At 47.5% G+C, this 66,622-nt stretch overlaps 2 protein-coding genes across 2 annotated transcripts; both read right to left on the bottom strand.

The window, feature by feature from the left end:
• Nucleotides 1-9,145: 9,145 nt before the first annotated feature.
• LOC119307979 lies at nt 9,146-10,129 on the bottom strand. The gene is made up of 2 exons (XM_037584082.1): nt 9,735-10,129; nt 9,146-9,661 (listed from the first exon to the last, which is right to left on the bottom strand). The coding sequence occupies exons 1-2, from the start codon at nt 10,038-10,040 to the stop codon at nt 9,437-9,439; spliced, it is 531 nt and encodes a 176-aa protein (XP_037439979.1). The 5' UTR covers nt 10,041-10,129; the 3' UTR covers nt 9,146-9,436.
• Nucleotides 10,130-16,883: 6,754 nt separating this feature from the next.
• On the bottom strand, nt 16,884-26,166 carry LOC119350566. The gene is made up of 3 exons (XM_037618330.1): nt 25,624-26,166; nt 17,822-18,025; nt 16,884-17,715 (listed from the first exon to the last, which is right to left on the bottom strand). Exons 1-3 carry the CDS (start codon nt 26,164-26,166, stop codon nt 17,668-17,670), a joined length of 795 nt encoding a protein of 264 aa, XP_037474227.1. The 3' UTR covers nt 16,884-17,667.
• Between the last annotated feature and the right edge of the window lie 40,456 nt (nt 26,167-66,622).

Genomic DNA, 66,622 nt, shown 5'->3' with positions numbered 1-66,622 from the left:
CGCGCGCCGGCCGCGTAGGGGCGGCGGCGCGGTGGCCGCACAGGGGCGCGGGACGGGAGGGGCGCGGGAGCAAGTTATGCTCACAGGGGGCGGCGGCGACGGCGAAGGCGAGCAGCCTGACGGCGTCGGTGGCGGCGGCGACGGCAAGGTGGAGCAGGGGCGTCGGGCGGCGACGGTGACGAGGAGGAGCAGGGGGCGTCGGGGGAGAAGTGGGCGATTTGGCCGGAAACTGCTAAGTGCTGCTTATATAGCACAACCTTTAGTCCCGGTTGGTGGCTCCAACCGGGACTAATGCCCCCTTTAGTCCCGGTTGGTGCCACCAACCGAGACCAAAGGCCCCTGTGCTGCCGGCGTCGGGGCCAAAGTTTAGTCCCACCTCGCTAGTTGAGAGGGGCGCGCAGTGGTTTATAAGCCCCACTGCCGCACCCCTCTCGTGCTCCTCTCGACCGTAGGCTTTCGGGCCTACTTGCTAAACTTTGCCTGGTGGGCCTTCTGGGCCTACTGCGGGCCTGAATCTTGGCCCATAGTAGGATTTCATGTCGTATTCAGGCCATGGGGGCCCAGTAGGAGGCATTTTTTTCTTTACTTATTGTTGCTATTTTTATTTCTTTTCCTTTTTTTTGTTTTGTTTTCTGCATTATTTTTTTTGTTTTTTGCTTTATTTTTTAATTCTTTTTGCTTTTAGTTTTAGGAAAATTATAAACTTTCTGTTAGTGCCATTACTTTTCAAATTTGAAAACACTTTTTTTGTTTTTTTTTCTTTCTTACTTTATTTATTTTATTTTGTTTCTACATACAACAAAATACTTATTGTTGCTATTTTTAATTATTACGAGGGCTGAACCATAAGACATTAAAGCATTTCAAATGAACTCTGAAAAAGTTAAAAGTTGGCATGGTATCATAAATTGACCCACACATAGCATGTGCATGTACAAAACGGACAATGGTATCATACTCGTCAGTTACAAAGTTGGCATGGTATCATCATAATAGTTGCGGGAGAAAGTCTTCACTTTTTCTTCGCTTGTGTCATTTGCTTATTGCGCCGTAACCATGGATAATCTTCATCGTTTATCAAGATGCTGGGGTCAGCCTTGACTTTAAAGGGAGGAATTTCATGAAACTTTTCATAATCTTCAGACATGTCTGTCTTGTCCTCCACTCCCACGATGTCCCTTTTTCCTGAAAGAACTATGTGGCGCTTTGGCTCATCGTATGATGTATTCGCTTCCTTATCTTTTCTCTTTCTCGGTCTGGTAGACATGTCCTTCACATAAATAACCTGTGCCACATCATTGGCTAGGATGAACGGTTCGTCAGTGTACCCAAGATTTTTCAGATCCACTGTTGTCATTCCGTACTGTGGGTCTATCTGTACGTCGCCTCCTGACAGATTGACCCATTTGCAGTTAAACAAAGGGACCTTAAAATCATGTCCGTAGTCAAGTTCCCATATGTCCACTACGTAACCATAATATGTGTCCTTTCCCCTCAAAGCGGACACCGCTGTTTTGGTTGGTGCTCTTTTGATCTTGGTCAATCGTGTAAAATGTATTCCCATTTATCTCGTATCCTTTCCAAATCAATACAGTCAAAGATGGTCCCCTGGACAACAAGTACAACTCATCACAAATAGTGTTGTCACCTCTGATATGTGCTTCCAACCAACTGCTGAAAGTCCTGATGTGTTCACATGTAATCCAGTCGTCGCACTGCTCCGGGTGTTTGGAGCGCAGACTGTTCTTGTGTTCATCGACATACGGGGTCACCAAGGTAGAGTTCTGTAGAACTGTGTAGTGTGCTTGAGACCAAGAATATCCGTCCCTGCATATTATTGAGTCCCTTCCAAGTGTGCCTTTTCCAGTCAGTCTCCCCTCATACCGCGATTTAGGGAGACCTATCTTCTTAAGGCCAGGAATGAAGTCAACACAAAACCCGATGACATCCTCTGTTTGATGGCCCATGGAGATGCTTCCTTCTGGCCTAGCGTGGTTACGGACATATTTCTTTAGGACTCCCATGAACCTCTCAAAGGGGTACATATTGTGTAGAAATACGGGGCCCAGAATGACAATCTCGTCAACTAGATGAACTAGGACGTGCGTCATGATATTGAAGAAGGATGGTGGGAACACCAGCTCGAAACTGACAAGACATTGCACCACATCACTCCTTAGCCTTGGTATGATTTCTGGATCGATCACCTTCTGAGAGATTGCATTGAGGAATGCACATAGCTTCACAATGGCTAATCGGACGTTTTCCGGTAGAAGCCCCCTCAATGCAACCGGAAGCAGTTGCATCATAATCACATGGCAGTCATGAGACTTTAGGTTCTGAAACTTTTTCTCTGCCATATTTATTATTCCTTTTATATTCGACGAGAAGCCAGTCGGGACCTTCATACTAAGCAGGCATTCAAAGAAGATTTCCTTCTCTTCTTTGGTAAGAGCATAGCTGACAGGACCTTCATACTGCTTTGGAGGCATTGCCGTCTTTTTCGTGCAAACGTTGCAGGTCCTCCCGTGCCTCAGCTGTATCTTTTGTCTTCCCATACACGCCCAAGAAGCCTAGCAGGTTCACGCAAAGGTTCTTCGTCACGTGCATCACGTCGATCGAAGAGCGGACCTCTAGGTCTTTCCAGTAGGGTAGGTTCCAAAATATAGATTTCTTCTTCCACATGGGTGTGTGTCCCCCAGCGTCACTCGGAACAGCTAGTCCGCCGGGACCCTTTCCAAAGATTACGTGTAAATCATTGACCATAGCAAGTACGTGATCACCGGTACGCATGGCGGGCTTCTTCCGGTGATCTGCCTCGACTTTGAAATGCTTGCCTTTCTTTCGACATTGATGGTTGGTCGGAAGAAATCGACGATGGCCCAGGTACACATTCTTCCTGCAGCTTGCCAGGTATATACTATTGGTGTCAAGTAAACAGTGCGTGCATGCGTGGTATCCCTTGTTTGTCTGTCCTGAAAGGTTACTGAGAGCGGGCCAATCGTTGATGGTGAGGAACAGCAACGCCTTTAGGTTAAATTCCTCCTGTTTGTGCTCATCCCACGTACGTACACCGTTTCCATTCCACAGCTGTAAAAGTTCTTCAACTAATGACCTTATGTACACATCAATGTCGTTGCCGGGTTGCTTAGGGCCTTGGATGAGAACTGGCATCATAATGAACTTCCGCTTCATGCACATCCAAGGAGGAAGGTTATACATACATAGAGTCACGGGCCAGGTGTTGTGACTGCTCTGCTTCCCGAAAGGATTAATGCCATCCGCGCTTAAAGCAAACCATACGTTCCTTGGTTCACTTGCAAACTCATCCCAGTACTTTCTCTCGATTTTTCTCCACTGCGACCCGTCAGCGGGTGCTCTCAACTTCCCATCTTTCTAACAGTCCTCACTGTGCCATCACATCAACTTGGCATGCTCTCCGTTTCTGAACAGACGTTTCAACCGTGGTATTATAGGAGCATACCACATCACCTTCGCAGGAACCCTCTTCCTGGGGGGCTCGCCGTCAACATCACCAGGGTCATCTCGTCTGATCTTATACTGTAATGCACCGCATACCGGGCATGCGTTCAGATCCTTGTACGCACCGCGGTAGAGGATGCAGTCATTAGGGCATGCATGTATCTTCTGCACCTCCAATCCTAGAGGGCATACGACCTTCTTTGCTGCGTATGTACTGTCGGGCAATTCGTTATCCTTTGGAAGCTTCTTCTTCAATATTTTCAGTAGCTTCTCAAATCCTTTGTCAGGCACAACATTCTCTGCCTTCCACTACAGCAATTCCAGTACGGTACCGAGCTTTGTGTTGCCATCTTCGCAATTGGGGTACAACCCTTTTTCGTGGTCCTCTAACATGCGATCGAACTTCAGCTTCTCCTCTTGACTTTCGCATTGCGTCCTTGCATCGACAATGACCCGGCGGAGATCATCATCATCGGGCACATCGTCTGGTTCCTCTTGATCTTCAGCAGCTTCGCCCGTTGCAGCATCATCGTGCACATCGTCTGGTTCCTCTTGATCTTCAGTAGCATCACCGTATTCAGGGGGCACATAGTTGTCATCGTACTCTTCTTCTTCGCCGTCTTCCATCATAACCCCTATTTCTCCGTGCCTCGTCCAAACATTATAGTGTGGCATGAAACCCTTGTAAAGCAGGTGGGTGTGGAGGATTTTCCGGTCAGAGTAAGACTTCGTATTCCCGCATATAGGGCATGGACAACACATAAAACCATTCTGCTTGTTTGCCTCAGCCACTTCGAGAAAATCATGCACGCCCTTAATGTACTCGGAGGTGTGTCTTGAACCGTACATCCATTGCCGGTTCATCTGCGTGCATTATATATAATTAAGTGTGTCAAAAATCATTACAGAACATCATGAATAGATAATTAAGTGACCAAATTAATAGAAGTTCATCATCACATTAAAACCAAAGTACATACATAGTTCTCATCTAACAACATAAAGCTCTGCAGAGCATCTAAATTAATTAAACCATACACTGAAACTATGTAAAACATTTCAATGCGAAAACAAATGCGATCATAATCGCAAGCAATGTAACAACTGATCCAACGACATAATGATACCAAGCCTCGGTATGAATGACATATTTTCTAATCTTTCTAATCTTCAAGCGCATTGCATCCATCTTGATCTTGTGATCATCGACGACATCCGCAACATGCAACTCCAATATCATCTTCTCCTCCTCAATTTTTCTAATTTTTTCCTTCAACAAATTGTTTTCTTCTTCAACTAAATTTAACATCTTGACAATAGGGTCGGTTGGAATTTCCGGTTCAACAACCTCCTAGATAAATAAAATCTATGTCACGTTGGTCGGCATAATTGTCATAAACAATAAATGAACCAATAGTTATGAAAAGATAATATATACCACATCCGAAACATAGACAGGACGAGGGCCGACGGGGGCGGATACCAAAACCATCGCACTATATAAGATGCAATAATAAAAGTAAGAAAATAATACAAGTATCTATCTAAACATACAAGTAAGAATATTTTTCCTGTCAGAAAGAAGATAAGAACAAGAGGCTCACCACGGTGGTGCCGGCGATGAGATCGGCGCGGGTGATCGACGACGGTGAAGACGGGGACGGGGCGTGACGGACCGCTAAACCTAGACAAATATTGAGGAAAATGAAGCTGGCGGTCGAGCTTGGAGAGGACAAACCTTAAGTAGTGTGGCTCGGGCATTCCATCGAACACCTTGTGTGCATAGGAGATGAGCTAGAGCACCACCAAGCCCTCTCCCCCTCGGCCAGAAAAAACAGAGCAGTGTGCTCTGCTCTTGCGCGAGGGGGTATATGTAGGCACCACCATTGGTCCCGGTTGGTGGCATGAACCAACCGGGACCAATGATGGTGGGCCAGGAGCGAGGCCCATTGGTCCCGGTTCGTCCCACCAACCGGGACCAAAAGGTCCAGACGAACCGGGACCAATGGCCCACGTGGCCCGGCCGGCCCCCGGGGCTCACGAACCGGGTCCAATGCCCCCATTGGTCCCTGTTCTGGATTAAACCGGGACTAATGGGCTGGCCTGGCCTGGACTATTGCCCCCTTTTCTACTAGTGGGTTTGGGTGATCGAGACCGAACCTTGCTCATGATGCCAATGTTAGAAAAATTAGGGTTTGTGGTCTACCCCCTATTCCTCTGCGCTTATCCGTGGTGCCGCTCACAATTCGCATATCTGAGGCTAAGGGGTAGGGACCTTCTTATACTGTGTTTCCAAAGAGTCCACCTCTTATACAGATAAGATTCCTAGTCTTTTCAACTAGTTTTCCGGGATAGAGTCCAGATCAAATTACCAACCACGATCATATTTGTCTGTTAATGGATTCTACCCGTTATGTCCCCGGAGCACGCGCTTGTGAGCAACGCGCCATAATAGAGTGAAAATTCCTCTAATTATGTAGACCAACATTAGGGTTGTAATCTAACTATATGATCTAGCTCCTTCCGATTATCAATGTACCCGGATAGTCTTTCCAATATAAATAGCATATTGTGTTCCACTGATAATCGACCAGCTTCCTTAAGCATACAACTTAAGTACGTTCCAGCAAGTCATAATTCCATGATAATCATGTAAAGTAATTCCATGCATAAATACATGTATAATTCCATAACGAGGTATTCCGAATATTAGTAATTTCTAATAATTTAAATATAGTTGCAGGACACATAATTCCAACATTCCCTTGGTACCAATCCACTCACCCCCTTCCAATTTGAAGATTCATCCCTCGAAAACAGGATCCCGTCAATAACCTACTCCCTCCGTTCCTAAATATTTGTCTTTCTAGAGATTTCAACAAGTGACTACATACGGAGCAAAATGAGTGAATCTACACTCTAAAGTAAGTCTACATACATCCGTATGTTGTGTCCATTTAAAATGCCTAGAAAGACAAATATTTAGGAACGGAGGGAGTACGTGGGCAGCCATCGGACCTCGTCGAGCACCCACTTCCAATCTTCGCTGACCTTCACCGACGTCATGGTGAGCTTGGAAACGCTCTCCTGGCCCCTCAAGTGCAAGTGGCAGGTCGAGGCAAGCCCCTAGCTCATGGTGACAAGCTCACAAATCTTCTACGGTGGCAGGAGCGGACACTGCCGTCTGTTTTGGTCGCCGCCAGCGCATGGCCAGACGACCAATTCTCGGCCGTCCATCGCAGATCCGACAGCTGCGTACCCGTTCGCTCTTCGCGCGCGCCACACAGTCGATGGGCCGGCTCAGCGCTGTCCTACCTGGGTCCGTCCAGATCTGGCTCATCTCCTCTCTTTCTCCCTGTTAGTTCTTTTTTTCTATTGTTTGAATCCTGTTAGATCTGCTCTAGGATTTAAATCCCCATAAATTCCTTGAGCATGCAAATGACCAGATCTAAAATATGTGAGTTTCCTAGACATATATGGAGTGGGGAAGTCGTGGGCGCGGGGGAGCTTTTCCGCACACCTTCAGGCTGTGTGACCAACTGACCATCCACTTATCCCGCACTATTTTTTTTACATGCTTATCTTGCACTAGTAGACGACCAGTGTGCTTTCCTCTTTTCCTATACACTTGGTCAGGATATACAAAATTTTAGCTGGGCTACGAATAAAACACAAAGTAGCTTCAGACGGATAGAGTAGGCTCCATAGTTGGACAGCAAAAGAAATTCAGTTCTCGTAGTACATACGAATTTTCAGCCAGTCATTTTGGCAGATCTCTTCACCAGCCTTGAGCAAAAGCATGGCAATCCAGATCTCTTCATCTCGCTCATCTCTACTAGTGTAGTGTCAAAAAGGCTCTTATATTATGGGACGGAGGGAGTAGTTGTGGTGTTTTAAACATTTTCAACTCATTGTCCTCCGTCGTCTAGCCGGTATGAAACTTGCGCCTATCCTCCTTCCCTTCCATGATCATACGTCTCACCCTAGCCTCCTCTTCTTTCAGCCAAGCTTCATCACGCACGGCAGATAACTTCAAAATGGGGAGAGGCAATGAAACTTGAGTGTTTGCAGCAATCAAACGGACAAGCTATTTCATCAACAAATTCAACTGTATAAAATTGAAAACAAGATCATGCTTTCATTGTACTCCCTCCGTTCCGAATTACTTGTCTTAGATTTGTCTAGATACGGATGTATCTAGCACTAAAATGAGTCTAGATACATCCGTATCTAGACAAACCCAAGACAACTAATTCGGAACGGAGGGAGTAGATTAATAGGTAAATCCCTTCGTTTTAGTTGGCCTAAGATGTTTGAATGTTGTTATAAATGATCTTTAATATGCCATTAGAACGAGATGGCAAATTTTTCTTGATACTAGGTATTTTGCTAGCTTTACTTAAATTTGAGCTGCTCTGCTGGCATGCTGATGTGTTAGAAACAGAGTACCCCTTTCTACATAGGAAGATATGCATGTTAACAAGTAGGGACACTTTTGTCAAGATGTTAGCTGTCATTCTCTACAGATTAGTGACTTCATATAACTAATAACTCATTTATTAATAGCTGTAGTATTCAACTCCCGGCTGGTATCTTTCTCACTTATAGCAGGGTCGTTGAATGCTTTGATAAATTCTGAGGCAACCTAGGAAATTTTGGATCCTCACTAGAGGCAGTGATAAATACCAGTGAGAACATAAAGTATAACGGAAAAAAAGAAAGCCGAAGAAAACTGATGAAAAATCGAAGGAAAGTTAAAGGGAAAAAGGGAAAAAAGAAAAAAAGAAAAAAAAACAGAGCAGAGTGAGCGAACCTACAGCTATGCATGAGCGGCGGCAGAGAATGCACTAACGGGCCGGCCCGACTCAGCGAATACAAGATAAACACTCTCAAGGTTTAAAATAGATTGGGATTGATAATTTCAGAGTGTCAATTTTCGAAATTCAAAGTTTAGAGTTTGATTTAGTTTTCGTCTACAACTTCAAGATTTGTTTTGGACCTTTTCCAATTTCTAATGCCCGAAAGGGAGCACTTTTTGCAGGGGCGCCTGATGCTGCTACCATTTTTTTGCGGAAAAGACCCTGGCATTAAAAGAAACACCGAAGAGTACAAACCACCTCAACAAAAACGAAAATCACAACGAAATTCTTGAGATGCCCTTCGTCTTCAACCTCCAGACCGTGTCGATGGCGCGTCGCCTCCTCCCTAAGCCGGCCTGACGTACTTGGATGCGGATGGGAAGTCGTCGAACGGGTCAAGAAGACCACATCCGTCCCGGAGATGAAGAAGAAGGAAGAAACACCGATGAAGCTCCTTGGCGATCCAGAGGGATAGAGATCAGGTGACATGCAAATGGCATGTCACCGTGTGCCTCGCGGCCTCTCATCCACCGCCCAACCTGCATCCAACGGACAGCAGCTTTCCAAAGCAAAAACAACATTCAGACTTCACAGTTTTCAGCCCAGACACTCTGAAACTTCACAGTTTTAAACTTTATATGATACAGATACAAATCTTTTATATTCAACAGTACAAACCGCCTCTTTTATATTCAATAGTACAAACAAATTTTCAGCCCAAACACGCGACTCATTTATATTCAATAGTACAACCAAGTGTTTTGAACAAAACACAATACAAACATCAACCTTTTAGTCCGGAAACAGTGCAAGCAACAGTCAAAATACTGTTTGCACTCAGATTCACAAGAAATTCAGTTTTGAAATTCAGACATGCCATTCATCACTATTTAGATTCAGACAACCCACTTCATCACAAGTAATTCAGAAGTACATGATTTGAAGTTTCAGTACCACTTGCCAGTGAATTCAGTGAGCTCTTAACAGCCATTTAGTGCCATTTCATTTGTACACTTAGGCCCCAAAAGACGACTATAGTTAGCCCAAAATCTTATACTTAACTATGTCCAAAATACTTCTAGCGAGCTTGCACGCTAGAACAAATCATCATCACCACAAGGCGGAGCCGTCAAGAGCTGGGTGAAACTCATGATAGTATTGCACTCTTGGGGCTCCATATTTACTCCTTTGGTGTTGTCACACTTCTCCACTAGTACTTGAGGCTGTACATGATCCTTCTTCTTTTGTTGCACACCATCCTTCTTCTTTTTTTGCACACCATCCTTCTTTTTTTGCACACCATCCTTCTTCTTTTTTGGCTGCCAATGAAAAGTATAGTAATTAGTTTACAAATGAAGAATAAAAACATATCATGTACCAATTGCAACATACATTTTCTCCCGTTTTGGTCGGCGCGGTAGATTTCAATGGTATACGCTTCCCCTTGAGTAACTTATCAAGCCAAGTTTTCTTTCTCCTTAATTTTGTGGCCGGAACCTCTTTTTTCTTCAGTCGTGCAGCTCTAAGCAATTCGTCTATTTGCTGCACATTTGGGTCAACATTCTCTTTGTCTTTATATGGTTCATCCATAGCACTAGTGGCATTCTCTTTGTCTTTATATGCTAGGTGCAACGGAGGCAAGTGCATTGGCCAATAGCAAACAACACTGTGGGGAGCTGGCTGCTTTATGTGCCACATTGTGAAATTGATGAGACAAATCCCTGTACCGAAGTTGAGCTTCAAGTTTTGGATTTTCTACCACTTTCCTTCCTTCCTTATCTTGTATACTTCCATTGCGAGCTTTTCTAGTCCATCTCTTCAAGACATAATGTGTCGGCAATGTCTTTATATTCATCAAATCAAGGACTTTTAGACCATGTCCACACAATATCCCCATCCTATTGAACATTCCACAACTACATGAAACCGTTTTGGTCAAAGGATCACCTATCACTATGCGCTCCTCCTCAAACTCTAAATCACCATGCAAACTCGCAATAGCAACGGCAAATCTGTTATTTCCATCCAATACTCTACAATTCTGCTTTTGATGGTATTTCTTTTTCTCACATCAAAGCCTATGTGACCTCCATATTGCACCCAGAACTCCCAAGCCTCATCCGAATTTCTGAACCGCATACCAACTTCGGGTATCCTGTTGCCAATCGATCCCATCGCACAACGCACAATTCTGCCAAATTCCATATTTATTGCTGACAAAAGTTATGAATTATAGAAGTATACTGCTGTACTGTAGTGAACAGAGAAAATAGAAGTACAATACTCGCTGCAAGTCTCCATATTTATTCAGAGTATGGATAGTGCTGACTGATATTTTCAGAGTGTAGTGCTGCAAGTCTCCATATTTATTCAGAGTGTGGATAGTGCTGACTGATATTTTTAGAGTGTAGTGCTGCAAGTCTTCATATTTATTCAGAGTGTAGTGCTGACTGATATTTTCAAAGTGTAGTGCTGCAAGTCTCCATATTATTCAGAGTATAATTTGTCACTATTAGTATAGTTCTACCAATATACTTTGTTTCCTGCATCTGATCGAGTGCACAAATCATAGCGGAGCGAGACAGCGCGAGGAGCCTGGGCAAAGCTCGTGCATAGCGATGTCAGCTAGCTTTGCCCCAACAAAAATCACTACTAAGCGCTCGTCCCGGCTCGCGGCGGCGCTCGTCCCCAGCTCCCGCGGCGGACGACGCTCGTCCCCGACCCGCGGCGGCGTTCGGCCTTGGTTCCCGCGGCGGACGGCGCTTGTCCCCGCCAGATTTTTCCCCTGACCCGCGCTGACCTGGGCATGCCTGATTTAGTCAAAGTCTGAATGTTGTTTTTGCCTTGGGAAGCTGCTGTCCGTTGGATGCGGGCTGGACGGTGGATAGGAGGCCGCGAGGCACACGGTGACATGCCGTTTGCATGGCACCTGATCTCTATCCGATCCGGAGATCCCCACAGCCAGAAGAACTCCTCGAGAAACACACCATTCCCACAAGCTTCTCAACGTCGCCGCCGAGATGAGGCTGAAGCCGGTGAGACTTTATTGGACAAGACCACCACCTGAACACCGTCCCACCAAACCTTAAAACTAGGAAAACGCCGACGGAAGGCTGATGCTGCCACCTTATTTTTAGAAAACAAGAAAAAGTTTTGTTTGGATGTTTCTCTTCAGAATCATGCAAAAAGTCGGTCAATCTAAACTCCAGTGTTTGTTTGTACTCTTATCCCAGTCCCAGGCCAAGCAAGAACAATAGCAGCACCCTTTTCGTCAGAAGAACTAAAAAAAGAAATGAATATGGATGGCACATGATATTTCAGAAATCAGAAGAGAATGCAACTGCTTTGAAATAATCATGGTCATGGCCATGGCCATGGATGGGCAGCGCTGACAAACGGCTTGCCCATGAGATTCGCCGCTGGAGATGCGGCTGACCGTCCGACGCCTTGGATCTCTCAAGTTGGTGGCATGGCTGCATCGGCGTTGCCCATCACCAGCAGAGAAATGCATGTGGGAGCTGTTACCAAGCCAAAATCCATAACAATGCTGAAACTTTCTTGCTAATACTACAAGATCCCAAAATGGCTCGTAATGAAGGAGTATGTTCAGTAGCTAACACTAACAGTGAACGAGGCAGGCAGAGCTTAAGGGCCAGGGACAAAACGCCGCTATTGTTGTCCCTTGCCTGGCCCTTAAGAATGAACTAGGTGGAATCGCACGCTCCCGCTGCGCGCGGATATTATGCAATGGATAAAATGCTCCATTGCATGAGTACATTATAGCGTGTATATAAAAACTGCAGTATTGTCAACATTGATGTTGTCCATTTGTACAACTTAGTTTATTTGAATGAGTAGTTAAGTATGCTTATACAACATATATATAAACATTGATGTTGTACAACTTACTCCCTCCGTTCCTAAATATTTGTCTTTCTAGAGATATCAACAAGTGACTACATACGAAGCAAAATGAGTGAATCTACACTCTAAAATATGTCTATATACATCCGTATGTAGTCATTTGTTTAAATCTCTAGAAAGACAAATATTTAGGAACGGAGGGAGTACTTGACTTCCATTTCTACAAAAATGGATGGATCTATATACTAAAACATGTCTAGATACATTTATATTTTGACAAATGGAAGGCGTGTATTGTGGAACGGAGGGAGTAGTTTATTTGTCAGTCATCGATATGTTTCTTTCGTATCTATCATCACTGTGAATTTGCATGACGAACATAGCACAGTTGTATCTCAAACGAGGCACATCATAAGCAATATTCCTTTTGTGGAAGCGTCATCTGACAATCCCAAGCTTCCTCCTGAACTCAACGTGGGCTCACTCCCACAAATTACAGTCCAAATTAAAGTAGCTGAACCAAGAACACATGTAAACCCATAAATTCTCCTGGCCCAGGCTCTCAAAGAGAAGACAATCTAAACAGAAGATGCTAATTGTAGCAAAAAGTGCAAACTCATAACAGTCTGTACCCACATATAGACATGGCCAGCTAATGATATACTCCAAATTCAGAACATTTGTGTGCCCTAGCAAACAGTGTTCTTATTAACACCAATTGTTCTGTAATGCCAACAAATTACAGTAAATTCCAATAACTTCCAATAAATCGAAATAATTCAAATAAATTCCGACAAGGATTTGATATACAAGGATTAGATAAGGCATACACAAGGACATGACATAAGGGCCTCTTTGTCCCCTCTTGACACAAGATTACACAAGGAGCACAAGGATTACACAATCCATCTTCCGATAATTTCTTTCTCCCCTCTATTGCATTTAGTATTGACAGCTCTCACTTCACATTAAGCAAATCAATTGGCTGCAGCCTGCAGGTATATGTATATGTGCTCTAACTGAACTTGAATGATTCACATAACTGAATTTATATGTACTCCACTTAATACCCAAGCTTTCATTAAGTAGTTTATGTTTGCTTATTTTGTTTTTCTCTCTGCAGGAAATACTTTGGCATGGTACAGTTTGACCAGCCACAGGACTAGATCAGTTAACCTACTCCCTTTAGTCTGCATCAAGGTACAAATCTTTTAACTGAATTTTAAGAGTCTGGTGATATTTTCACTGAATTTTGGCCTCAAGTACAGTTACAAAATCTGACCATTTATGTTGCAAACAGAAGTTGCTTACAAATTTGACCATTTAAGTTACAAACAGAAACTCAGAGTTTGGAGTACTGTTACAAATCTGACCATTTAAGTTGCAAACAGAAACTCAGAGTTTGGAGTACTGTTACAAATCTGACCATTTAAGTACAGTTTGGAGTACTGTTGCAAATCTGAATTTTGGCCTTAAGTACAGTTACAAATCTGACCATTTTAGTACAGTTTGGACTATTGTTTTCTGGAGTGAACTGAACTGCCTTTGGAAACAAAAGGCATCAGAAACACAGAGAAACAAAGCCATTTTACAGAAGTTGCTTTCATAAGTTGCAAACAGTACTTCAAACTGGCAGTACCAAACCGAATTCTGTACTCCAAACTTTCATAATTTGTGGAGTACTCCAAACTGGAGTAATTCCAGCAGTACCAAACAGTAATCCAAATTTGCATATATTTAGTGACTGCATATGTTCAGTGACTTAACAGTTTGACAGTTAGCAAAGTACAGTGACTGCGTATGTTCAAAATTGGATGATCTGCTCTAATTCCACAATGCTAGCAATAATTGATCTAGACAAACATTCAATTTCACCAGATGACTGTCAATTTCACCATATGACTATTAATTTCACTATACTTGATCTGCTTCAGTACCTATCCCAGCAGCAGCAGCAGCAGCAGAGGTGGGGGCTCTGGAGGAAGCCAAGGTCGGCGCTCAGGCAGACAGCAGCAGAGGCGGAGGTTCAATGCTGCATTGCTGAAAATTGACAGTAAGTTTTAACAGTTTGGAGTACAGATTAACTAAAACCTGACATTTTAACTGAATTTTACCTTCTTCTTCTTCCTTCCTGAGGAACACGAGCTCTGGCGGCAGCACAAGGAGCAGGACAGAGGAGCACAGGGGAGCTGCTACTGGAGCTCTGCTGCTGCTGATCAACACAAGCACGACAAGCGAGCAGTGGATCAATTTCACTCTGTATCAGCTGCAGGATCAGAGTGGACTACCAGAGGCAACGACGGAGGCCTTAGGGGTCGGGGTCGGGAATCGGAGGGCGGCGGCGTCGCCCACCAGCAGCGGCGGCGGCATAAGAGGCGTCGCCCGCCACCATCACCTAAACCAGCCGGCTGGCCGAAGCGAACCAGCGTGGCGGCAAAAGCGGACCAGCACGGCGACCAGCGCGACGTCGGTGAGCGGCGGAATAGTGGCGGAGTGGACCAGCGCGGCGACGGTGGGTGGCAGAGGACCCGCTCGTCGGTGGGCGGCGGAGGTCCTCCTCATGGGCAGCGGAAGTCCTGTTCGTGGGCGGGCTCGGCGGCGGCTCATGACCTTCTCCTGGAGACGGCTGGCCGTGGCGACGCGGGTGACGGGGGGAGGAGGAGGAAGGAGACGGGGGCTTAATTTCCAGAGTTTTGAAAGTGGAAGGACTAAAATGCAAAAAACAAAACAAATGTACTACGCCCGCGACAAGAGGGAGTACTACTTAACACCCTTGGTGCGTGTCTGCTTGAGCTATCAACAACATTGCAGAGCTAAAACGTAAATACATGTAGACAAAGAGTTTCATTACTGGACTGAGAAATTGTGTTGACAACCTTCTCTTGTGTCCCATGTATGCTGCAACCTGTGATCACTTGTTCACGCTACAAACTAAAGGGTAAATAGAAAGAACAGGGTGGCTTGTCAGCCTTCATGGCAGTGGTTCGGATTAGAGAAAAATGCCATAAATATGTTGTATCTAATATAAGTCACTCTATAAAGTACATGAGCCACAATGGATTGGCAAGAGCTGCAAAAGCCAAATAATACGGGGGCCATGGCTATCTATAAGATCTTCTATTGCAGATATTTCAGCAAAAGATGAAACACATGCATTCAATATCAAGAAGAAACATTAACAAATGGACTTGACTAAAAGGCAAAACCGATGAACTTGCAGCCCTAACCCACAAGAGACTATAATTACCAGTGCCGGAGCCGCATGCCTCACTGTGTGCAGCCCGAGAACACATCTAATCAGAAATCAGTAGATAAAGCTCAGTTTTGCACGGCACTATTCTCTTAAGAACTACACCTCAGTTTCTCACTGTCCTTTTAATGCCAATAAACTAATGTGCATACTGCAAAAGTGCAAAGAACATTGGTATGAAACTGGCTAGCCTAGAGTAGTAACTGAAAATCATTGGCTAGCACTCATACCAAGTTTTGAGGTATTTTGACATTTAGTGAGAAATTGTTACTAAACCGGTTTAGGAGCAAGTAGTCTGTCCTGATTCATATACACAGAAACTGATTTAGCCAATGTTACTAGACGGGTTTAGGAGCAAGTAGTCTGCCCGTGATTCGTATACACAGAAACTGATCTACTACCTCCGTCCTGGTTTATTGGTCTCCATTGTATTTTGTGCCAAATTTTAACCATAAATTTAATTAACAAAATGTTCATACATGTCACCAAAAATTATGTCATTGAAAACTAGGTTCAAATACAAACCCAATGATATAATTTTTGTTGGCATGCATTCACATTTTGTTAGTTAAACATTTGGTCAAAATTCGGCACAAATTACAAAGGGAACCAATAAACCAGGACAGAGGTAGTAGCACACAGTAACATTTATTACTTGCTGCCGCAGAACCATATGTCCAAAGAGGCACACTGCACAAAAACAATGTAGAGCTCAAACAGTCTCCCCAACTTAATATTATATCTCCGGAAGGGAAATAATAATAATCTGAATTGACATTTTGCATACATGCCAATTTGGCTTTCCTCCAGATAATTTCTAGACCAAAGGCCAGAGGGCCCTGACTTATAGAAATCAATCTCAATAAGGAACCGGGTAGCGGCCTGGGGACTCCATCTTACATGTTCCTCCATATAATCATCAACTGGAAATATATCTAGGGGGGAGATGAGACGGTTAAGCAAAACATAGGGACCGAAGCTCTACTTTAATTAGGAAGAGCCTGCTTCTGTTCTTCCTTTGAGAGTGACTTTGATCAGCAACATTTCCGCTTCTGGAGTCAATTGACATAATCATTGGAGATCGATACAAAGGAAGCATCTGGACAAATAGTTAAAGGAAAAGACCTTGTCGTAAACAGATCAATAAAAAATAATAGACAGCATAACAAAAGATGAAAGTTTATGTACATACATACATAAATAAATAAATAACGCAAAGAAAGGTTCAATCCATGAGAAAATAGAAGACTGAATCTTCTTTGTGAAAATATTAGTGCACTGGATCATTTAGATTATCAGACATATGAGACTTAAAATCCAGAATATGTAGTTATGATCAGAAATATGTCAGGATCAAGAGTTCTAGAAATGATAAAGCTAACATAAGCTAAGAAGCTATGACAATTATATAAGTTAACACTGATGAGTTCTTGGAGTACTCAGAAACTTGAGCATTAGCTTCGCTATGGGCAGAAATAACAGGTTATTTATTCATTTTTCCTCAACTTGCACCTTTCTAGTTCTTCTCTACTGTCACTTGCTTAGTTACTAATTCACCTCTGCTTCATCTACTCCCTCAAGGACAAATGCTAACTTCTTTGCCTTACAGCTTGTGCCTTCTTCTCTGATAACTTCTTTGCCTTACAGCTTGTGCTTTCTTCTCTGCTATATCCAAACAAAACAGGGCGGCACGGTGACGGCGCCGGCACCCAGGGGCGAGGTACATAATGGCAAGCCTGAGCTACTCCGAGATCAGCTCAATGCTTGGCACCGCCGCGCTCGCATTAGCAGATACACATTAGCAGCGTCGGAGGAGGGAGGGAAGGACATGTGAGACTGTTACAACTTTTAGAACCAGGGAATCCACCAGCCCAGGTTCTTGTGGGAGACCGCCTCAGCAATCAGCCGCTAGGCCTGGCCCTGGACGGAGGCCACTCCCTGGAGCCTCGCCGTGATGTTCGCGATGGCCCTCTGCAAGAATTCGAAAACGGTTTGTTTTTAGCACAAGAGAGACACAGTTTGCTTAGCGGTGGTCAAATATGCATGTAGTACATGCAGTGGCTTCAGCGTAATGTACGATGTTGGTCATCCCTGTGCTGTGCCTGTGGATTGCGGACCTAGCTCCCCTCCGCTGGACTTGCTGGTCTTGGTCCACTCCACCAGCGGGTCATCAGAGCCTCCTTGCCGCCCCTCAGCACCGACAGCACACCTTCAGAAACACGACACCCTCCCAGCGATGCCCAAACCGTCCATCATGTTCTGCACATCCGGAACAATTCAGCAACACACACGTTATTAATACTCAGAACAGGGATCAGATAAACTCTGTCTGTCGGATAAGCTGCATGCTGGGCATCCACTCTACCAGTCCGCAGTCTTCTGTGAGTGGAACCACCGCCAAGGTTCTGATGTAGAGCTTTCTCCTGCGGCGGCTCTCAGGAACTTTGGAGAGGAGACGGTTGATCACGGCGTTGAACTCCATCACGCGTGCATCCTTCTCCTTCCTGAGACCATCCTTCGGTTTGCATAAAAAGGGGCGGGCAACTCCACCGCTTCCGAGGAACACGACCTGACATTGAAAATGATCATGCATGTCAGTTACCATTAACCTAGTGAAGTATGACTAGCCAGTTTTGACTCTTAAATGTGAAAAAAAATCATCAACGGACAAAACTCTAGTTAAATGAGTGCAAAGAATTGATCTGGAGCCTTGACAATCCCTTGAATCGTATGATGGCAGAGTCACAGTTAGAGACTGCTGGACAGGTAAGATAATTCCTAGTGGCATCATTCTTTTCAAGGAGCTGAACTCAGTTGAGATATTTATTGCCTTTGCCTTGGGCTGCCCTGGATGAAAGCACAGCTTAATCAGATGTTCTATTAGAGAAGGAAACTGATTAAACAGTGCCACATTGCCCCCCTTCCGACAGCCCTTCTTTGCTGAGTTTAATATCTGTGTTGCGGCATCTTTTCTTGCAGAAACTGTTGACTTTGACACTGCAGCCATCATCCAAAGTGCTTGCTGAGGGCACGCCTGTAACACAGACGTGATAATTTGTCTGGCAGTTTTGACAACCTCACCATTCTGATGACAAATGCGGGATATCAACTGAGACAGCACAGTCAGCCACTGATAAGTTGGTAGATCCCTCGTGGACCCGTGAATGATGCTCAACATCTGCAAATGAGATGGGATGATCAGATGATTCAGATCTCTACATGGGTCGAAATAATGGGAAGAAAATACATGTGAAACAAAATTCCGTATATTCCAGAGGTGCTTTGCCTTCTCCATATGAACGTTAGGAGCACCCGAAGCATCTGCTTCCAGTATTGCACGGTGAGCTGCCTCATAATGACCAGCCAAACGGCAGAGTTTAGCGTACTGAAGCCAGCAATTCCCAACTTGAGAATTCATATGACTCAGATTATAAAACATCCGTTGGAAAGCAAGCAAAGGCTCCCTTGCCGACAGAGACGATTGTGTACATCTCAGACGGTTATCCCAGTCTGTTGTTAATTTCAGAAATTTTGGATCATCTACACTGAATGTTTTATCGAGAAATGACTCGTCTCCCCGCAGGGAGTTGAAGTCTTCCAACTCGCACAGCATGTGAAGCTTTACAATGTAGGGATATGCACACATGTACGAGTCCATGCCTGCTGCAGCCAACGGAACAAGCATTGCTTGCTTGGACTGGGCAATCTTTTCAGCAACCATAAACTGATCTGTGTTCATCATTGCCTTGAATATCTTAGCAAGACCTATGTCAAACGAAGCACTGTTCTCAGAACTGCTGCACACAAGACTTTTGTCTGCCTCGGGTAGGTACTCATCCATGAGATCCCATCTGCCTAATCTCCAAGCTGCTTGCACTCCTTGCATGCACCAAGTTTTCTTATCCTGGGGTATTCTGCACACCAAACCATCCGCATGTGCAATCATGGCTTGAAGGTGGCACATGTTTAGTGAACAGTTGAGAACATCACAATGTCTGTGGACAGTATCAGGTTCCATTTAGTGTTAGCACTTGAGCCCACTTCCCAGTTTCCTCATTGATGATAAGTTGATTTTGTAGGCTTGATGATTTCTCAGATTTGCTAAAACCTAATAGACCATCGGGCTCATCAAAATCCTCTGTATATTTCCATGAGAAAAGAGATATCATCATCTGAAAAAGTGCCACTACACTCTGCAGCTGGATTAGAGGTCCCAGACTTGTCTCGGAGATGAGATTCGAATTATACTAGAGCACGAGCATGAGCTTGACATCTAAAAGTGGTCTTAGCTAGAGTAACTTAAGGTATAGCAGCCAACAGCTCAGCAACATTGCTACACTGCACCCACAACTGATCTTGGCCGTAAATAGAACAACTTTCATCTTTCAGTTAACCTGCAAGCTTCCCAGGCATGTCATGACTAGACTGGGATAGAGCAATTTCCTGTTTGAGGTTACCAACCCACTGCCCAAGATTATCAAGTAAATTGAAGATCGCCTGAACGCAAACATCACTCTGTCCCCCAGTAGTAGTACCATGGACAATAGCCCCACTGAAGCAGCTGCACTGAGAAGTGACAAAATTCCGTCGGTGATACTTTGCTGAGCCTTTGGGGTCCCATAGCAAACAACATTTAAAACCAAGTACGGTAGGAGATAGAGCGTCATGCCAAACAATTCATGGGCATGCACTGTAAATACATAAAGGCGATCCAGTTGTGCACGATGTCAACTTTCTAATCCAATAATATATCCATCTTCCAAATGCTCTAGCTCTGCCCCTGCTCGCCTCAGCCAATTGCTTTAACAAAAAGTGCAACACATCAAGACCATCCATTTGAAGAGCTTCCTTATCAGTGGCAAAAATCAACAGAACCATATATAATCTGGACTAGTAAATAAGAGGAGTCCCATCATCTCAACTATACATACGCTGGATCTTGATCTTGTTTTTGAAGCTTCATGTCATCATCAGAATGAAGCATATATATTCTTGTCAATGCTAGATATTGAGAAGTCTGACAAAATCATTCTCCAACTTGGGAAGGGCCTGTCAAAACTAAACTCTTTCTAGGAATGTTGTGCTGTTGGCGGAAGAAATACTTGTTGTCCTGAAAATCAGAGCTCCATTACAAGTCGTTCAGAATCATGCCTGCCTAATTGCGGAAGGAAGCATGCGGAGAGCTGATGAAAGCATAAATAATCACCTTGTAGTATGTGTCCCCGATGCCATCAGATGCACCTGCAAATATCTCTTTGCTATCAGTTGCTGTTTTAGTGTGATAAAACTGTAGAACAGATAGCAAACGATGCCCATCTTGATAACATAAAATAGAGCGAACGAGAGAGAGAGAGAGAGAGAGAGAGAGAGAGAGAGAGAGAGCACTTTAGGTAATGATGAATCCAATCCATGGTACTACTAGTTGAGCGTTTAGACGGTCCTTCCCAGTCCTGACCGGGGAGGGAGCAAGGCAGCGTCTTGGACCTTGGAGCGCAGGGCAGGACGAACTGGTGTGGTGGGGGTGGGGCACCCAGTCCAGGAAGGAAGCGAGATCGTGGTCGGGTCCACGCAGCCAGTCAATCCGTCCCGGAAGCGAGATCGACTGAACCGCCTCCTCCGTGGGCGTGGGGACACGGTCGACCAAGGTTGCCGGTATATATCCCAACCAGGTCGACGAGAGTCCATGGCATGACGCTGCACTTGAACCCCGGAGCGTTGAGCATCCTCGTGCGCCAAGTCGATCGAAGAGGGAGATGCCAAAGCGGCGGGCGGGCGATCAAGTCCGATGCCGCGCGACAAGGACGGCCGGCCGGCCGGCCGCGATCGTGAGCCAGCGCGTCCTCTGCTTGCTTCAGTAATGGCCGGCGAGGCAGAAAGCGACGGGGCAGTGGCCTGAGCAGGAGCGACGGTGACGCTGGGGAGGAGCGACGCCGGCCGGCCATCGGGGCACGGGAGAGAGCGTACAAGACCGACCGACCGACCGACCGGCCGCCGGACCGACGTTTTGGGTTGGGCAAGGCGGCTGTCCGGCCCAAGAAAGCGTCAACACACGTACGCACGCGGAGCAGGTCAAGTTGGACGGGCGGCGGCACCTTGGCCTGGAGGCCTGAGGCACCGCATCAACTGAATTCTCCATCCAGCTGAAACGAAAAACACCCAAGCAAAAAAAAAGGCACAGAAAAGCGACGTCACTTGTCTGCTTCCCCGGAGTTTCCCATCCCAACACAAGAGGGCGACACCGTGTTTTTCAAGTTTCACAATATAAGTAAGAAAAAGAAGAAGAAGAAGGCCCAATATCGATGGCAGCAGAGCTCATGGAGTTTCTCAACTTCATCATGACGACTGACTAGGTGAAACAGAGAAACAAAAAAATGCATGCTTGATACTGTCCTTGTACAGACAGACAGACAGACAGACAGACAGACAGTGCAAATGCACCCAAGAAGAGATATGGCTAGTTGAGCAACCTCGTCAGAAGCAGCTGCTGCTGACAAAGCATCTTATATCTGCTTCATGTCTTCAGTCTGTTGGTATATCTCATCCATAGGCTTCCTAATCGACAAGGAAAATCTTCATACCTCAACTCCAGGAAATATTAGCCACTGAGGGCAAGTCTAGACTACTCGCGTCGCTAAGTTCATACCTCAACAGTCTCTGCTGCTGCAGCTTCTAACTAGCTCATCTCATCGACATTATAAACATATATATACACATGGCATGCAACACAAAATATGTGCATCCAGACCAAGGAGGTAAACCTTTCCTCTTCCATGATTGGATAGCAGATGATGAAAACTACTGTTAGACACACAATTGGTACACTTCTGTATCACTCACTACATTAGGTCAAGGCAATATAACATTCTAAGCTAATATCTGCTCAACTGATAAAATAAACATGGGACAGAGCTAAAGCGAGAAGCTTGTATTTAGCTAACCATCAGGTTTTCAAGTGATGCTAAACATGGGACAGAGCTAAAGTGAGAAGCTTTTATTTAGCTAACCATCCATCAGGTTTTCAACTGATGCTAAAGCTTGCTTCAAATAAAACATTGATCTTCAAGTGCCAAAATGCTAAAGCTTGCTTCGAATTAAACATTATGCAAAGTATTCAATCTCACATGTATGCATCACACAGAGATAAAGAGAAATGCAAGATGTTGTTAACAGTGATAACATCAGCCAATATGCTAGAATTCAAACTAATTGCTCATCTCACATGTAGGCAAGTCTGCTGCGATGAATAGCCAGAATCATACAGGCTGCTTCGAACAAAACAGTATGCAAACATTGCTGATCTCACCTGCAGGCACATCTGCTGGGATAAATAGACTCCGACTCACTGGACATCAGGACCTTCTCATAACTTCATTTCACACTGTCTATGCGCATTTTTCTTCATCTGGGCAGCAGGGGGCAGGCGATTGCGGAGTGGAGGCGGGCGGTAGAGTGGTACGGCTGAGTCGTACTCAGCAGTAGACAGCTCCAGGCATCGCAGTGAAGGGGACCCGACGTGAGGAGCCAGAGGAGCGGTGACGGCATGGATGCCTGGAGGTGAAGAGGAGGGGGGAGACGGAGGACCATCCTCGTGCAGCTTTGGACGAGGAAAATCATCATTAAGGTCGCGCATTGTGGTTGAGACATGCTTTAGCTTGTCATTCACTTCCAAGAGCGTGAATCCACCATAGAACGCCTTGGCAAACAGAGATCCTACACCACCTCCAGCAAATTCCTCTCCATAGGAATTGAGGAAGGGATGATATTGCTCATGCTGCATCAGAGGTCCGGCGTTCCCGTTTCCCATCAGAACTACTGCGTGAGCGACTGCTTCATCAATCCATTACGTCTCTCCATTCTCTGAAATTTTGGCGTATGGAAACCATGCGTAGATTTCATCTGTTTTAAGATGGTCGAAACCCTCCCCGGCAAGAACCCCAGCCACAACAGCTCTACCGTTTTCCACGTAGTTCCAAATCTCCTGCTCTGTCAGGTCCTCGAAATACTTGTAACCATCAATTCCTAGGTTGATGACAGTATTATCCTTGGACACAAGATGCGAGTTCTCCACAATTTCCTGTATCTCATCATCGGTAATTGTCGAGAATCTCCTATACATGTTGGAGGGTGACATTAGTGGATAATGCACCACTGCCTTGTCACCATGAGCCAACACGCCTAGGTTCTTGAAACACCAAGGAATAGCATCATCCCAGTCATAGATAGACTCATCTTGCTTGATATACTTTTCCTCCATCATTTTCCTCTCCTCTTCTCCTTGGTCTGGTTCTGGTATGAATCCATGCAACTCAAAAAATCGTGTCAAAAGTGATTCCCACTGAAACCTCAACCTGCACCTTGATCGGGTCCACTTGGCGAACTTTGCGTTCAACTCCATTTGCCCAGCTGATGCGATAGCACAGAAGTGGCAGACGCCTCGCTTTCCCTGGGTCAGCACACCAGGAAATATATCACAACCACAATATGGCTTCTCCTGCCATGACCACTCCTTGTACCCAACAGGCTTCTTTGTCTTGGAGACCTCGATACAGCTAGCCATCCTGTTAGGAAAAAAACCGTTAGAAGATGATGTTCTTTGACCTGGACATATATTCATTGGTAAATGTAAGAACAATCTTACAATGCCTCCAAGCGTCGTCGCCTGACTTCCTCGAAACTCATAGCTGAGGAGGACGCAGCAAAGGAGTGACCGTTCAGTTCAGTGCGACTGATAACCAGAAGAGATCAAGGCACCGCAAAGCTGTAGCAGATGAGTGGTTAAAGGAGCACCAACGACGGTTCAGCTTCTAATGCCACAGAAGTGCCGAGAAGTCAAACTGCAGACTGACAGAAGGTGACATTAAAATTAGATCATTACGACACACTGATAAGCAAAAGCAATTTGATTCCATAATAATCACACGGAACACCAATTATCAAGATAATTAAATCTGTACTGATGGGCTGAAAATCAAAGAGCGGTGTCTCGTTTTTGCATTTATGTACTCAGCTGCACTGATTACGCAACCACTGGAGGATTAGCTACCAGTGGGATTTAGAACATTATATCGCTTTAAGAAGGCGAAAAAAATCTACTGGACAAGAAAATTAACACCAGGGAACTTTCTCCACGAAACTAACAGGACTGAGGTTTTAGCATCAAATTACACCAAAGAAAGTAGGAGAATTGTACAGATTCTATACATTTTGGTGGCAGAAAAGTCGGTAAAAACACTGACTGAGAAATCCCTCTTAACGTCATAAGATGGAAATAAACCAATATTTTGATGTTTTCTGCGAACATCAGAAGTTATGGGGTCTGATGCAAGTATAACCAATTCACACAACTGCTATATTCTAGAATCACAGGGACACGTCGCAGCCCGTCAAGATGCACATATTTGCGGATAATCAGATCTGACATCAGCTAGCAATAGAGTCAAGACAACACTGGTAGGCATGATTGCAAGAAAAAAGTTTAGAAATTGCCAATTTTAACTCAAGCATTCACCTTGATTATCGTCCAAACTCCTGCCTTTGCCCCACTTATCGTAAATTCTAACGACTTAACGAAGCCTAGCTGCTAAATTGGCCCCTGCATACAAGGAGGGTACCTGGAAATTCTAACAGACTGATGAAGCCAAGACGGCCGGAACTCAAGATGTCCACGAGCAGCAAGGCAAGCTAGCTTCTGATTTAACCAGACACTATCCGAAGTGAGTAAATGAACAATATCAAAATATCGTTTTTACTCATCAAATAGAAAAGAAATGAAAAATCTTTCCTTTCAGGACAGCACACAAACAGCCGAACAGCATTTAATCTACAGGTAGGAGCAGAGTGCAATATGGTTCTTCAATTATACACTTGGATAGAGCCGAGATATCCAAGATATGACGGTCCTGGCTGATTATGTCTCTCTTCGTGACCTTCTGCATTGTGCAGCCGTGTGACCCTACCGCCGCTGGGAAAGGGCTTCGTTGGGGGAAGAAACCACAGAGAGGCGGAGCTAGGGGCCATGTGCGCTCCCGCTGCCATGCGCCCTCCAGTGACCCCCGCCGATCTAGGGTTCGGGGGCGAGGGGCAGGTGACCGAGGGAGGAGAGGGGCTGGAAGGAATAAGGATGAACAAGAGACGGAGAGGAGAGGGAGGAGGGTCGGGAGAGATTACCTGCCGGTAGATGTCGTGTCGATGCCGGGAGAGAGCAAGAGGCGCCGTGGAACAGCCGGGAGAGGAGGATCGCGACGGCGAGCCGAGGCGAGGTGAGCGGGCGACAGCTTCAGGCGGGGGTGAGCGCGAGCGCGAGCGCGAGCCGAGGTGAGGTGGGCAGGCGACAGCTTCAGGCGGGGGTGAGCGCGAGCGCGAGCGCGGTCGACATTTTGGGGTTAGAAAAGGGAGGGTTTTCGGGGAGAAGGCTGGCTGGGATATCACAACACTTCTCCCCGCACCACCACCGCCGTTCGATTCCACCACCGCACCATCGAATCGACCGATGCCGTCCACAGCCCCACCTGCCGCCCCGTACTGCATCCCCACACCGTCACTGTTCGATTCCACCAACGCGGCCGCCCCGCACCGCAGCCCCGCGTGTCGTCCCGCACCGCCACCTCGCCCACCGTCGCCGCCCCGCTGCGCCTTGCTGCCGAAGAAGTTCCCCAAGAACAAGAGGGGGTTCTTCGGCGTGCGGGCGAAGCCATCCGGCCACTTCGGCATGGAGTTCTCCGACACCGGCTGCCGCTTCTAGCTTGGCATCTACCCCACCGCTAGTGAGGTCGCACGTGCCTACGACATGGCGGTGTGGCGTGTCGGAAGGCCCAAGACGGACCTCAACTTCCCATAGATCGAGACCCGGGCGGATGTGGAGATGCCCGTGCGGCAGGGCATTCGGATGGAGGAGATACCGAAGAAGAAGGCGAAGAAGAGGCCGACCATTATCGTTGGTCCCGGTGATAGTGACGAGGCAGCGATGGTGAGGTTCGCGCGGCGGAATCGGAGTATGTTAAGGCCGAGCAGGAGTACTTATGGAAGCGCGATGCCAAGCAGAAGGACGAGGTCGGGCCCGCGACGGTGATCCCCGTCGATTCCTCGGGGGAGGACTGGAGTGACTCGGAGGAGGAGGAGGAGAAGGGGTGTGACGACCCAGACAAGGATGAGTTCTGGGAGCAGTTCAAGAGCTCCGATGATGAGGAGTAGTTTTATCTTCGGTGTAGTTCAAGTAGTACTTCGAACTAGTAGTGGTAGTAGTGACTTGATGAATGTAGTAGCTCGAATTAGTTGAACTAGTAGTTTAATTTATGTTTTTAATTACAACTATGTCTAATTATTATGTTTGAAATGAAGTAGTAGTTGAATTTGCTATGTTTGAATTTATATGTTTCAAATGAAGTACTAGTTGAAGTATAGTTTTACATCTTCATTTGCATCACCTATTGGAGTTGTTGTTTAATTCTCCAATATGCATCTTTGGAGTTGTTGTTTTATTCTCCAATATGCATCTTTGGAGTTGTCTCTTTTAAAAAGTATTTTTTTGGAGATGATGTAAATTTTTACATCTCATGTTTTACATCTCCGAATTTGCACCTTCGAGGGGAAGAGATGCTCACCTGAAACGGTTGTGGCCATGGCCAGAGAGGAGATTTCTCTCTTTTGGGAGGCAATCAGTTGTTGCTTCCATTTGTTTCTCTTTCTTTTCTCTCTCTTTTTTTGGTTTTGATCTAAGATTTGTGGGGCTTTTCCTCCGCCAGCCTATGGCTTAGGAATTGATCTGTACGACACTCTGGGACCTTGGTCCTTTTCCCTCTACTTAATGAGTTGGCAGAGCACCTGCCGTTGCCCGTAAAAAAAGAATTAGAACTAGAGAACAAGAGGAGGCTTCAAAACTTGTGTGTAGAAAATGGACCAAATTCTCTAATATATATAGGTCCGAGGGGAAAGGGAGAGGCCACAAGGTGGGAAGGGACTCCCCTCCCTGGCCGGCCAAGAGGAGGGGGATCCCCCCCTCCAATTCGGCCTCCCCTCACTTCCCAAGTGGAAAGGGGGGCGCCACCTCCACTTGGACCTTTGTGGCCCAAGTTGCCTTCCACCTCTTGGCCTTTTGAAGACCGTTGATATTAAATCGACTATCAAAGCCTTCTAGCTATTATTACAACTTTTTATTATTAATTTAACATCCCCAGAAACATTTTTTACCTATATATTATTTATCGGTGGTATTGCCCGATAGTCTCAAAACTTTTCCGATGACCTCGCAACGCTTACGGATACTCTTGATACGTCTCCAATGTATCTATAATTTTTTATTGTTCCATGCTATTATAGTACCAATCTAGGATATTTTATATAATTTTTTTTTTGCTATTTTATACAATTTTTTGGGACTAACCTATTAACCCAGTGCCTAGTGTCAGTTGTTTTTTGTTTATTTTTGGTTTTCCAGGAAATCAGTACCAAGCAGAGTCCAAACGCTACGAAACTTTTTGATGATTTTTTTCTAGACAAGAGAGACCCTAGAAGCTTCGGGGGGAGACCAAACGGAAGCGAGGAGATGGCAAGGCAACAGGGCGCGCCCTAGGGGGCATGTTGCCTTGTGGGCCCCTCGTGGCTCTGTCTGACCTAATTCCACCTCTATAAATTTTCTAAAATCAAGAAACCAGCAAAGAGCCACCAAAAACACTTTTTCCGCCACCACAAGTTTCTATTCTTCCGCGATCACATATGGAGGCCTTTTTCGGTACTCTGTCGAAGGGGGGATCGATCACGAAGGCTTCTACATCATCATTGCCGCCCTCTGATGATGCGTGAGTAGTTCACAACAGACCTACAGGTCCATAGCTAGTAGCTAGATGGCTTCTTCTCTCTCTTTGATCTTCAATACAATGTTCTCCTCGTTGTTCTTGGTGTTCTATTCGATGTCGTTTTCTTTTGCGGTGTGTTTGTTGGGATCCGATGAATTGTGGGTTTATGATCTAAATATTTATGATAAGTAATGGAGACTTTTCTGAACTTTAATATGCATGATTGTTATAGCATTGTATTTCTTTCCGATCTATTCGTTTGGTTTGGCCAACTATATTGATTTATCTTCAGTGGGAGAGGTTCTTTGTAATGGGTTCAATCTTGCGGTGCTCTATATCCCAGTGACAGTAGGGGACAAGACACATATTTCTACTGTTGCCATTAAGGGTAAAATGACGTGTGAAAGGATCGATATGTTAGACTAGAGGGGGGGTGAAAAGGCAACTATCAATTTTTAGCTTTTATTAACAGATTAGGTTTAGCAACAAATAGGTTTTATAGATATGCAACTAGGTGAACAACCTATATGATGCTAGCAACAACAACACAAGCAAGCAAGCAAGATATTGCACAAAGTGAATGTCAGAGATAACCACAAGTGGAGTTGGTGGAGACGAGGATGTGTTACTAAAATTCCTTCCCTTTGAAGGGAAGGCACAATGCTCCCCAAGAAGCCACTAGGGCCACTGTATTCCCCTCATGCCCTCACACAATGCGAGATGTTGTGATTCCACTAGTGGTGCCCTTGCAGGTGACAACCGGACGTTTACAAACAAGGTTGGGGCAATCTCCACAGCCAAATTGGAGGCTCCCAACAACACCACGAAGCTTCACCACAATGGAATCTGGCTCCGAGGTGACCTCAACCATCTAGGGTGCTCAAACACCCAAGAGTAACAAGATTCGCAAGGGATTAGTGGGGGAATCAAATTTCTCTTGGTGAAAATGTAGATCGGGGCCCTCTCAACCAAGCCCTAGAAAATCAACAACTTTGATTGGCTAGGGAGAGAGATCGGGCAAAAATAAGCTTTTGGAGCATCAATGGAGTTTGGGGAGGAAGAGGTGGTTCTTCTTGGGGAAGAAGACCCCCTTTATATAGTGGGGGAACAATCTAATTGTTACCCAGTTTTCAGCCCGCACCGAGCGGTACTACCGCCTGGGCGGTAGTGCACAAAGTGCAGTGCAATGGTATGAGACCCCGAGCCAGCAGTGTCACCGGAGCGGTACTATCGCTCGCCCCAGTGGTACTACCGCTAGGGTTGCAGCGCAGGGCAGGTGGGGATAGGAAGTACCCCCCCCCCCAACGGTACTACCGCTCTACTACCGTTGAGGAAACATGGTAGGGCTTAGAGATCATAGCCGCAAGTGAAAGTGGCAGCGGTGGTAGGTGAGGTACTACCGCTCCTACTGCTGCTGGACTACCGCTCAACCCGACAAGAAAAATAGAGACCCGAGTCGAGGCAGTGGTACCCACGGTACTCGGAGTGGTACTACCGCTGCCAGCCGCCGTACTACCGCTAGCAACTCTCCAAAGCACTCCTAAGTTACGGAAGGTGAAACTCCAAGAAGCGGAAAGATATGGAGGGTGCAAATGGAGACGCTTACGTGTTGATTCCACCTAAATCTTTCTGAAGCGGACCCCCTCTTGATAGTACGGTTTTTCCTACAACTCAAGTCCACCGAAAATGAACCAAAGGAAAATAAACTGTCTTCACTATAAGCTCGGAGGGACCTCGATCGTCCTGTGCCATATGATAGAATATCTGAAATGCTCAGTGCGCCTGATTAGTCCGCAAAAGCATTGTCATCAATCACCAAAACCACTAAGGGCGAAATATGCCCTAACAATCTCCCCTTTTGGTGGATTGATGACAACACGACATTTGCACAAGAAAAAGATATGGAAATATGCAAACCCAACATCTACAAAATATTGACTGGCTCCCCCAAGATGTGTACTAATTAAGTATGCTTTTGGAATGCAAAGCACACACACTAGGATCAACACTCCCCCCTATATTTTATAGATCGGCAACAGTTGCATCAACAATATAAGAGAGAAAAACAAGGATGCAAGGATTAACATGTGAGCATAAAGATAGGGCACAGGATAAGCATAATATCTCACAAGCTGTCATAGTTCTAGAAATAAAGATAATTATAGGGTAGCACATGTCTCACACCATATGACTCATTCTCTAGGTCTCACCAACACAAACCAAAGCAAACGATAAAAGAGTTCGTGAGAGGAAAAGCAAGAAAATAAGACACAATCGTGACTCGCCTAATCCCTAAACTCTTTTCGCCTTTGGCATCGAGACACTAAAAGGGCAAGGAGTGCTACAATGGTCAAGTGATAGCATGTGAGGGGATCATCATCACCACCACTCCTCGTGGTCGCTGGAGTCCTCGCCAGAGCAGTAGCAGTGGTTGTTTGATCAACCTCTGAGCCCGTCCAGTGGCAATGTTGAGTGGTCCACTCCTCCTAATCAGCGATCCTCTCCTCTGACCCACTGGCAATCTTGATCCCAAGCTGCCTCGTGACGAGCTTATCGTGACTGCGGGCCTTCTTCTCTGCCACATGTGTCTTGTACTGCCCATGAGCCTTCATGCAGAACAATTTTTTCATCTTGGACTTGAGCTTCTTAGCCCAATAGGGCTCCAGTCCAGATGGCTCATAGTCGGGCTCATTATCATCATCCTCGACTTAATCCTCATCCATAGGAGCCTTCGTGTCAGGAACGAGAGTGCCCCAGTTCTCCTTTTGTCTCAGGCGGACCACCTCATGAGAGGTCAAGTCATTAGTCACAAACATCTCATCAGGATAAGTGTGTGCCCATGCCTTCTAATGAGCAACACCAGGTAAGAACCATAAATGGGACACTTGCGCTCCGTGATGTTAGATAGAAGCTCCGACCACATGATATGAGAAACATCCAAAGATTGCCCCATGTTCTCTTCCTTCTCCTTCTGACAGAATAACAACAAAACCACTAGGTAGGAGTGTACCTGATCCAAGTTACCAATGCAAGGGAAGAGAGTGTGCCTGAAGATGCGATGCATGATGTCCAGGAACGGCCAAAGCTCATAAGTCGTCTTTTGGGTGGTTGGAGAAATGTCCAAAGTGTTGTAGGGCCAGAGAGCAGACTTGTGCGTAGCAGCCACCTCCTTGTGAGGGCGCGCTCCAACAGGGTTGTCAAGCCCCTTATCATCATAACCCAAGAGCTACATGAACGCCTTCCACTTGACAAAGAGAAGTGTAAGGGCATATTTCTCCCTAAGTGGTTTTGGTGATTGATGACAGTGCATTCGCGGACTAATCGTGTGCATTGAGCATTTCCGATATCTCATGTTTAGGCACAAGACAATAGGGTGCCCCTCAGAATCTATCGAAGACGGCGGTTCTGTGTGTTTCTTTTAGGTGGATTTGAGTCATAGGAAAGCCGTACTATTAAGAGGGGGTCCGCTTCAGAAAGGTTAGGGTGGAATCAACACGTACACATCTGTTCCTTTGAACCACCTTTCCTTCGCTTCGATGAAGCACCATCCGTTTATCCTAGTCTCTGCGATATGAAGGCTGCCAGGTGCTAAAGCCTCTGTGGCATGTGGTAGTACTACTCTAGGGAGCAGTAGTCCCGCAGGGGTGTGCAGTAGTACTTCTCAGGCAAGTGGTAGTACTGCACCAAGCGGTAGTACCGCTCCTAGTGAGCGGTAGTACCGCTGCCTCCAGCCCAGACGCTGGCGCATGCGGGTGCGAATGTAATTTTTACTTCCGCCCCTATGCGGTAGTACAGCTCCTAGTGAGCGGTAGTACCGTGCCGAACTTTTGCATAGCTCCGACCTCAGTGGAAGTTGCTACGGAAGCAATTTATTTCTTCCATGCTTTTTTCCAACGCCAGTTGTGCCCTGCCTTACGGTAGTACCGTAGGGGGTGCGGTAGTATCGCTCCGGCGGTTCTATTTCTCATTGCCCAGTGCAACAGGACCTCATCTGGCCTCTACCGCACGAGCGATAGTACCGCACAGTGCAACAGTAGTACCGCATCCCCTTGCGGTAGTACCGCGAGTGTGTGCGGTAGTACCGCATCTCGCGGGCTGAGTGAGGGGGTAACGGTTGGATCTTTTCCCCCACTATATAAAGGGGGTCTTCTTCCCAGGAAGACAACCTCTTGCCCCCCCATCCATTTTCGCCCTAGCCAATCAAACTTGTTGATTTTCTAGGGATTGGTTGAGAAGGCCCCGATCTACACTTCCACCAAGAGAAATTTGATTCCCCCCACTAATCCCTTGTTGATCTTGTTACTCTTGCATGCTTGAGCACCCTAGACGGTTGAGGTTGATGACCCACAAGTATAGGGGGTCAATTGTAGCTCTTTTCGATAATTAAGAGTGTCAAACCCAGCGAGGAGTAGAAGGAAATGACAAGTGGTTTTCAATGAGGTAGTGTCTGCAAGTGCTGAAATTGTAAGTAACTGAGTAGTTTGATAGCAAGGTAATTTGTGATGAGCCAGTAATGATAGTAGTAACAAAAGTGCAGCAAGGTAGCCCAAACCTTTTTAGGCAAATGACAGGCCAAAACGGTTTCTTATAGTAAGCAAAGCGTTCTTGAGGGTACACGAGATTTCCATCTAGTCACTTTCATCATGTCGGTTTGATTTGTGTTCGCTACTTTGATAATTTGATATGTGGGTGGACCGGTGCTTAGGTGTTGTTCTTACTTGAACAAGCATCCTACTTATGATTAACCCTCCCGCAAGCATCTGCAACTACGAGAAAAGTATTAAAAATAAATTTTAACCATAACATTAAACTTTTGGATCCAATCGGTCCCTTACGGAATAGTGCATAAACTAGGGTTTAAGCTTTTGTCACTCTAGCAACCCATCATATAATTACTACTCCACAATGCATTCCCTTAGGCCCAAATATGGTGAAGTGTCATGTAGTCGACGTTCACATGACACCACTAAGGGAATCACAACATACATACTATCGAAATATCGAACACATATCAAGTTCTCATGATTACTTGCAACATGATTTCTCCCGTGAACTCAAGAACAAAATTAAATACTCACAAGTGATAAACATGCTCAAGATCATAGGGCCATTAAATAGCATAATGGATCTGAACATATAATCTTCCACCAAATAAACCATCTTGTGATCAACTACAAGATGTAATCAACACTACTAGTCACCCACAAGCACCAATCTATAGTTCCATTAACAAGATTGAACACAAGTGATGAACTAGGGTTTGAGAGGAGTTGGTGCTGTTGAAAATGTTGATGGAGATACCCTCCCCAAGATGGTAGAGTTGTTGGTGATGATGATGACGATGATTTCCCCATCCGGGAGGGAAGTTCCCCCGGCAGAATCGCTCCGCTGGAGGGAAAAAGTGCTCCTACCCAAGTTCCGCCTCGAGGCGGCGACGCTCCATCCCAAAAGTCCTCTCCTTATTTTTTCTAGGTAAAAACGACTTATATACCAGAAGATGGGCACCAGAGGTGGGCCTGGGTGAGCACAACCCACCAGGGTGCGCCTGGGCTCCCTGGCGCGCCCAGGTGGGTTGTGCCCACCTAGTGGGCCCCCTCTGGTACTTATTTGCTCCAATATTCCTCAAATATTCCATAAAAAATCTCCGTGAAGTTTCAGCTTATTTGGAGTTGTGCAGAATAGGTAGCCTGACATAGCTTTTTCAGGTCTAGATTTCCAGATGCCGGAATTCTCCCTCTTGGTGTGTACCTTGCATATTATTATTCATAAAAACATTATAACTAAAAGTAGGAAAACATGATGCAAAATGGACGTATCAACTCCCCCGAGCTTAGACCTCACTTGTCCTCAAGCAAAAACCAAAATCGAAAAACATGTCTACATGCTTTGAGAGAGAGGTGTCGATAAAAACAAAATACGAACATGGAAGCATCATGTAGATTATTATAACAGCAACAAATTAAACATAAGACTTTTTCATCATAGAACTTTTATCATAGACCTCCCATGCATAAGTGACAATTCATCACACAATTGAAGTATAAAGCATAAACTCTATTAGAAACCAACAAACTATGTTCTCAGTCAACTTTGCAACTACAATTCATCATCTTTTCAGGAAGGGTCACGTATCAGAGCCTTTAGGCAAGTCCACATACTCAACCATCATATAGTCTTTCATAATTGCTAACACTCACTGCATACACATTAGCAAAATGTTTCGACCTGACACATAGAAAGATAGGGGCTTATAGTTTTGCCTCCCAACGTACTCACCTCAAGGGTGTTGTCAACAATAATAACTCATGCCACCCATATTCAACTGGACATATGATGCTTGCCAAAGGAGAAAAATAAAAGGAATAGAGAGAAAAACTTTGACTCTTGCATAAAAGTAAAAGATAGGCCCTTCGTAGAGGGAAGCAGAGGTTGTCATGCGCTTATTTGTTTATATGCGTAATCCCTTAGTGCAAAAGAACGTCACGTTGCATTGCCCCTTAAGATGGCAAGCTTTATTATGCAGTCTGCCGCTCTTATTATTTGACATCCAAGTTCGTGCAACGCTCAATTTTCTCTTACACTAAATGGTCTCACATTTTTAGAAGCAAATTTTATTGCCTTAGTGCACGATGACAACTTACTTTAAGGATCTTACTCAATCCATAGGTAGGTATGGTGGACTCTCAAAAATAGGATATGGGTTTAAGGGGTTTTGAATGCACAAGTAGTATCTCATCTTCCTCTACTTAGTGCGGGATTTTTGGCTAGCAAAGATAGGGGCAAGCACCACATGTTAAAGGATCCATGACAATATGACTTCTATGTGAATATGAACAAACATAAGTCATTATATTGTCTTCCTTGTCCAACATCAACAATTTTGGCATATAATATTTTGATGAAGGCTCACAATCACAAAAGATTTCTAGGATAGTTTATTTATATGCGAATCTTCTCTTCCCTTATTAATTCTTTCATGAGTTGCATCATTGACTAATGCTATGTTTATCAATCTCTAATAAATTTTTCTACTCATACTTTTCCTTATGTGGTGTCATCACCTACCATAAGATTAACATATGATCTTTTTCATCCATTTATTTCCTTTCCTTTTTATTTATTTCCTTTATTTTTATTTGCAACAAGAAAGTAAAGAAGGCAAAAACTCAAATTAAACTTTATTATAACTTGCACATGTTTACAAGGATAGATCACTAAGCAAACTTTCAAAAAGAAAGGATCGAACTAAAATTTTATTCATCTAAAACAAAAGATCAAACTAGAATAAGTAAAGCAAAAAGATAGTCGGATGATATGATACCGGGGCACCTCCCCCAAGCTTGGCGGAAGCCAAGGGGAGTGCCCATTGTCGGTATCAAAACCGGCGGATCTCGGGTAGGGGGTCCCAAACTGTGCATCTAAGGCTAATGGTAACAGGAGGCGGGGGACACAATGTTTACCGAGGTTCGGGCCCTTTCGATGGAGGTAATACCCTACTTCCTGCTTGATTGATCTTGATGATATGAGTATTACAAGAGTTGATCTACCACGAGGTCATAGAGGCTAAACCCTAGAAGCTAGCCTATGATTAGGATTGTTGTGGTCCTATGGACTAAACCCTCCGGTTTATATAGACACCGGAGGGGGCTAGGGTTACACAGAGTCGGTTATAGAGAAGGAGATATACATATCCGAATTGCCAAGCTTGCCTTACACGCAAAGGAGAGCCCCACCTGGACACGGGACGAAGTCTTCAATCTTGTATCTTCATAGTCCAATAGTTCGGCACAAGTACATAGTCCGGCTGTCCGAGGACCCCTAATCCAGGACTCCCTCAGTAGCCCCTGAACCAGGCTTCAATGACGATCAGTCTGGCGCGCAGATTGTCTTCGGCATTGCAAGGCGGGTTCCTTATCCGAATACTCCATAGAAGATCTTGAACACAAGGATCATGTCCGGCTCTGCAAAACAATTTCCACATACCACCGTAGAGAGCACAATATTCCACAAATCTAATCTGCTGACAACTTTTCATAGCGTGACATCACGCTGCGGCCCGGTCATTATGCGAGTCGTTTTTCTCAACCTGCTACCACACATATTGTGAGGCGGTTTCATTGGCACGTCTTGTCGAAGCAGAGATCGTGTCCCCTTATCACGGGATTCTCATCAATACGGGTGTGGGTAACCCAACCGCACCATCAACGTGGCGCTTGGGGAATAAGTGAGTTTACCGGGCAAGTGGGGAGACGCATGGTTTCTACCGCCTTTATAAAGAGATAAGGATCCCCCTTTTTCACCCACGCTTTCTTCTTCCTATGATAATCCATTCTTCTTTGCTCGAGCTCCAGCGTCCAAGTTCTCACCTCCTCCATAGAGCCATTCCAAGCATGTCCGGAGCAGGAGGCAAGTGGATGGCCTCCTCCATTAAGGAGGAGGACATCACAAAGCTTCGGGAGGCCGGATACCTGGCCGCAGACATCGCGCACCGGCTCCCTACCGAAGGGCTGATCGTCCCTACCCCGAAGCCTTAGGAGAGGGTAGTGTTCTCTCTCACTTTGTCCATAGACTGGGATCCCCCTCCACCCATTTGTCCACAGGATCATGTTCTACTATGGGCTGGATTTCCATGATCTCGCCCCCAATTTCATCCTCAACATCTCGGCGTTTATCATTGTGTGCGAGGCCTTCCTCCGCATTACGCCCCACTTCGGCCTATGGTTGAAGACCTTTAATGTAAAGCCGAAGGTGGTGGTCGGCCAGCAAGCGGAGTACGGAGGCGCCATGGTGGGAAAGATGCCCAATGTCACCTGGCCTGAAGGCTCCTTTGTGGAGACCGTGAAGGGGTGGCAATTGGGGTGGTTCTACATCACCGAGCCGCGCGACACCAACTGGGCGACGGCCCCCGAGTTTCGATCCGGCATCCCCATGTGGCTCACCTCCTGGAAAGAGAAGGGCCTTGCCTGGGGCTCATCGGTGGAGCTGACCGGACTTCGGACATGCGTCAAAAATATGATAAGAAAGAAAATCAAGCTCGTTAACGTGGTCCAGGTCATACTCTTCCGCCGGATCCTTCCGTGCCAAAGACGGGCTTTCAATATGTGTGAGTTCGACCTGACCGAACACCAGACGGTGCAAGAGCTCTTTGACATGACGCACGAAGATGTCTGGAAGGTGCTGTTCAAGACCACCGAGGTACCACCGCCCATAACCGAGGATCACGGACTCAGCACGAAGCGCCCCGCCAATCTGGTAAGTTTTTATATTTTGCAAGACATGCCTTGTATTAGCATTTCCGTGGGAGGAATCTAAACCCCCGTGCCAATCTAACAGGACTGGGTAGCGATAGCAGAGCGGATTGACTGTCTGGCTCCACTACCGGAAGATCCAGCATCGGCTCTCTTAACAGAGATGTTGTTTCTGGCGCCCTATGAGGTGCCGGAGAAGAAGGCCAAGAAGAAGGCCACGTGTACCAGGAAAGGTCTCTGGTGCAAGGTTGGATCGGACTCATCGTCTGAAGACACTGAGGCACGCTCCTCCAACGAAAGCGAGGAGGAGGAAGAGGAAATCCCTCCCCCCCAACCGGGAGGGGGGGGGGAAGAAAAGGAAATCCGCCCCGTCTAGGGAGGCCGAAGGGTCCAAGAAAGGAAAGACCCTCCCTCCGAACCACTCCACCACAGCCGCCTACAGCGGTGAGGAGTGGTTGCCCAAGGCCAAGCCCCTGGCGAAGTCGTAAGTATATGGACACTATAATACTTCCGGTATGTTTTGCTTTATTGCTTCTTATCATGTCAAATATGATCGTGCAGTATGGTCAAATCCCATATCGACATATCCTCCTCGGATGGGTCTTTGGGCCAGTCGGCGATGAACAACAATTCACTCCCGACGGCCACCTGTTATCTCATAGGATACCAGACCAGGGGGAGATAGTTCTAGAGACGCCCACAGGCGAAATCCCAGACGCTGGGCACATGGGAGGGAAGAGCCCCATGGATTTTGATGACAGGGGCCGCAACAAGTTTGGCCCCCAGCCGGATACTGCTCCGGAACCTCCAACGGTTCTGGATTCAGGCAGGCAGCCCCTCACTAAGGGGGGCGAGCCGCCTATGCCGATGACCTCTGTCCATCCAGAGGCATTAGACAATTTGCTGGAAGCGCTTCACGGCGCTTCCGTTGACGAAGAGCACCGCACCATCATGAGTGTGGTGATCGAGAAGGTCTGGTCCGCCAAAAGCGGATTGACCGAAGCCTGCACCAGCCTCCTGACAGGCTTTGAGGTAAGTAATAAATTTATAAGAAAATATCACAGTATAGACAGTAGCCCCTGATGCTCTGTTTGGTGTTCGGAAAGAAAGGTCGAACAAAGGATCAAATAACATCCGCAGGAGTCTAATCAGAATATGTCTATGTGAATAAGTAGGTGTCGCTGCTGGCTGCTGCTGCTCGTACTGTGGAGGTCTCCGGACTGAAGCGGGACTTGGAGCGGACCGAGGAAGAGCTCGGCCTCGTGAAGAGGCAGCTCGAGGAAAACAAAGGTACACGATCCCCTGTCTGTATAAATATAAATGAAAAATTGTTTTTGCTAATAGAAGCGTCATGGACTTTAATAGGGGCCACGACTGAAGTGGTGGCCCTTAAGAAGGCGCTGACTAAGGCCAAAGACAAAGCGGCCAAGGAACACGCCCAACACGAGAAGCCAGAGGCCTGGGTCGACGAGGTCCAGCAAGAGCTCCAGGATTTCGTCAAAAAATATGAGTCCTTGGAGCGTGACTCTAAGACGCAAGAGTCCGAGCTTGCGAAGGCCCTTCAGAGCGCACAGGATGCCAAGGCCGAAGCCCAAAAGGCCCTCCAGGAGGTTCAAGCGGCCAAGAAGATTGCGGTGGGTAAGGCATTCAATATGCAAAGCAAGCATGTGAAGGAGGCTTTCCTTTTACTTACCCGAGTTTGGAGCTCTCCAAGAGCATTCGCAGATCTGCCGCGTAGCATATCTGATCCGCAGAGTTCTACCGAGCTGAAGAAGGGAGCTCGACGGAGAAGTTGTTCTGGTCCCAGTATATTGGGGCCGAACATCCGATGCCCTTGAGCGACCAGCTGAAGCAACTGGTTGAACTTCACAAGGCGGCCGAACTGGCCATGAAGGACCTCATAGTCCGGATGTGGCCTGCCGAGCCCCTGCCCAGCAGCTACTTCCTCCTGGTAAAGCGGCTTGTGAGTGCCTGCCTGCGGCTTGAAGTCATAAAGCGATCATTCTGTATTGAAGGTGCGCGCAAGGCCTTCGCCCGCGCAAAAGTGCACTGGGCGAAGATGGATGCCGAGAAGCTGGTGACGGAGGGGCCTCCGAAGGGTAAGGAGCACCGCCACCCCGAAAAGTATTATGACGGTGTCTTGAAGGGCGCCCGCCTTGTGGCGGAGGAATGTGCTAAGGATGTAATATTTGAATGAATGTACTCATTTGATCATGTAATATGAAAACAAGTTCATTTGTACCATATGACGCTTATTGATTTAAAATTTTACCTTCTGTGCAGCCGTTTATAAAATCTGAGAGTTGGCCAGTCGTGGGCTTCTTCCCCCGTATAACTAGTTTCGGGGTGTTCGGGATAAATCTAAACACTCTTTATCCAAATTTTTGGTCCTTTAAGGAGGTGTTTAGCGCAACGAACAAGGCAATCGGACTATACAACTTTATCACTCTCACTTAGCCATAGAAGTCTATAATTTTAAATTTTGGCGTAGCCCTGGTATTCAGAAGGCCAAACTTGGGGCGCTATACACGCCTAAATCAGACAAGGCCGATTCCTCGCCCAAAGAAGAAAAAAATCTTTAAGGATTTGAGACCTCTCAAACAGCAACCAGCTCTTGCCGCATCATGACAGTTAGTTTTCGGCTTTCTCTACTAAGGTGCTCATCCGGAAGAACCGGGACACAATCGCAGTAGTTCTCCCTGTGCCACCTTAGCCGATATAGCGGAACGTAAGGCATCAAAACATGGGAGCCGGGCAAACCCAACTATTGACCCAAGACATGATTCGGAGCTGATGCATATAGTGCTATAAGTTCGGGGTGCCGCACTGTCGGAAGTGTTCGGACTTTTCTTGCCGTGTTATGGGGTACACTGAAGCCCCTGGCGGACTGAACGTACCAATGTACGGGTGCAATTTGTAATACATAAACAGTCAAGGAAAAAGATAAAGAATGTAATGATAAGCTGACGCTATACATTATTTTCCATTGTTATTTGAATAATACGTCAAGGCGTATGTATAAAAGTATTGCGATAAGAAAAATAGGACTATTTGACATGTCTGTAACCAAGGGCGAGCTGCGTGTGGGTATGTAAAACAGGTATAGCGATCGTTATCAGAGACCACCTGGAGATTACCTTGTACATCAAAGCTTCGTGCCTCCTTGGTGTTTCCGTCCCGTGATGGGTCCGATACTCAGATTATCGGAAGAGCCTCAAGAAGAGAAGGGCCTGAAAGAAGGAAAAGGGTGAGGGTGTACGGGTCCTGGGACGGTTAAGCCGCATTGTGGACCGCATTGTAGCCGTTCCTCCACCTATGTCCATGGTATTTTAAGTGCGTAGTTATGTACGCGCGTCATAAATTTCACCGCTTGGTTGGGACAAGGATGGAGGGTGAATTTCTAGGCGAGCTCTGGATGTGCCGGACGATCCTGTTGCAGGGTACTTCGGACCCGCTTAACGGTGTCCGGAGGCTTTATAGCCGAATTGGAAGTCTGCCTAAGAAGGCTGCTATGTACTTCTGCTGCGAGGGCCGCAGTGTGCTCCTCTGTACGAAGGGAGTGCTTTGTGTTTCCATTGACTGTTATAACCCCATGAGGTCCGGGCATCTTGAGCTTGAGATAGGCGTAATGTGGCACCGCGTTGAATCGAGCAAATGCGGTTCGTCCTAGTAGTGCATGATAACCACTACAAAGGGGACGATATCGAAGATTAACTCCTCGCTTCGGAAGTTGTCCGGTGATCCGAAGACCACTTCCGGTGTGATTGAGCCTGTGCAACATGCTTCTACACCTAGTATGACACCTTTAAAAGGTGTTTTTGGTGGTTTGATCCTTGAGGGATTGATGCCCATTTTGCGCACTGTATCCTGATAGAGAAGGTTCAGTCTGCTACCACCGTCCATAAGGACTCTTGTAAGGTGGAATCCGTCAATGATGGGGTCAAGGACCAACGCAGCCGAATCGCCATGACGGATATTGGCCGGATGGTCCCTGTGATCGAACGTGATCGGACAAGAAGACCATGGGTTGAACTTTGGGGCGCCTGGCTCCATCGCATAGACGTTCCTTAGTGCACGCTTCCGTTCCCGCTTGGGAATATGGGTTGCGTATATCATGTTTACCGTTTTCACTTGGGGAGGAAATTTCTTCTGTCCTCCTGTGTTCGGCGGCAGGGGCTCCTCGTCGTCATCTCTATGTAGCCCCGTTTCCTTGTTTTCGGCATTCAGCTTGCCGGCCTGTTTAAACACCCAACATTCTCTGTTGGTGTGGTTTGCTGGTTTATCGGGGGTGCCGTGAATTTGACACGAGCGATCGAGTATGCGGTCCAGACTGGACGGGCCCGGGTTGTTTCTTTTGAATGGTTTTTTCCGCTGTCCGGACTTAGAGCCATTGAATCTGGCATTGACTGCCGTGTCTTCGGCGTTATCGCCGTTGTTGCGACGCTTGCGTCTGTTGCGTCGGGGCTTGCCGTTGCTATCTCTGGCATCTGAAGTACCAAGATTTCTTGATGTGCTATTGCTACGAGCCAGCCAGCTGTCCTCGCCCACACAAAAGCGGGTCATGAGTATCGTGAGGGCTGCCATGGACTTCGGATTCTCTTGGCCGAGGTGTCGGGCGAGCCACTCGTCGCAGATGTTATGCTTAAAGGCCGCTAGGGCTTTGGCATCCGGACAGTCGACAATTTGGTTCTTTTTAGTTAGGAACCTACTCCAGAATTTCCTGGCTGACTCTCCGGGCTGTTGGGTTATGTGACTTAAGTCATGAGCATCCGGAGGTCGCACATAAGTGCCCTGGAAGTTGTCAAGGAATGCGTCTTCCAAGTTAGCCCAACTGCCAATGGAGTTTGCTGGCAGGCTATTCAGCCAATGTCGAGCTGGTCCTTTGAGTTTTAGTGGGAGGTACTTGATGGCATGTAGATCATCGCGACGAGCCATGTGAATGTGGAGAAGGAAATATTTGATCCATACCGTGGGGTCTGTTGTACCATCATATGATTCAATGTTCACGGGCTTAAACCCTTCTGGGAATTCATGATCCATTACTTCATCAGTGAAGCATAGGGGGTGTGCGGCGCCTCTATGTCAGGCTACATCACGACGCAGCTCAAATGAGTCTGGTCTGTTGTAGTCGGCCCGGCCGGATTTGCTTTTAGTATATCCGACGTGACGGTCATCGTCACTCGTTGGGGCGCGCCCCCATGATCCGTAGATCGATCTTGACTGTCCTGCTTTGTTTTCCAATACGTCTCGCAGGTCCTGCGTGTAGCCCAGGGTGAGGGAGTCCTGGATTAGGGGGTATCCGGATAGCCGGACTATATACTTTGGCCGGACTGTTGGACTATGAAGATACAAGATTGAAGACTTCGTCCCGTGTCCAGATGGGACTCTCCTTTGCGTGGAAGGTAAGCTTGGCGATTCAGATGTTAGATCTCCTTCTCTGTAACCGACTCTGTGTAACCCTAGCCCCCTCCGGTGTCTATATAAACCGGAGCGTTTAGTCCGTAGGACAAGAACAATCATAATCATAGGCTAGCTCTTAGGGTTTAGCCTCTACGATCTCATGGTAGATCAACTCTTGTAATACTCATATCATCAAGATCAATCAAGCAGGAAGTAGGGTATTACCTCCATCGAGAGGGCCCGAACCTAGGTAAACATCGTGTCCCCAGTCTCCTATTACCGTTAGCCTTAGACGCACAGTTTGGGACCCCCTACCCAAGATCCGCCGGTTTTGACACCGACATTGGTGCTTTCATTGAGAGTTCCAATGTGTCGCCGCAATAAGGCTTGATGGCTCGTCTCGTTGTCAAAAGCAACATCACCTCTAGGGGAGCCCTGGCTCTAGGACAAACTCTCCAGCTGGGCGGCTTCGTCATGACCACCCAATCGGTTGTCGCGCCGACGATGACCTCTCAAGTCACCAAGAACAACCTCCATGTCGATTCAGAACTTGCCGAACAGATGGTTCTGATGGAGCTCTCCTCCCTTAATGAGCTCTTGGATCGCATCGCCGCTCTGGGTGTCACTATAGACTATGATCGGATTGGGCTTAAACCCGACCAAAGGGAGATTAACTCTCCGTCGGTTACCCATGAGATAGCGGTCGTGGAAGAGCAACGCATGGATTCTCCCTCTATTTTGAGGACGAACTATGTACGGATTTCTGAGCTCTCCAAGCCGGATACCCGTTCGCGGGAGGACATGACCCAAACCCCGAACTTAGAATCGTGTGGCGGACCAGAAAAATTGGGCAACATCCCGGAGCACGGGCCGCAAAGCTCGGAAGCTTCTCTACCCCTGGGTCTCATATCGGGTCAGGGTTCGGACTTAAATCCACCCACCCACCCAGATTTAATCAATCTTTCCCATATCAGACAAGAGCCCCAAGAGACAGTACATCATTACTGGGCCAGATTCCTCCTTGTGATAAACAAGGTCAAGGAGTGTCGCGAGGAAGACGCAATCTCATTCTTTTGCAAAAATTGCACGGACAAAGGGATCCTAAATGCTATAAGTCGCCGTGACATAGTACACTTTGCTGACTTAGCAGCCATAGTACGGAAGTACTGTGCGATGGAAAGCACCTGGAAAACCCAAACAAACTTCTGGGATAATCCGCCTCTCACTAAACCCTTCGTCCGAACTAAAAGGGTAAACTCTCGTAAGTCACCTGATTCAATTACCAAAAAACCAAAGCCCGCTGCAGGGCGTGGAACCGTATTGGAGGAATGGCTCAATGGGCCGTGCAAAATTCACAGCACACCGGATACCATGCCAACACATAGCCTTAGAGCATGTTGGATGCTCCGGCAGGTAGCGAAAAGCGGCGAGGATCTCCTCATCAACCATACAACAGAGCAACATCCCGCCAAGAATAATAATGCGATACTGACAATCTTCGAGACTTTCGCCTCAAATAATAGGCGCAAGCGAGCTCTCCGCAGTCTCGCCGAAGTTTGCCACGTGGCAACAATAAATCCGTGGAACGACACGGCTATAACCTTCAATGCCAGTGACAAACCTCAATTCCGAACAGTCCGGGCACTAACCGCTTTGGTCCTTAGTCCAATTGTGGATGGCTTCCGGCTCACTAAAGTGCTCATGGACGGCGGAAGCGGATTAAACCTCATCTATGAGGAAACCCTCAACAAGATGGAAATTGACAAAAGCTGCATTGAGCAAACCAGCACGATCTTCAGGGGAATCATCCCTAGTCGAGAGGCACGATGTGCGGGAAAAATCACATTGGACATGGTATTCGGCATGCCAGAGAATTACAGGTCCGAAGAAATCACATTCCAAGTGGCCCCGTTCAGCAACGGATACCACGCCCTCTTAGGGCGGGACGCATTCATGAGCTTTCAAGCTGTACCCCATTACGGGTACATGAAGCTCAAAATGCCCGAGCCCAATGGAATCATCACTCTAGCTAGTGATCCGGATGTCGCACTCCGCGCCGAAAATAAAACCACCGCACTGGCCCTGGAGGCATTATCCGAAGCCTTCGCGGCCGAAGAACTAACAACGCTACATGCCACAGTGGACAGGGACGACGTGATACTCGACAAGTGACCCAAGTTCACCTCTTTCAAGCCCGCGGACGAGATAGTCAAATTCCAGGTCCACCCAACGGACCCCACAAAGACAGCTTCCATTGGGACACAGTTGAACCCCACAATGGATGCCGCACTGCGAGATTTCCTATGAGAGAATTGGGACATTTTTGCCTGGCATCCTTCAGACATGCCGGGCATCCCATGCAGGCTGGCCGAACACAGCCTCAATATACTTAAAGGATACAAGCCAGTCAAGCAGACTCTTAGGCGCTTCTTAGAGCCTAAGCGACAAGCCATGGGAGAAGAGCTAGCAAGCTACTCGAGGCCGGATTCATCAGAGATATAAAACATCCGGATTGGCAGCAAACCTAGTAATGGTACCAAAGAAGGACAAATCCTGGCGCCTATGTGTCGATTTCAAAGACCTCAATAAGGCTTGCCCTAAGGACCCCTTCCCCCTCCCTCGCATTGACCAAATTATTGACGCCACCGCAGGACACGACTCACTGTGTTTCCACGACGCATACTCTGGATACCATCAGATAAAGATGGTGGAATCCGACCAAGCCGCAACGGCCTTCATAACGCCATATGGCCCCTTCTGTTTCAGCATTATGCCTTTCGGGCTCAAAAACGCCGGCGCAACCTATCAACGCATGATTCAGACATGCCTGGAGAAGCAAATCGGCAAAACAGTGGAGGCATACGTGGACGACGTGGTCATCAAAACAAGACACGTCGAAACTTTAATAGATGACTTGAGACTCACGTTCGACAACCTCCAAACATACGACATCAAGATCAACCTAGAAAAATGTGTCTTCGGCGTACCCTCTGGGAAGATGCTAGGCTTCATCGTCTCCAATAGAGGAATCGAAGCAAATCCGGCAAAAATCTGAGCTTTGTCACAGTTGGCTATCCCAACAGACCTCGAGCAGATCCAGAAACTAACTAGATGTGTGGTCTCCTTAATCCGCTTTATCTCCCAATTAGGAGAGAAGGCACTACCTCTTTATCGCCTTCTTCGACGCACCGAACACTTCGAGTGGACGATGCAGCCACGGCCGGACTGGAAGAGATAAAAGCCCTATTGGCCAGCAATCCAGTCCTGACCGCGCCAAATATTGGCGAACCTATGCTATTATACATAGCTGCGACACACCAGGTTGTAAGCGCAGTGCTCGTCGTCGAACGATAAGCAGACGGACACAAGTTCCCGCTCCAAAAGGCGGTATATTACGTGTCCACTGTCCTCACTCCATGCAAATCGCGATATCCACACTATCAAAAGATAGCATACGCGGTCTTCATGGCATCCCGGAAGCTACGACACTACTTCCAAGAGTGTTTGATTACAGTGGCCTCCGAAGTACCACTCAACGACATATAAATAACCGCGATGCCACAGGCTGGATTGCCGAATGGGCTATCGAGCTCCTTCCGTTCAACGTAACATACAAACCATGGCGAGCCATCAAGTCACAAGTACTGGCTGACTTTGTCGCCGAATGGACAGAAGCCGAACTCCCTAAAGAGTATGACGCATACTCTAATTGGATCATGCACTTCGACAGCTCTAAAATATTGCCCGGATTGGGAGCGGGTGTTGTCCTGACTTCCCCCACCGGAGACACGGTCCAATACGTACTCCAAATATTATACACAGACTCCAACAATGCAGCTGAATACGAGGCTCTGTTGCATGGTCTTCAGATGGCAGTCTCCATGGGCATCCAACACCTCGAAGTGCGTGGGGACTCGAACCTCGCAATATCTCAAATAAATGGAGACTTTGATGCCAAGGATCCGAAAATGGCGGCTTACCGTAATGTCGTCCTCAAAATGTCAGCTTGGTTCGAGGGGCTCGAATTCCACCATGTGGTCAGAGAAAATAATCAAGCAGTGGATATCCTCGCCCGCATCGGCGCTAAACACGACCCCGTCTGTCGGCGTTCTGGGAACGGGGGTCCCCAGACTTGCCTGCCTGCGGTGTGGCTCAAGTGGGGGCCCAATGCAGCCCTACTTCATCAGCTCAAGCTCAAGACCCTTGCGAGGGGCCAAGCCTCGCGGGGCGGACAACAGGAAGCTTCCTCAAGAGCAGCCTCCTCAGGCAGGCTCACGAGGAGGCGGAGAGATCAAGGCAGGGCACCTCCCGTGGGGCCCGTGACGCAAGCCATGACGATCGGAGGCTAGACGGGCGCCGGCCAGTGCAGTGTCCTTGTTTCCCTTTCGGTGCTAAGGGGGCAAGCACAGGCCAAGGCATCGGGCAAAGGTTACCGTTTCGGTGCAACAAGACCAAGACCAGCAGAACGGCAGGATGGAGGTCCTCGTGGAGCCCAGGGCGGCGTCACCGTCAGAGCCTTTGGCAGCCGAAGACCAACTTTAGTTAGGATAAGTGTACCAGATGTTCCCCTTCAAAATAGCCAATTGTTGGCGCCCTTCCCGCTCATTATTTGGGGAGAGGCCCAGGGCCTTGCTCTATAAATAGGACTAGCCACCACAAGGTAGAGGCATCTAGAGACCAACTAGAAAGAGAGAGAGAGAGAAAGGCGAGTGAACTCACCCAAGCAGTTCATCGCACCAGCTCAAGAACAGCCCCTCGCGAGGCTGTTCCCCCTTTGTACTATTCATCATCAGCCCCTAAGGCAATCCACCACACCACACACTGGAGTAGGGTATTACACCACAACGGTGGCCTGAACCAATATAAATCTCGTGTCCTCTCTGTGTTCATCTTTCTCGCTTAGATCTTTGCGAGACTTCGAGACGTGAGCTGGTAGGGAAGAGATCTTCACGCGCACCCCAGTGTTCGAACCTCAAGGGTCTGCCGGAACCCAAAATCCGACATTTGGCGTGCCAGGTAGGGGTGCGCCAGAATCTTTCTTCCACTGGTCGCGTGTGATCTTCCATCGTGTCCATGTCTGACGCTCGCCGAGCCCGCGCCGAGCGTCGGGCTGCTCTCACCGCTCGCGTCGCCCAGACGGTGCCCATCGGCGGACGCCCCCGTCGTTCCCCGTTGCCTGCTGCCAACGCCACCACCGGCCCGGTGGGGAACAAGCAGCAGGCCTCATCCCTGCATTCTTCGGTGCGGCGCGATGGCCGCACCGCCACCCCATCGCTGACTCCAGCCAGTTCATCGTCCCATGCCCGTCGCGCCCCCACAGACGCACACGCCGCGCTGCTCCTGGCACGTGAGCTCCTGCACTACCGCCCCGTCGACGACTTCTACGAGGACTGGCTCGCCCGCATCACCGAGCTCGTCAGCGCCGCAGGGGGCTCTCCCATGCTGTCCCTCTCGCTGCCTCGCCCTCCATCCTGCACGGGAGGCAAGGAGCAGGAGGTGCCTCCACCACCTCCTCCCCAAGAAGGCGCCCTGGCTTCAAGGCGCGCGGCCCCAGGTCGAGACCCACCGCGTCCGACGCCTGCGTGGCAAGAAAGGAGCTACCAAGATATCCCTCGCCCCCAAGAAGGTGCTCGCGTGCTCCCAGCGCCGATGCGCCATGACCGCATCCCTGTACCGCCATGTCAAGACCCAGCGTTGCTCCAAGCAGCAGCGTGCGGGAATCCCCAGGAGCAAGCCCCACCTCAGCGGAGAGCTCCAGTGGCCACTGCAGGCTGTCGTGCTTTCACCTCCGAGCTGCGTAGTGTCGCATGGCCAGGCAAGTTCAAGCCCGACCTGCCTCCGCGCTACGATGGCACTGCGGACCCCACGGAGTTCCTCCAGCTCTACGAGCTGGGCATCGAGGCCGCCAACGGGGATGAGAAAGTCATGGCGGATTGGTTTCCCATGGCTCTCAAGGACGATGCCCACACCTGGCTCCTGAACCTAGCTCCAGGCACGATCTCCTCCTGGGACGAGATGCACACCCGCTTCATCGCCAACTTCCAAGGTACTCGCGACCGGCCCCCGGCTATGAGCGACCTGCGCCGCATCAAGCAACAGCCGGGAGAGACCCTGCAGAAGTACATCCAGCGCTTCAACAACGCCCGCCTCAAGATCCCCAGGGTGACTGAGGAGGCCATCATCTCAGCCTTCTCCGATGGCGTGCACGACATCAAGATGAAAGAGGAGCTAGCGATCCATGAAGACCTGTGCACATCGGTGGAGCTGTTCAACCTGGCTACCAAGTGCGCCAGGGCTGAGGAAGGGCGCCTCTCCCTCCTCGAGCTCCCGGCTACCGACCCATAAGAGAAGAAGCCCAAGGTCAAGGACGTGAAGCGCAAGGGGGCTACTGTGCTCGCAGCAGAGCCGGACACCAAGCGAGGCAGGGATCAGCCTGAGTCATCTAAGGGCAGCCGGTACTGCGTGTACCATGACCTCCACACCCGCAACACCAATGAATGTCAGGAGCTCAGGGCCGTGCGAGATGGGCGTATCGGCCGATGCCTCGACCGCAGCGATCGAAGCTATGACCGAGGAAGAGGAAGAGGTGGAGGACGATGGGAAGACCATGGCCCTCGCCAAGGGTGGCGTGACCGATCTCACGAGGACCGCTGGCAGGACCAGCCTCATGAGGGAGGTTGGAGGGATCAGCCTCGCGAGGACCACCCTCAAGGCAACGCAGGCCTCCCTCCTCTGCCACCGCCGCCAAGGTGGAATGAATACCATCACCAGGACGAGGGGGCTGGGGGCTTCTAGGAGCCGCGCGCAATCGCCTGCATCCTGGGCGGCGCTCAGGCCCCAGCCTCTCAGCGCATCTTCAAGCAGTTTGCTCGCGAGGTGAATGCGGTCCTCCCCAAGCTTGAGGCCACGCGCCCTCTCAGGTGGTCTGCGTGCGCTATCACGTTCAGCTCAGCGGATCAGCTCAAGTGTGCAACAACGACTGGAGTTCTTCCGATGCTCTGTTCCCCAGTCATCAGCAATGTGCAAGTCACCAGGACCCTCATCGACGGCGGAGCTAGGCTCAACGTCCTGTCCGTCGAGACGTTCAACAATCTCCAAGTGCCATACGATCAGCTTCAGCCAACCAAGCCTTTCTCAGGAGTCACTGATGGTTCAACTGTTCCGGTAGGGCTAGTTCGTCTTCCCGTCACCTTTGGGCAGCGCAACAATTACCGCAACGAGCTCATTGACTTTGACGTCACCCACATTCGCCTGCCATACAATGCCATCCTCGGGTATCCAGCCTTGGCCAAATTCATGGCAGTGACTCACCATGGCTACAATGTCCTCAAGATGCCAGAAAGCGGTGGAATCATCACAGTGCCTTGCGAGGAGAGGGATGCAGTGTGCTCTCTTGAGCGTGCCTTCCAGGCCGCGGCAACCGAGGACCCAGATCACAGGAGCGGGAGGCTCCCTGAGGCGGTCCCTAAAAAGAAGAAGGCTTCACCTGGCCCAAGTGCTCACGGGCAGGCGCCTCCGGGGGCGCCGCGTCAGGACCCGCGCCTGTTCAAGGGGCGCCACCCTCTGTCGCATAGGAAGGCACGCCCGGTGCCCTCCTCGGGCAGGGCTTGGGGGCTCTCTCTTGGAGGGCCACCGACCTCGCCAAGGTCACGAGGGAGGCGCTCGGGCACCACTTGGAGGCGTGCTTCAAGGCACGTTTCCCTCAGGAAGGTATAAGGCAAGGAAGGCAAAACCACTAGGAGTTCATCGCAAGGAACATTCAGGAGCTATAGGAGTCAAGAGTCATGCGCGGCAGTCGCCGCCTACCCGCTGTAGCCCCACATCCCGGCGAGGATGGTGGGCTGCGTGTCTGCATTGACATACCAGGGCTCAACCGAGCCGCGTCTCAGGAGCGCCTCTGGCCTTCATGCATTTGGCGTTGCGAGGGTCCACCTCACAGCTACGTTTGCATGCCTTTCGGCCTGTCGAACGCGAGTGCTGCCCACCAGCGCCTGATGAGGAGCATCCTGGAAGCTCAGGTGGCCAGGCACCGCGCGTTCCCGGAGGAGATGGAGACGGGCCTTGAGGAGCCGCCCGGACCCTCAGAGCCTCCCGAGGCTCAGGGCTCCGAGGGCTCGTGAGGGTTGGCTGCTTCACCGCGCGTGGACAGCTACTCGGACACTCGCTCTGCAATGGTATCAGGTGACATCCTTTCAAGTTTTATCTTCAGCTGGGAGCGCTCGCAGGGCCGCATCATTCCCAGGTTGCGTGGGTCCGTCCCTGTGGCATGTATCCATTTTTCTTAATGTTTTTCATCTACTTTGTTGGGGGCGCCCCTCGGGCTGCATTATCCCCAGGCTGCTCGGGCCAGGCCCAGTGGCGTTTACTTCTATGCATTGATCTAAATGAATTTGCTCCTTCGTGCTTAACATGCTACGCTTAATCGCCTGCTCGATTAATGCCTACGTTTGGCGTCGCTCGCTCTGGCACGACACTTGCGCATGGGTCTGTCCCTGCAACGCCGAAAAATCTGAGTGGCTGAGCGCTGGCCGCGGCAGCCCCGCAAGGCGCCACCTCACCAGGCCCTCGGTGCCCCAATCACTCCCTCAGAGCGACCGATGGTTAGCTGACAACCGAGACAATAGGCCTTGTTTCCCCTCGTGGTTGGTATGCAGGACCCGCTCCAGGAGTAATGCTGGTGGCATCGCGAGACTTCTTCTCCTTCTCTTCAGCACGACCCGCTTGCACGTTAAAAGGGGGGCGCCTGAGCATCGTGACTCATGGGCTCTTACTGGCTCTCCAGCCCTCACCCCCTGGCCTTGACCCACGACATCACGACCTATCATACCAGCGGCGGCTGAGCTCGCTCGAGGGCCGGGACCTGAGGACGTAGAGCATTAAGGGAAGCACGGGGGAGAGGGAAGAAGCTCGCGAGGGCCTAACCCAACAGCACCTCAGTTGTCGTCGCGCAAGCCTGACACCTCAACGGAAACTACCCCGAGCCTACAAGATAAGTCACGTGAAAACTGATCCGACTCAGCGCTTAACCCTCACCTACTGCAGCTCTGTCACGGCAACGCTGCTTGCCTTCCTCTCCCAGCGGAGGCTGCTTGAGCGCTAAAGGGGACCTCCTGAGCATCGCAACTCAGGGGCTCTTACTGGACCTTGGGCCGCTCACCTCCTGGCCTTGACCACGGCATCGCGACCTAGCATACCAGCGATGGCTGAAGCCTGCCTGGGGACCGGGACCTATGAGCGTAGAGCACCAAGCCCTCATGAGGAAAGAAAGGGGGAGCCAAGCCGGGACAGGACAAGCATCTCGCGTTAATTCATCGTGAGGATATAATATTCACAGAAGACGTGGCCAGCGCCTTACATGCCCCCGCGGGGTGGTACTTAGATTCCTCGCAGGAAACAAAAGGTGCTAATGCTAAGGAGTGCTAACTACGCACGCCTCCGCGGGAGACGCCATCATCAACAGTGGGCCGTCAGGTGCCGACGCCAACCCCATACAGATCAATGACGTCGGCGGCCTGATGCAGCAGCCCTGTCCTGAGCGCGACGTGAGCTCGGGGGCTCGTAGCTGTCTACGCTCGTCTCCGGAGTCGCGAGAAGCTCGGTGGAGTTGCTGGACCCCCCGGCACCTCCGCTTTTGGAGCTGCCGGGGAAGCGGTTGGCAGGCCTGGTCCTCGCCACGACGATGCCCCGGCCGCCTTTCTCGGGGCAGCATTCCAGCCGGCGTCCTTCCGCGTCGAAGACCTTGAAGAACAGCAAGGAGGCGCCATCATATTCGAGGTGGATTACGAGGGCGCCCCCTGTCCGGCAGACCCGGGCGATCTCGCCCCAGCCACGGGTCATGTAGACCTTGCCCGGAGCGACAATCTCGACCTCCGCTCCGGTCGCAGGGGTACTGCAGTCAGCGTGCTGCAGCCAGAGCTCAAGAGGCCCCCTCGGGGGGATCTCAAAGGTGAAGGAGGGAGGAAGGCGAATCCAAGACTGGGGAGCCATGGCGGCGTGGAGCACAAGCTCGCGAGAGGAACCCTCGGCATGGACTCCAGGAGGAATGACACGCACCGCCGTAACCCGCCGGCGCCGACGGCGGCACCGACGGTGACGCTCAATGCCTTCTTCTCCAGGGCCCTCGATCCGAGCGTACAATGGCAGCGGAAACCCAGGCGGCGGCCGCTCGAACCAAGGCCTCGACACCTCCTGCCGAGCACCCTCATCTCGGCGCAGAGGACTAACCTCTTCTTCGGCGGAAGAGGGTCAGGACCCTCGCGGGGGGCCTTTCCCTTCTCCTCTGCAGAGAACCGAAGGATTGGTGCCATCAGCGTGAGATGGAGCAATGGCGAAGATGAAGAATAGGAGGAGTAGCAGAGGAAGATGAACTGGAGCGGCTCGCGCCGTTCCGTACTTATAGCCTGAGGAGGCCAACCTTGGCCTCCACGTTCGTAGGTAATCATGACCTGTTTTTGCATGCAGGGACTTGTCAAGTCGTGCGGTGGCCGAGGCGTCGTGGGGAAGCGGAGACGCCCACGTCCAATCAACCGCCATGCGGCGCCCAAGGCCGCAGGCTGTTGGGGCCCGCGGCGCTTCACACTTGCCCCTTCGCTTCTCTGCTAAGCCAAGTCCGGGTGCGCCTTGGGCCTGGGGGCTACTATCGGTGTTCTGGGAACGGGGGTCCCCAGACTTGCCTGCCTGCGGCCTGCGGCGTGGCTCAAGTGGGGGCCCAATGCAGCCCAACTTCATCAGCTCAAGCTCAAGACCCTCGCGAGGGGCCAAGCCTCGCGAGGCGGACAACAAGGAGCTTCCTCAGGAGCAGCCTCCTCAGGCAGGCTCGCGAGGAGGCGGAGAGATCAAGGCAGGGCACCTCCCGAGGGGCCTGTGACGCAAGCCATGATGATCGGAGGCCAGGCAGGCGCCGGCCAGCGCAGCGTTCTTGTTTCCCTTTCGGTGCTAAGGGGGCAAGCACAGGCCAAGGCATCGGGCAAAGGTTACCGTTTCGGTGCAGCAAGACCAAGACCAGCAGAACGACAGGATGGGGGTCATCGCGGAGCCCAGGGCGGCGTCACCGTCAGAGCCTTTGGCAGCCGAAGACCAACTTTAGTCAGGATAAGTGTACCATATGTTCCCCTTCAAAATGGCCAATTGTTGGCGCCCTTCCCGCTCATTATTTGGGGAGAGGCCCAGGGCCTCGCTCTATAAATAGGACTAGCTACCACAAGGTAGAGGCATCTAGAGACCAACTAGAAAGAGAGAGAGAAAGGCGAGTGAACTCACCCAAGCAGTTCATTGCACCAGCTCAAGAACAGCCCCTCGCGAGGCTGTTCTCCCTTTGTACTATTCATCATCAGCCCCTGAGGCAATCCACCACACCACACACTAGAGTAGGGTATTACACCACAATGGTGGCCTGAACCAATATAAATCTCGTGTCCTTTGTGTGTTCATCTTTCTCGCTTAGATCTTTGCGAGACTTCGAGACGTGAGCTGGTAGGGGAGAGATCTTCGCGCGCACCCTAGTGTTCGAACCTCAAGGGTCTGCCGGAACTCAAAATCCGACACCGTCCCACCTAATATCTTCTTGGAAAGGCTATTCAAGCCATCCGTGGTATGGGAAGGGGAGTCCGGCAATATCAATCCGGCTGCGAATACAACCCCGGATTTTGAACCATCTAACGTCATTGGAGGCTCTGCCATCGAAATAACACCTTCGGCCCACGAAATCATGGCTGTCATCGCCCCGTGGACCGAGCCCTTCTTAGCCTACCTAAATAGGCAAGAGCTCCCTAAGGACCAAAATGAGGCACGTTGTATTGTGCGGCGTTCCAAGGCCTACAAAGTCCACGAGGGAGAGCTCTATAAGAAAAGCGCCACCAGAGTGCTCCAAAGATGCATCTCCGAAGAGGAAGGGTGGTAGCTCTTAGCCGAAATCCATGCCGGACTCGGCTGGCACCACGCTGCAGCTCGGGCAGTTGTAAGCAAAGCCTTCCGTATAGGTTTTTACTGGCCGACAGCCCGGGCAGATGCACAGGACCTTGTCCAACATTGCGTCGGTTGCCAACTCTTCGCCAATCAGAGCCATATGCCCTCTACTGCTCTCCAAACAATCCCCATAACTTGGCCCTTCGCGGTCTGGGGGCTGGATATGGTCGGACCTCTTAAAGGGGGAAGCCATAAGAAAAAATACTTATTGGTCATGGTGGACAAGTTCACAAAATGGATAGAAGCCAAACCAGTTAAAACGGCCGAATCCGGACCAGTGATAGACTTCATATCAGGGGTTGTACACTGTTACGGTGTCCCCCATAGCATCGTCACTGACAATGGCTCAAATTTCACAGCCGATGAGGTGAAAACTTGGTGCGACAACATGGGCATTAAGCTCGATTATGCCTCTGTCTATCACCCTCAAACAAAAGGTCAAGTCGAACGTGCAAATGGTCTCATCATGAGCGGCATCAAACCCAGACTAGTGCGATCCTTGAAGGAATCAGACACGCACTGGGTCGAGGAACTCGACTCTGTACTCTGGGGGCTGCAGACCATGCCGAAACGTACAACTGGATACACACCATTTTTTATGGTGTACGACGCAGAAGCAGTGCTACCCTGCGACATAATCCACGACTCACCTCGCATGCGCATGTACGAAGAGAAGGAAGCCGAGTTAGATCGGCAGGACAATTTAGACGCCCTGGAGGAGGAGCGTGGCGTCGCAAAAGCCCGTTCCGCATTCTATCAGCAGCAGGCTCGAAGGTATCAAAGCAGAGAAGTACAGGCCAAAACTTATAATGTTGGCGAACTCGTTCTACGCCTACCGGAGAAGAAGAAGGACAAGCTCAAACCCAAGTGGGAGGGTCCCTTCATCATTGATAAAGTTCTCACTGGAGGAGCATACCGTCTGTGCAATACATCTGATAACAGACTCGAGCCGAACCCATGGAACGCGGCCAGACTCCAAAGATTCTATGCCTAGTGCCGAACTCAGTGTTTGTCTCCTTATCTCCGCTCTTTCAATTATGTCCTCCTTCTTCCTTTCTCGCCTTCTTTACCTTTTTCACATAAAGCCTTAAATACTGTACGGATGCTTTGATCACTCCGGCCGCACTACGCGTGCTCACTATACCTGGGGGCTTCCTATACGGAAGCTAAATATAATTACTTTAATGGCTTCCTGCCAATCACATATGCGTTTTCTTTCCATATGTGCCTTTTCTTCACCATTATATGCATCAATATGACTTAAGTTTTGGCCATGCTGGGTTGCCTGGCTCTTGTGTTTATGCCCTACGTTCCCGTTAATTTGGCTAGGGCATAAGGGGTGCACCTCTGCGATTGTTACTGCCGGTTCAGCCGGATGTGTACCTCAGACTGGGTGAAGCCAAAAGCTAGCGTTCTTAAGGGAATATTCGGTTGGTGAATAAAATATGTTTTTCGTTTATTACAACGTGAATCCCCAAATGTTTTGTATCCTGCGCTTTTGTTCGCAGTTCGGACATGCACATTGATGCATGCTTACCCAGGGAAAGGAACCCCTAACGGAACTATTCTCCGTGGAAGATGTTTCTTACTATCCATGTAATATAACATAACTAGTTGGGTACTTGTCTATTCAAGAACTTATGACCCCTACGCCTGGTTTCCGTGCATACCCCGGTTTTACATGCTGAGCGGGTATTCAGATACACTTCAGACTGTCGGGTCCGAGGGCTGAAGCGAAAAGGTCCGCCATGACAAATGATTTTCAATCCGGCTAGGGACTACATATGTCCATTGAATTACATAGTCACTTGGACTGGCTATATTCTTCCTCTATACCATCCAACAGGCTGTCTAGCCTACAATCCTGTTGGGAATACTTTGCGGCTAATGCTACTTGGTCATACACCAGGCTTACGGGAATATCTTGCCCATCTGACCCCACCGGTCCAACTTCGGCCATATGGTTTGGGTCAGCCTTGACGTATCGCGTCTTCACCATAGCCCAGGCTTCCCTTGCACCTTGTCCGCAAGCCGATATCTTCCATAGTCGGAAGTGCCGCCGTGCTCCTTTGAGCATCTCCACAAGCACGCCCATGCCTCCTGGCAGGGGAGCGGATGGCCACAGGGCCTGGGCAATACCCTGCATCACCTGCCGAGCTTGTTCGTGTAGTCGTGAGAGATCTTGCAGCATATCGCCTACAGATCCAGGCATCTCCTCTTTAGGACGGCCTGTCAGCATACCTACAGACATAACTCTGTCAACACGCTTCCTCGCCGAACTGTACTGCAGTTCGTTTAAGCACTTACTATAAATGCCGCGTCGAAGCCTCCTGTTCTCCTTTACGGAGTCAGGAAGCTGAGCCCGAACATCTGCCAATTTGACGCTCAGTCGGATATTGGCATCTTGGAGATTATTTTTCTCTTGAATAACCTGAGTCAGCACGCACTCGCCCGCCTTCAGCTGACTTCGCAGATGTGGCTCGTTATCTTTCAAGATCTTCGGATTCTCTCCGGGATTGTCTGCAAAATATTTTGTTAGATTTGTAAATCATGCCAAATAAATAACTGGTATACATCCTTACAAATTCCTTTATCAAGGCAAGTATTACCAGAAGAGGCCTTTTGGGATTCCTCTAGTTCGGCAACGGTGGCCTTTAGTTGGGTCTTGCATTTCCCCAGCTCTTGAGATAAATGGGGATTCTTCTCTACAAGAACCTATGCATACAATGATCCTTAAATCAGTTGTGCCAACTGTTTCAAGTCTCATGGGCTACTACTACACATACTTATCAAATTTTCTTACCCGTATATCCTTCACATACTGGTCTATTGCTCTGGCAAGTCCATCTTGAGCTGCGCGGATATATGCATCTCCGGAGTTGAAGGCATGGAACGCCTCTTCGGAAAAAATACCATTGCGTAGTATGGCCCGTCTGCGCCGGTGATTCATGGCGCTCTCCACTTCGGAATTTGTAGCGGAAAACCTGTCCGCATCCTCTGTAGGAGGACAATGCGGTGTGTCCCCACATCAGCCTCCACCCGTGAGTCCGGTTCAGGAATCCGGCTGCTTGAGGTGTGGCTGGCAGGGTCTCCGGATATAGTCCGGCGACTACTCTTTCTGTCAGGACATAATGAAAATCGTCACATCTCAGCAAAAGATAATCATGGAGGAAGTTTAATTTGTACCTCTGCGCCGGCATCTCAATCCTAACCGCCTTCCTCTTAAACTTGCCCGACCTGGGTGCCCTTTGCGGATGAACCCCCACAGGCTCAGCACGGCGTCCCGGCGGCCATTTCTATAAAAATGCAACATGTGTGCGTAAGGTATGGCACAATCGGAAGTTAGGGCTCCGGTTTTACTTACATTCGACACAGGGAGCAGCCCGGGATAATCGACAAGGATGGACACCTGGGCACCATCACAGCTTGCTTGATAGAATGTCCCATCGACAAGCTCCACAGAAATATCCGGATCTTCTTCAAGTCCGGGGTCGAGAGCCCGGCCAGGATCCTCTGGCTGCGGAGATGGGCTGTTGAACTCCTTCACGGCCTTTTTCAGTTCCTGCTTTAAAAATAGCAAGGTGAATGTTGGTGACAAAGGACACAAGAATGGATAGAGTCGAGTAAAGAATGATAGCTTACCCAGCTTGGGGGGTTGTACATGGAAAATCCATCCAGCGACTTAATGCGGAGGAACTCCTCTTCTTCTCCTTTATACAAATCGGACAATATTCTCGCCAGAGCGGTGGCGGAGTCCGGACCTTTACGACCGCAATGGGTGGCATCATCTTCTCCATTGAAATGCCACATGGGTTTCCCTCGATATTGAAGTGGCTGCACCCCCCGCATTATGCATATTGACATAACTTCGGTTATTTGTCAGTCCTGATTGGGACAGGATTTTTATCCTGCTCATCAGATAGAGGACTTCTCTGTCATCTTCCTCCTGGGGGCTCCGAGGGCACCAACTTTGGCGTTTCTTTAGTGGGGCGTTGGTAAACTCAGGAAGGCCCGGCCGGACTGGGTCTGGAAGGGGAACATCATCTACATAAAACCACTCCGAGGGCCAGTCTTCAGATGCTTTCTTTGGAGTGCCGAATAGATATCCGGCCTGGGAGACGCGCCATATTTCGGATCCGCCCACTTGATATATAGATCCCTCCTGATTGCGAGGGACGAGGCAGAATAGCCTCTTCCGTAACTCGAAATGAGCTTCGCAGCCCAGAAATAGCTCGCAGAGGGCAACATAACCTGCGATGTGCAGTATGGAGGCAGGAGTGAAGTTATGCAGCTGGAGGCTGTAGAACACCATGAGCCCGCGAAGGAATGGGTTGATTGGAAACCCTAGTCCTCTCAGCAAATATGGGACAAGGCATATCCGCTCCCCCCGAGATGGGTTAGGAAAGCTCTCCGCTTGCTCCTGATGACCCACAAGTGTAGGGGATATATCGCAGTCCTTTCGATAAGTAAGAGTGTCGAACCCAACGAGGAGCAGAAGGAAATGATAAGCGGTTTTCAGTAAGGTTTTCTCTACAAGCACTGAAATTGTAAGTAACAGATAGTTTTGTGATAAGATAAATTGTAAAGAGTAATAAGTAATAAAAGTAAATAAGGTGCAGCAAGGTGGCCCAATCCTTTTTGTAGCAAAGGACAAGCCTGGACAATTTCTTATAATGAGAAAAGCGCTCCCGAGGACACATGGGAATTATCGTCAAGCTAGTTTCATCACACTCATATGATTCACGTTCGTTACTTTGATAATTTGATATGTGGGTGGACTGGTGCTTGGGTACTGCTCTTACTTGGACACGCATCCCACTTATGATTAAACCCTATTGCAAGCATCCGCAACTACAACAAAAGTATTAAGGTAAACCTAACCATAGCATGAAACATATGGATCCAAATCAGCCCCTAATGAAACAATGCATAAACTAGGGTTTAAGCTTCTGTCACTCTAGCAACCCATCATCTACTTATTACTTCCCAATGCCTTCCTCTAGGCCCAAATAATGGCGAAGTGTCATGTAGTCAATGTTCACATAACACCACTAGAGGAAAGACAACATACATCTTATCAAAATACCGAACGAATACCAAATTCACATGACTACTAATAGCAAGACTTCACCCATGTCCTCAGGAACAAACGTAACTACTCACAAAGCATATTCATGTTCATAATCAGAGGTGTAATAATATGCATTAAGGATCTGAACATATGATCTTCCACCAAGTAAACCAATAAGTATCAACTACAAGGAGTAATCAACACTACCAGCAACCCACAGGTACCAATGTGTGGTTTTGGATACAAGAGATGAACTAGGGTTTGAGAGGAGATGGTGCTGATGAAGATGTTGATGGATATTGACCCCCTCCCGATGAGAGGATCGTTGGTGATGACGATGGTGATGATTTACCCCTCCCGGAGGGAAGTGTCCCCGGCAGAACAGCTCTGCTGGAGCTCTAGATTGGTTCCGCCAAGGTTCCGCCTCATGGCGGCGGAGTTTCGTCTCGTAAGCTTGCCGATGATTTTTTTCAGGATAAAAACCTTCATATAGTAGAAGATGGAGACCGGGGGCCATCAGGGGCCCAGGAGACAGGGGGCGCGCCTAGTAGGGGTGGGCGCGCCCCCACCCTCCTGGACAGGGTGTGGGCCCCCTGAGGTGTTTCTTTCGCTCAAAAATTCTTATTAAATCCAAAAAAAGGTTTCGTGGAGTCTCAGGTCTTTTGGAGCAGTGCAGAATAGGTTTCCAATGTTTACTCCTTTTCCAGCCAGAATTCTAGCTGCCGGCATTCCCCCTCTTCATGGTAAACCTTACAAAATAAGAGATAATAGTCATAAGTATTGATATATAATGTGTAATAACAGCCCATAATGCAATAAATATTGATATAAAATCATGATGCAAAATGGACGTATCAACTCCCCCAAGCTTAGACCTCGCTTGTCCTCAAGCGGAAGCCGAAATCGAAAAATATGTCAACATGTTTAGAGATAGAGGTGTCGATAAAAATAAAATACAGACATGAGGGCATCATTATCATTCTTATAATAGCAACATATATAGATTTTGTCATATGATTTCTTATGCTCAAGTAACAATGAATTCACAATGTCAAGCATGGTTCAGAAACTTCATCGAAAGCTAACAAACTATAATCTCAGTCATTGAAGCAATTGCAATTTATCATAACATCAGAAAGAGTCAAAAATAGAGCTTTTCAGCAAGTCCACATACTCAACTATCATATAATCTTCTACAATTGCTAACACTCATGCAATACTTGTGGTTATGGAGTTTCAACCGGACACTGAGAAAGATAGGGGCTTATTGTGTTGCCTCCCAACGTATTCACCTTTAGGTGATGTCAACAATAATAGTCCATGCTAACGAACATCCAACTGGATATATACATCATGATCTTTCAAACACGAGGAGCTTGCCAAAGGATAAAATGAAAAAGGGAAAGGTGGAGGTCGCCTTGACTCAAGCATAAAGTAAAAACATAAAGTAGAAACATAAAGCAAAAGACAGGCCCTTCGCAGAGGGAAGCAGAGGTTGTCATGCGCTTTTAGGGTTGGATACACAAAATCTTAGTACGAAAGAACGTCACTTTATATTGCCACTTGTGTATGGACCTTTATTATGCAGTCCGTCGCTTTTATTGCTTCCATAACAAGATCGTATAAAGCTTATTTTCTCCGCACTAATAAGTCATGAATATTTAGAGAGAAATTTTTATTGCTTGCACCGATGACAACTTACTTGAAGGATCTTACTCAATCCATAGGTAGATATGGTGGACTCTCATGGCAAAACTGGGTTTAAGGATATTTGGAAGCACAAGTAGTATCTCTACTTGGTGCTAGGAATTTGGCTAGCATGAGGGGGAAAGGCAAGCTCAACATGTTCGGAAGGTCAATGACAATATACTTTAACTGAGATGTGAGAAAACATAAACCATTACGTTGTCTTCCTTGTCCAATGTCAACTCTTTTAGCATGTCATACTTAATGAGTGCTCACAATATAAAAGATGTCCAAGATAGTGTATTTATATGTGAAACCTCTCTTTCCTTATTACTTCCTATTAATTGCAACGAAGACCAAAACTAGGTTTATCAACTCTCAACAACTTTTAAGCCTCATACTTTCTATGTGTGAAGTTGTCACTATCCATAAGATCAATAGGAACTCTTTTATTCTTTTTATTCTTTCTATTTTTCTCAAGATCATAGCAAGATAGCAAAGCCCCTGACTCAATACTAATCTTTATTATAGATAGCTCACGGACTCGATTACATAAAGAGATCACAAAGCAAACTCAAAACTACTTGATATCAAAACTTCAATCTACTAAATCAAAATACTACTAAAAGGATCGAGCTAAATAAAACGGTAAAGATAGGAGTGTGATGGTGGTATGATACCGGGGCACCTCCCCCAAGCTTGGCATTGCCAAGGGGAGTGCCCATACCCATGTGATTATGTCTCCTTCACGGTGGGTGTTGTGATCTTCTTGGCAATAATGCCCCTCAGGATACTATTCTCCTCCTCGAGCTTATTGACTTGTTGCTTGAGGCCCACAACTTCTTTGCGGAGCTTGCTGGTAATGGCTAAAGCTCCCTTTACCCAAGGATGCTGCATAGCTTCTGGAGAACAAGTGACACACTTTTTCATATTTTCATAAGAAAGGAACCTAAAGTTGGAAGGGATGACCGAATTTGGAATAGCCGAGCTATGTAGTTCCCCCATCATGAATTCTTCTTGGAAACGCGAAGTGACTTCTTGATGTTCCTCCATGGCATCTATTCTTTTCAAGTCAGCCTCCATCTCATCCTCCGTTGATGGTCCAAAGTGATAAGCATTGCTTTTTGCTCCTGGACCTATTGTTGGGTGAGATACCCGACTCTCCCTGACTGACTCTTGAGAAGACATCTTGCTCTAAATCTGCAACAGGGACAACTTGAAACGAAAACAGAGGATATTTGCATGATACAGTGGTCAAAACCTTCGGGTAATTATATAATGAATTTTTACCGACCAAAATACGTAACGTGCAAGAAGACGGAGTCCGGAAGGCACACGAGGTGTCCACGAGACAGGGGGGCGCGCCCAGTAAGGGTGGGCACGCCCTCCACTCTCGTGGGGGCCTCGTGTCCTTCCCAGACTACTTCTTTCTTCCTAAAATTCTTAAATATTCCAAAACTGATAGAAATTGCCTTTAGAGTTGTTTTGGAGTCGGTTTACTTCCCGTACCACATACCTATTCCTTTTCGGAGTCTGGAACATTCTGGTAAGTGTCCCTTATGTATTCCTTCAGGGTTATGGTTTCAATAATATTAGTTTCAACATTGATAGGATTACCTGAAATATAATGTTTAATTCTTTGACCATTCACCACCCTTGGACTTGTGCCTTCGAAGTTGTTAATTTTTATGGCACCAGAACGATAGACCTCCTCGATAACGTAAGGACCTTCCCATTTAGAGAGAAGTTTTCCTGCAAAAAATCTTAAACGAGAGTTGAATAATAACACATAATCACCTATGTTAAACTCACACTTTTGTATCCTTTTGTCATGCCAGCATTTGACTTTTTCTTTGAATAGCTTGGCATTCTCATAGGCTTGGGTTCTCCACTCATCAAGTGAGCTAATATCAAACAACCTCTTCTCACTGGCAAGTTTCAAGTCATAGTTGAGCTCTTTAATAGCCCAATATGCTGTATGTTCAAGTTCTAGAGGTAAATGACAAGCTTTTCCATAAACCATCTTATATGGAGACATACCCATAGGATTTTTATATGCAGTTCTATAGGCCCACAATGCATCATCAAGTTTTTTGGACCAATTCTTTCTAGATCTATTAACAGTCTTTTGCAAAATTAATTTGAGCTCTCTATTGCTCAACTCTACTTGACCACTAGACTGTGGGTGATAAGGAGATGCGATTCTATGATTGACATCGTACTTAGCAAGCATCTTACGGAAAGCACCATGAATAAAATGTGAACCACCATCAGTCATAAGATATCTAGGGACTCCAAACCTCAGAAAAATAACTTCTTTAATAATTTTAATAGAAGTGTTATGATCAGCACTACTAGTTGGAATAGCTTCTACCCACTTAGTAACGTAATCAATAGCAACTAAAAAATGTGTGTAACCATTAGAGGCAAGAAAAGGTCCCATATAATCAAAGCCCCAAACATCAAATGGTACAATAACAAGAGAATAATTCATAGGCATTTCTTGACGTCTACTAATATTACCAATTCTTTGACATTCATCACAAGACAATACAAACTTACGAGCATCTTTGAAGAGAGTAGGCCAATAAAAACCGGATTGCAATACCTTATGTGCAGTTCTGTACCCAGCGTGGTGTCCTCCATATGATTTAGAGTGACACTTGCGTAGGATCTGTTCCTGTTCATGCTCAGGTACACAACGTCTAATAACACCATCTACTCCTTTATAAAGGTGTGGGTCATCCCAAAAGTAATGTCTTAAATCATAAAAGAACCTTTTCTTTTGCTGGTATGTGAAACTAGGTGGTATAAATTTAGCAACAATGTAATTAGCATAATCAACATACCAAGGAGCAGTACAAGAAGCATTAACGACCGCTAATTGTTCATCAGGAAAGCTATCATTAATAGGCAGTGGGTCATCAAGAATATTCTCTAATCTAGACAAGTTGTCTGCAACTGGGTTCTCAGCTCCCTTTCTATCAATAATATGCAAATCAAATTCTTGGAGCAAGAGAACCCATCTAATGAGTCTAGGCTTAGCATCTTTCTTTTCCATAAGATATTTAATAGCAGCGTGATCAGTGTGAATAGTAACTTTGGAATCAACAATATAAGGTCTAAACTTATCACATGCAAACAACAACTGCTAAGAATTATTTTTCAGTAGTAGCATAATTTGTCTGGGAAGTATCAAGAGTTTTACTAGCATACTGGATAACATTTAATTTCTTATCAACTCTTTGCCCTAGAACAACACCTACAGCATAATCACTAGCATCAAACATAATTTCAAAAGGTAAATTCCAATCAGGTGGCTGGACAATAGGTGCTATAATCAAAGCTTTCTTAAGTATTTCAAATGCTTCTACACAATCATCATCAAATACAAAAGGAATATCTTTTTGCAATAAATTAGTCATAGGCCTAGAGATTTTAGAAAAGTCCTTAAGGAACCTCCTATAAAAACCAGCATGACCAAGGAAACTTCTTATACCTTTTATGTCCTTGGGACATGGAATCTTTTCAATAGCATCAACTTTAGCTTTATCAACTGCAATACCACTCTCAGAGATCTTGTGCCCCAAGACAATGCCTTCATTAACCATAAAGTGGCACTTTTCCCAATTCAAGACGAGACTAGTGTCTTCGCAACTCGATCAAGGTTGCTCAAGCAATCATCAAAGGAGGATCCATAAACGGAGAAGTCATCCATGAATACCACACGAATGTGTTCACAAAAGTCAAAGAATATAGCCATCATACATCTTTGAAAGGTAGCAGGTGCATTACATAAACCAAAAGGCATACGTCTATAAGCAAAAGTACCGAAAGGGCAAGTAAATGTAGTTTTTGATTGATCTTCCGCTGATACAGGTATTTGAGAGAAACCAGAATAACCATTTAGAAAGCAGAAATGTGTATTTTTGGATAGTGTTTCTGGCATTTGATCAATAAAAGGTAAAGGGTAATGATCTTTCTTAGTAGCTTTATTTAATTTACGGAAATCAATTACCATCCTATAACCTGTAATAATTCTTTGTGGAATCAATTCATCTTTATCATTAGGAACAATAGTAATACCTCCCTTTTTAGGGACACAATAGACAGGGCTTACCCATTCACTATCAGCAACGGGGTAAATTATACCTGCCTCGAGGAGCTTTAGTATCTCATTTCTTACTACTTCTTTCATCTTAGGATTTAATCTTCGTTGATGATCTCTAACTGGTTTGGCATCTTTTTCCACTTTCATTTTGTGTTGGCATAGAGTAGGACTAATGCCCTTAAGATCATCCAGAGTATATCCAATAGCATCACGGTGCTTCTTCAGAGTTTTCAATAATCTTTCCTCTTCCTGCTCTGAAAGGTTAGCACTAATAATAATAGGATATATCTTCTTTTCATCAAGATAAGCATATTTAGGATTATCAGGTAATGGTTTTAGCTCAAACACGGGATCACCCTTGGGTGGAGGAGGATCCCCTAAGATTTCAACAGGTAAGTTATGTTTCAGAATAGGTTCCTGTTTAAGGAATGCCTCATCTATTTCCCTTCTTTCTTCCATAAACATATCATTTTCATGGTCTAGCAAATATTGTTCTAATGGATCAGTAGGAGGCACGACAATAGAAGCAAGACCAATTATTTGATCTTTACTAGGTAATTCTTTATCACAGGGTTGTCTATGAAATTTAGCAAAATTAAACTCATGAGTCATATCATCCAAGCCAATCATAACAACATCCTTTTTGCAATCAATCTTAGCTTTAACAATGTTCAAGAAGGGTCTACCAAATATAATGGGACAAAGTCATCTTGAGGGGAAGTAAGAACAAGAAAATCAGAAGGGTATTTAACCTTCCCACACAAGACTTCAACATCTCTAACAATCCCAATTGTTGAAATAGTATCTCTATTAGCAAGCTTGATAGTAACATCAATATCTTCTAACTCAACAGGTGCAATGTCATGCATAATTTCTTTATATAAATCATAGGGTA

The sequence above is a fragment of the Triticum dicoccoides genome, chromosome 1B (genome assembly GCF_002162155.2).
Source record: "Triticum dicoccoides isolate Atlit2015 ecotype Zavitan chromosome 1B, WEW_v2.0, whole genome shotgun sequence".
Lineage (NCBI taxonomy): Eukaryota > Viridiplantae > Streptophyta > Magnoliopsida > Poales > Poaceae > Triticum > Triticum dicoccoides.
Note: the sequence above shows the minus strand (reverse complement) of the source record. Positions and strands in the feature narration are given on the sequence as shown.

What these genes read in the sequence shown, in the direction of transcription:
- LOC119307979 (XM_037584082.1), bottom strand. Translation starts at nt 10,040, where the DNA reads ATGTGGCACATAAAGCAGCCAGCTCCCCACAGTGTTGTTTGCTATTGG. An exon ending in CGACCAAAACGGGAGAAAAT is followed by an intron (nt 9,662 to 9,734) that starts GTATGTTGCAAT and finishes TTTCATTGGCAG; the next exon opens with CCAAAAAAGAAGAAGGATGG.
- LOC119350566 (XM_037618330.1), bottom strand. Translation starts at nt 26,166, where the DNA reads ATGCCGAAGTGGCCGGATGGCTTCGCCCGCACGCCGAAGAACCCCCTC. An exon ending in GACACGACATCTACCGGCAG is followed by an intron (nt 18,026 to 25,623) that starts GTAATCTCTCCC and finishes TTTCAATGTCAG; the next exon opens with GTCGTGTTCCTCGGAAGCGG. An exon ending in TCACAGAAGACTGCGGACTG is followed by an intron (nt 17,716 to 17,821) that starts GTAGAGTGGATG and finishes CCGGATGTGCAG; the next exon opens with AACATGATGGACGGTTTGGG.